Below are 72,089 nucleotides of genomic sequence, written 5' to 3' on the forward strand. Positions count from 1 at the left end.
GAATGAGTGAGAAGCTCGGGGACCGAGACCCTATATTTATAGGTGAGATACTCCATCAGTATCTGCGCCACATTAATTGTGAGAATATTTTGACAATTAATTCAGGAAATCAAATCAGGTAATGAATATAGAAATCTGACCATATATAGAATATTACGTAATTGATTTTGTCTAGATTCAATGAATATAAAATATTCATTTATCACAAATCAATACTTTATTTTATTTCCTTAATTAGAAATATTCTAATATTCTCCCACTTGGTCAGCATTTAAACTAAAACATTCAAACCCAAACGTTCCTCATTATATAATAAACATACGAATCATAACGACATGTCCTCATTATAAGTCGAGTATTATCTTCCATGTATTACGATACATTTAGGGCCCGTTTGGTACGCAGGATTGGAAAGGATTGGACTGAAAAGGATTGGACAAGATTGGATTATGCTGAAAGTAATCCTATGTTTGGTTTAAGAATGGACTGAACTATTTTATTTATTTCCTTTTAGAAAAAAAAAACTTAAATTAAATAAAAATATATAATAATAAATTAAAATTAAAATATATAATAATAAATAAATAAAAATAAATAATTCGTAGCAAAAAAAAAATAATATATCATATATAATTAAGAATATACATAAATATATAATAAAATATTTTGTCATATTTTTTATTTAATAAATAATTAAAATAGTAAAATAAAAATACTTGAATAATATAAAATTGTTTATCTTAAACACTAATTTAATATAAATATTAATTTTTTAAAATATTTATATACATTTTTTAGTAATTTAAAAATAATATATAATTTTATTGTCATATTTTTTTTTTCTTAGAATCAATTTAAGTAACTATTATTTAATTAATAATATTCTAAATTTTAAAAACTTATGTATAATAATTCAAATTATATATTTTCATTAATTTTAATAAATAAGTTGTTGATAAAAAAATGTATAAATAAATGTGTGATAATTATTTCCTTTAAATTCTTATTAAATTTAAAATATATTAATAAAATTAAAATTAAAAAAATGATAAAAAAAAATCTCACCTGCATCGGATTATTTATCCCACCCTGCTGGATGGGATAAATACTCCCAGACAGATGAGGTCAACTGGATTAGTTATCCAGACTTCTAACATGCCCAAACACTGGATTGGACAAATTAGCCTGTCTAATCCAATCCAGTCGTGCGTACCAAACGGGCCCTTACTATATAACAATGTACTTTATGTGGCAATGTAGTTAAACGAATAAACCCTAACCCTTATGTTTATTTAGGTCATCTTACGATAATTTTCTCAAATGAAATTAAGGTGCACATAAATATGAGAAATTATCAAAAATAGAGTTTCATTGAATAATTTTTGGTTGTACAAATAAAAACTGCATGTAGATTAACTGAATCCCATATTTACTTTAAGATCCTTGAATTTGTGTTGCGGCATGCCTTTAGTCAAGGATATATGCGATTACCCAATTCAGTTTGTGTGATTAATGACCACTTATCACGCCTTTTTTATGGCTAAATATTTAATGTCGATATGCTAGCTTCGACCAGTACTCTTATAGTTATTAGCCATAAATATTGTAGCTGAATTTATCGCAAAATTTTCTTAATGGCCTAATGAAACTGTAATTCTGAACTCTAAGCCTACTATGAAACTCTATAATACATCATACGAGATGTATCCTCAAAACAATGAATCTGACTTCTATAGTGGAAATAACAATCAAGATTCTTTACAATATAACTTACTGGTAATCTTAAGGACGTAATAAAATATTGATTTACGTGAATCAATACAACCAGTGAAGTACATTAGAATCTAATTGGTTAACTATATTTCCAGATGGTCAATTCATCTTAACAAAATATGTATGAATATAATTTTTAGTATCTTAAAGACACCTCATCACTTTGTATGAAGAATAAAGTGGTCTTAACTTTAGTTATTCTGATACTACTTAACGATCCTGAAACAAATGTAATGCAAAGTCTTATTCAGACTCTTAGGCATACATTAGGCTTCTAAAATAGAAGCAAATGAATGTTCTTAATTTATTCTCACTCCAAATCATTTTTCAGATGCTGGTTCGAGTTGAATTTATCACACTTAAAAATAAAAGTTATATCAGATGAATAATACATAATTTTATTTAATCAGAAATGCTGTGGCTACTCTCTAATTAATTAAAATTATATATATTATTTATATTCCTTATATCAAAATAATAATTTGAGATATGAATTATTTCAACTTATATAGAAAACTTTTATCATCATTTGCAAGTAACATATTGTCTAAGTATAAAACAAATATTACTCCCACTAACCTTCTGGTATATAATTATTTCCATAATTCTCTTTTCAAACCTAAAGGAAAAGATGATATAATACCAATTTGTGAGATGTTTGTTTTAATCTATAGATAGACACCTTAAGCTTGCATATGTTCACCACTATTAGAGGAAAAATTTATGGTAGTCTATATACCTTCTCCTCTAGTTCACTGTTTGGAATTGATTAATGAATTGAAACGAGCAACAAATGCCAAGGTCTATAATAAAATCATTTATAAAAACAAGTGAGAATGTAAATCTCCTTTGTTATTGATTCTTATTTCAAAATGAACTTCTTAGCAATGAATATTCTTTTATATCTTTATGTTTCTCAATGTTGCCTAATGAATATTATTGGTGAAAAAACTTATGCTTAATTAATGTTTTTCACCCCATTAGGCAACTTTACTAAAGATAAACTTTATTAATTGCTCTTTAAGATATTCATTTCTTCATTCATGACATATTGTACTACAACTTCAATTCTTTATCATCCTATAATTTAATTTGTGTCTCAAATTAATATTGTAGTTGAACTCTTATTGTACAAAATGTAATCACTAGAAAACATTGATCTTATTGTTCTAATAAGTCATCTTAAGGATGGACCAACAAACTCTTAAAATAGCAAATGGTTCAATATGCATGTTATTTTAGAAATTATAAGCAATTACTAAATAACATAACTTATTAGAATTTTACCAATGACTTGTAGATTATTAATAATTAGTTATGAATTCTCAATAACCATTAACCTTAAGGGTTGTTGTGAATCATAATTAATCTAACACTTGAGGTGGAAGTTTGAGAAAATATGAATGATCTTTCTCAGAAACTAGGTTCTTAGATTGATCACTCCCACTGATCAAGTCAATTCTTAATTCCATAGTTCTAGTGTTGTGAGATGGATAATAAAATATGTAACCCTTAAACCTTATAGCTTTTCAAATGAAATATGCTCATTTATGGTTTTGGGTCAGATCTTTTCTTTGACAATTGTACTCTAACTATATATGGGTATTTATAAAATGTGTACATGTCATCCAGTCGGTTTTCAACCTTATCACAACTCAAAATATGTTTAAGAAACAACTTTGGTTAGAACACGATTCGATATGTACACCCCATTGAAGAGTATCAATAGACAAAGATTTAGGAAAGTTTGGAGTTGGCTATGTAGGCTCCACCCCATGTCCAAAAAATGCTTAGTTTCTTAAATCTGTCACACACTATAATTTGGGTGTACCAAGTATATGTATCGGGCAATGAACCCATTCTTTTAAAGAAACTTTGCAAATGGACTGGGAGTTTATCCATACTCACGAATTTTAATACAGTATTCTCCATTTTATTTTTCATCTCACTATCTTAATATGCAAAATGCACTATTTCTCTACTTAAGATTTAAATGTCTTTGAAACATATAAATCTATACTTTTGTAGAAATATAATTTATGTGAGTAATCATTAAAAAAAGAGATGCAAATTTTGAGTCCATGTCTTCAAAATTAATTGACTTGTATGATTTCTAATATGATAGAATTCTAATATGCACCGATTTTGACTTGTTGGAATATATATTCTTAATGAATTTCACACAAGTTCTAAATAAAGTTAGTAAAATCAAGTGTAATGAATATCCCCACTATTTACTAACATTTATTCTATTCATGGATATATGCTTCATAATTTTTAGTGCTATAATGTAGAAGAATTCTTATTAATAACACATTTCTTATTGTTAGATTGAACTTGCATATCTTTATGAGTGACATCATTTTGTAGTAAAGACCTTTAAATGTGTCTAAATCAAGTTTCAAAAGAAGCTTGGAACATAAAGGTCTTTGCTAATTTTAAAACAAAGTCAATACTATATTGCTTGTTCCTTAAACTTCTAAATGTGAGAAGTCATCATGTCTGTGGATAAGATTTGCTCACAGTTACTGACTTTCTTAGGTTTATTTGTAAACCTTGCAAGAAATTATGAATGTGGAACAACAATCTAAAATAATCCACTATGTGTTAATAATCACATTAACTATATTAGAATGAATTCATACACAATAAATTGAAAATTTATTGGTGATAATAAAGTGTGATTTATTTTTCTTAATTATACAGTAAAAACTGTACATTTTGGATGAAGTTATCAGAATAAATTTTGGAAATTTCTACTGGTATGGTAAAAATTTATGAATAGTGATGTAATAAAATTACATATAGTTTTGAGGTTTAAATGAATCATGTTTTTACCAATGAATAAACATGCTTAAATATGAAATCTTATTAAACAAAAATTGCCTGTGGGCTAAATTTTTAATTTAATAAGATTAGATTTAGATGTAGATTATGATAGATTTACACAATTTATGAAAAACTTAAAGTTTAATATTTCTATCTCAATGAAAGGTATGAAACACTTAATTATTTATAAATGTTTCAAAATTTTATACTTTATGATAAAATCATTAAATTAAATCTACATAATTCCCTGTGGGATACATTAAGAGAATTTAATTTAACATATTAATCATGTAAATATAATAAAATCCCTGTAGGGTAAGATTATTATGTTCACATAATTCATGTCCATTATGTGATCTTAATCCACTTAATATATATAATTTTATATAATTAAGGATGCTGTGGCTACTCCCTAATTATTTAAAATTATGTGGTTCACTAGACACAAAAGTATAAACTGAAGATTAAAATTTTACTAAATTCAAAATTGCCTGTGGGCTAAATTTTAAATTTAATAAAATTAGATGAACCTTATGATAGATTTAATTAAACAATTAGTTTAGGAAAATGAAGGTTTATTATCTATCTTTAATTAAATTTGTGATAACACTATTAAATTAAATCCCCATAACTCCCTGTGGGGTAAATTAAGAGAATTTAATTTAACATATTATCCTAATTAATTATACAAATATAATAAAATCTCTGTGGGGTAAAATTATTATACCTATATAATTAATTATAAGTTATGTCCATTAAGGTGAATTTTAATTAATATATAATTTTATACAAATAAGGATGCTGTGGCTACTCCCTAATTATATAAAATTATATTTTCACTTTGACATCAGGTATTGAGCTCTACCTAAAAGTAATTTCGTTATTAACATAATAGACAATTACTGAGATTAGTGCTCCTAGTGTGGTCGTCCGAAGATCATTAAAAATCGTTCTAGATATGAGCATTTGTCCCAGGTTCATATTTTTCTTATGTCAAACCACAAAATTACTTACGTTTTATTCATATTTTATTCATTTTATAAAGTTTTATGAATAATTTTATGAAGTTTTATGAAACTTAATGTGCTAAATAAAATATTCAACCTATCTTAATGTTTGAATATTTCTAAATATATCTAGCACTATAAAAGGAATTTATGTATAGCATTTAAATCATACAAATCTAAATTAATTGCATTAAACACAAATTTCTCAAATAAATATAAATTAATACAATTAATGTATGATAATTAATTATATGCTAATTTCTTAATATGAAATTAATGACTAATTTTTCAAAAATTAATTTAGACAATAAATTGAATAAATTTGGTAATACATAATTAAATGCACAATTATACAAATTAGCACAATTATTACATGCCTAAATAAATCATGTAATAAATTACCAAATTAATCAAATTTCCATTTTCAATTTATACTAGATATATGTATTAAACAAAAATAGAAAATTGACTAAATGCAATTTATTGACTAAATTAACACAAAAATAGAAAAATAATTAATATTCTAAATAAATACAAAATTTATAAAAATTCAGAATTTTTCCTTTTTTTTTTTTTGAAAAATGCACTGCATAAACGACATGTCGTTTTTGCAAAAAGCAAAACGACACGTCGTTTCGGCCAATCTGAAGAGCCCTGAACATAGAAGTAAAAACGACACGTCGTTTTTTCCACAAGGGAAAAACGACACGTCGTTTAATATTCTGAAGGGCTGCTGATGCATGTAGAAAACGACACGTCATTTTCCACAAGGAAGAAAACGACACGTCGTTTTCTCAACCTGAAGGGCTTCCCACAACGACAAAAACGACACGTCGTTTGGGAAAACGACAGCAGCCATTTAATCTTAAAAACGACATGTCGTTTTTCCACTCTGTGGAAAATGACACGTCGTTTGAGTCGTCTTCCTCAGCCGAATTGGGTCGTTTTGACCCGTTTTTCAGTCACGCGGGTCCGACGGACCCGACCCAAACTCGATTGGAAATTGCATTTTCGACGACCAAAAGACTCCAAATCAATTCCAAATGGATCTAAATGCAAAATTAAGACATTCATATAGATTTCATGCATTGAAAACACATAAACACAAAGACTTTAAAATCAACAAAAATTTTCGGGTCTGAAAAACATTTCCAAAATTTTGGGATTTCTTTGTTTTTTCAAAGTGGATTTTCATGCTTACAATCTTTATTAATATATGAATGTATTGATACATATATAATGTATATATAAATATATATACATATATACTGAAAAATATATATTATACCGTATATAATATATATATATAAATGAAATGTATATATGTATATATATATGTATTTAGTATTTATGTAAACTACAATATAAAATAAAATGATGAATATGAATCTAAACAAATGTATGAAACTGTATATATATATATAAACAATATATATAAAATTATATATAACCGAAAACCCAATCGAATGCGTATATATATAAACGCATGAATAAATGTACATATGTATATAATACATATATATATGAACGTGAATGAACTAAATGTATATAAGTATATACGTATGAAAATGTATATAGATAATATAAATATATATATGAATATATATACGAAAAACAAATATATAAGAATACGGAGTGTATATACGTGTATATATATATATATGAAACTCAAATACAATCAAGGCAGAGATAAAACCGCTCTGATACCAACTGTTAGACATTTATTTGTATAAACTGAAACATACATGATTATGAATGAAGTGCGGCATTAATTAATTATATATGCACTTATAATTTAAGGATCGAAATACCTCCAGCTATTGAATTTTGAGTTTTAATCCCACATAAGCTTGATCTGCAAAAGAAACCGATTGATGTGGGTAATCGGGCTTTCTCGCTCTCTCAACTCTCTTTAGATGGATTTTGCTGTTATGAACAGAATGAGTGAGAAGCTCGGGGACCGAGACCCTATATTTATAGGTGAGATACTCCATCAGTATCTGCGCCACATTAATTGTCAGAAATTTTTGACAATTAATTCAGGAAATCAAATCAGGTAATGAATATAGAAATCTGACCATATATAGAATATTACGTAATTGATTTTGTCCAGATTCAATGAATATAAAATATTCATTTATCACAAATCAATACTTTATTTTATTTCCTTAATTAGAAATATTCTAATATTAATTGCATGCCTAAAAACTGTAGCTAATTCTAGTTGGTATCCTGATTCCAACGTCACTAATTACTTCACTCCAAATGCATCTAATGATTAGCTCGTATTATTTTGGAGAAGAACAAATTCATATGGAAAATGGTAAGGGATTACATATTACTAGTATTGGTAATATTTCCTTTTTATTTATTGCAAAGAATCTACTAAATGTATCTCAATGTCCTAATGTTAATTATGTGATTTTGAGCACCCATCTTTCTCCTGTGTTAAAGATTGGACTAACCGATAGAATATTTTTTATTGGGAAGCATTATTTTTGTTCTTATTGTAACATAAAAATGTTAATTATTGTTCAATTTATGTGTATAAGGGCATTTCTAATGTTGTGTTTGGAGATAGTGTTTGTTGATGTGGGAGTATGCTTAGAAGAAGAAAACCACTAGATGTGTTTGATTACCAACCCGAACAAAAGAATGATATTGATGTCATACTCTTTCTTTTAAATAAAATCAAACCAAATAACATAACAAAATATTATTTTTTTAAAAAGAGAAATTTATAGTAAAATCTCTTTATGTTTCAATTTTTATACACTTAACCTTCTTATTTTTTTATGGTAGTAAAACTTTCTTAATTTTACTCTTTTTTTTTTTTACAAATTTAAGATGTTTGTTAGATATTACCGTTAAATTCTAACTGAATTACTACTGTATCGATTTTGAGGTTTTACTATTACATATACAGAGATATATATAGTAGTCATCTAATTGATATTTAACAGTAATATTTAACTAGTGTCAATTTTTTTTTTTTTAAAAAAATAAACTTAAGAGAATTTTATTATTAAAAATAAAGTGTATTAAAATTAAAATATAAAAAAAATTTGCTTGCTATTTTTTAAAAATATAAATATTTTTTACAGCATTAAAAAGTGGTATAATTGGAGATGTTTGAAGGGGAGTCAATGGTGGCACAAAAGACAATTATTCTCCACCGCCTATTCAATGGTAGTCATGATTTTTAGCTTGTGGATGGTCGGTGTTTATTTATTTTTTGTCATTGTATTATTCTTCATATTTTATGTTTTATTTTCATTAATATAATTTATTAATATTGTGTGAGGGAAGTAAGTACAAATAAAATATCACTCATTTTTAATTAGCTAATGATCATCACTGCCATTTATATGGATATACATATAATCAGCACCATGTATTATAGTTTTTGTAACTTATGAGAAGTGAGAACCAAACATCATTCGGAGCTCATATCTCTGATTTTTAGTGAATATTATAATGATAAAAGCTTTGTCACGCATGTGACTTTTTCCTTGGCTACTTAATTCACCATTTTATTGGGTGGAGTGTATTTACCTCTAGTTTAAACAACAAACATTGGTTGGAAGATTCAGGAAGATCTACTGTAAAGATTATGAAATCTGATTGCAAAAGTTGATGTGGGAAATGGGAATCTTCAGAGTATGATGAAATAATTCATAATAGCTTTTGTCTAAGAAATATATATAGGTTTTGTTTTTCTCAAAAAAAGGAAGTAGACTTGAACAGGAGTAAAATTGGATTTTTACTGTTTTTGGAATTTTCTTTATAGGACATTTTTAGGAGTACAAGCCAATTGAAAGACTGAGGAGTTTTTTGCTACCAAAAAGAAAAATTAATAAATAAAGTGATTAAGTGATGTTTGATTTACTGTAATAGTAATTACAATGATAATTGATAAGTGCATTATATTATTTATATTTTCTTTTTAACTTGTATAATCCATTACAATTTAATAGTTATTGTAATAATAATTACATACAAAAATCAATATAATCTCCATTATAAATATACTCTATTATAAAGAAACAAAAGTAATATTTTAATAAAAATATTGTAAAAAAAAATCAAAGTATATTACTTTTTTTTTTGAAATATTTTTATAATTATAAAATAAAAGTAATAAGTGTTATAAATATTAATAATTATGTGGATGTCCAAATTTTTTATTTATTACCATTAATTGTAATCAACATTCGTTTTTTCTTAGTTTCTCTTTTCTTAGTTTCTTAATATTTGACTCTTGTATTTGTATAAATAGGGATTCACCCCATTAGAATAAACAACTAAGAAATTTCCATTCACTTTCTTTTTCTCTCTTCATCTTCTTCTTTTTTCTTCTCATCTATTTTATATTATTTTATAGCACGTTATCAGCACGAATTTCTGCCCAAGCTTCAAGCATGAGTCTCTGCCCAAGCCCCAATGTAAGTATTTTATTAAAGTTCTTGAATTGTCTCAAAGTCACGATACACTAAATATATATTTATATATATACTCATCTGACTGAAACAATTTCAAGAATCCTTTACTTTTCTTTTTCTTTTTATCTATTTATCTATATATTATATATGTATGTACATATTTTTATATATTTATTATTGATTTCATATATATATATATATTATAGTGTGATTCTACAATGCACCCCCTTAAAAGGGATGTATTGATGCACCCTTAACTTATTTCGGCATCTAGAAAAAAAATTTAGTCTAATTTTTTTTTCATATTCATTTCGTTATAGCTATTTAAGATATCCTATAAAATTTTGAGAAATTCGGAATAATTTACAATATAGAAAACAATATTCAAACAGTCGATTTTACACGCGTATAAAATAAAATAATCACGCGTGCAACACACTGTTTGAACATAGTTTTCGGCATGTTAAACTTTTCTAAATTTCTTAAAATTTTGCAAGATGTCTTAAATAACTATAACGTACATAACCATAAAAAAAATTGACTAAAAAATTATCTCGAATGCTAAAATAAATAGGGGTGCATCAATATATCTATTTTAAGGGGGTGCATTGTAGAATTTTCCTATATTATATTATGTTCTTATCATTTATAATATTTACAATATATGTGTGTCTATGATATAGTAGAGAAAATCTATATAAATTATACATATATCCTGAAGATTATGTATCTTCGATAAAATATTGCATATATCTGGAAGATTATGCGTCCTCAATAAAATCTTGCATATATCCTGAAGATTGTGCAAACGTAATATTCATTATATTGTTGACTGATATATAATGAAAGAGATTAATACATATTTATATATATGTTCTTGTATTCTTTGAGAACAGTGAAAAGTAATCTAATATCGATATAAATTTTGACAAACATTTCTTAAAGTAAATGTTTTATATTGGACCCGATATTTAATTTTGAATAAATATAATTTTTGCTCTATAATTACACAATAGATCTTGCCTCTGAATTGTTTTTGTAATATTATCTAGCAAAGGTGGTGCTAATTTGACTACATGTACATTGTCATATTAGTATTACTGCCACATATATAATTAATAAAAAAGAATTTTATAATATAAAAATACATCAAGAAAGATAAAAAAACATTATATATAATATGTCTAATAATAAAAATATTGATATAAAAAATTAAATATTATTAAAATTAATAAATAAATTAATTTATATATTTCCTTATTTTTTGATTAATTACAAAATATATTATTAATATTTCATAATTTAAATCAAATTAAATTAATATTTTAATTGAATTATATATTTGACACTAGCTTTTTTTTTTAATGGAAAAATACAACTTTATTAACCATCAAAATTCGCTACCAAAGATGGTAGCAAGTCGAATGGAACAGACTCCATATCGAAGATACAACCAAGATAAAATATAGAAGCTCTTGCACAGTTATGAGCTACCATATTAGCTGATCGCTTAACAAATAAAACAGAGACAGTTTTCAAGTCGGATAACAACTTTTTACAATTAAGAATAACTTGGCCAAATAGAGAAATCATGTCCATCGAGCTTCTTAGCGCTTGAACCACTGTAAGACGATCAGTTTCAAGTGTAACATCCTGCCACCCATGCATTTTTATCCAACTCAACGCTTCCCGTACGCCTATGGATTCAGCTAGTTCAAGAGATGTCGTACTTGTGAACAGGAGTGTTTTTCCTTCAACTAGCATACCATGATGATCTCTGGCGATGAAACCACAACCATACTTGTTACCACCATCAAAGAAAGCAGCATCAACGTTAACCTTGATTTTATTTTCACTTGGAACCACTCATTGCTCAGCTCCGTCACCTGTCGTATAACCCGACCAAGACGTCTCGATAAGAGATTTTTGAGCATTACTCCACTGATCAAGGAATCCCGTTGCTGACACTACAATAGCAGCAACAGTAACATTTTTTTTTTTGCCAAACGAATTCGTTGCGGGCGCTCCAAATCGCCCAGCACAGCACCAGCAACAACTTCCTTTTTTCTGCATCAACAGCAGCAAAAGACTGGATGCACCAATCCAGAAACTTGCTCGCACCAGCAACTGCAATTGCAGTCCCAATGCCAACCCGTTCCCAAACCTGCTTGGCTCTTGAACACGTAATTAAAGCATGTTCGATTGTGTAAAGACCGCTTAGCTTTAACAGATAATTAGGGTTTAATTATGAAAATTATTTATTAATTCTAAATTATTAATTTATAGTGATTTATTTAAATTCAGAATGTATTTTATATTATATATAGAAATTTCATAATTTTGCATGTTCAGTGCCCGACAACATTGGAACGCGGTGTTTGGCTATTAGAATCACATCTTAGTATTTTTAGTATAGCGGGGTGATATAGTTAGACATCGGGAATGTCGAGAATAGTTTGGAATTTTAGAGTTTCCCAAAATACCCCCTTAGTGCCATTTTATGACTTTTAGTGTGGAAGAGCATTTTGGTCTTTTTGCCCATATTGTATTTTTTCCTTTTGTGTAAATTTTATCATTAAATTAATTAGGTTTGATGGCTGATATTTGTTTTAATAAAACAAGCTTTTACTCATTTATTTCACAAAAAAATAATAAGGGAAAAGATCACATTTTCACTCTCAACTCTCTCTCTCTTTTGAATCCACCTAGAGGCAGCTAGGGTTTGTCAATTTCTTCTTCATTTCAAGCTTAATTCAGCAAGGAGGATGTGGTTTCAAGCTTTAGGTAAGCTTCTAGTAACTCTCTCATAGTTTTCTTGAGTTTGAAGTTAGGATGTTGCATGTTTTTAGGAATTGAGTTAAGTAGCTGCTGTTTATGTTTGGGTTTGTTTTCAGAAGCTTGTTTATGTTTGAATATGTTGATTGGAGCATGTTTTAGTGATTGTTGATTAGTTTAACCAAGTTTTGAGTTTAGAACTCAAACTTGGAGCTTTAATGGTAAGTTTTGATTCTGAGCTTGTGGATCTGTTTAGTTGCTTTGAATATGTTCTATCTGATCTAAATAGCAGGTCTGGAGTGTTTGGTAGAGTTTGGGGTTGAATTGAAAGAGTTATGAAATTTTTGGTCTTTCCTGCACTGAACCGGAATTCTGGTTCAGAGGGGCCTGTAGGAACCATAATTCCAGTTGGTCCCCAGGAAACCCCACAGAACTGAAATTCTGGTTGGGGAGTCGGTCTACCGGTTGGGGCAGTTTTGGGAACCCTAGTTTTTCTCATTTTTGATATATTTAGGGTATTGCCATGTTATTCATTGATAGGGAAACTTTTAGTTTCAAGTTTAAGTTCCCGAAAAGTGATTTAGCATGTCACTTACCTATGTTACGATTGATGTGATTTAGGAGCCTATAATTCGCCGAGCAGTTGTTCCACTCAGGTTGGCCGACACACCTGAATTCGGAATCAAGGTAAGATTAGTATAATGTCATGCATATGTATATACATGTTTAGCGTACATGTTAGTTGCCGTCAGAATTACATATCAGATATATGTTAGGCAAATCTATAGCCATCAGATTAGCATATCAGGGCAACAGTGAGGTGTACATAGAGTTGCACCGAGATGCCATCAGATATATGCTAGGCTATCAGATAGTATGAGTTAACTGCTACCACATCAGTACGATTAGAGTACTGAGTATAGGCTGGGTTCGCGGTTAGTCATACTTTGTCAAGAACTTTCCTGATTCAGTTAGGGTTATGGTTAGGTGTATGGGCGCCTGATTATAACTCGGGATATTAGTATGTTTATTATGTTATGCTTTTCTTACTGATTCTGTCGACTCACAGTGCTATTGCTATGTGTAGGTATGGGCAAAGCTAAAGTTGAGGAGCCGTGAGAGCGAGCAGATGAAGATTGTACATGTCGGGGCGGTTAGGCCTGGAGCGTACGATCCTCAGGACATCAGGGCTTTTGTTATTTAGTTGCTGGGCGACAAATCTTTTGTAAATGAATAGAAAACTTTTGTAATTGTATTTTGTAAACAGGATCCCGGAAGTTTATAAAAGTTATATGTTATGTTTTAATTAAATAAGCAAAATTTTAATTATTCACGTTTTTCCAATAACCTCGTTGATTAGCAACGAGCTGCACAATACGTTAAAAATCACGCTAGCACGCCTATACTAGTTAGGGTGTTACAGATTGTCTCTTCTGCATCCCGACATATTGGGCAAATAGTTTGGACATCCACCCTATTTAATCTCAGCTGTTTCAAGGTGGGCAAACACTCCCTGCCAGCATGCCAAACCAGATTTTTAACTTTGGGGGGGGGGGGATTTTTAGTTTCCAAAACTTTATCAAGAGCTTAGTTTGCTCGTCCTCATCTTGATGCCATCTGCCATTTAGTTTCTGAAGAAGCTTGTAGGCAATTTTGACAGAGTAAAAGCCTGAAGTTTCATAAATCCAATTCAGCTTATCTTTTCCTTGACTAATATGCAATGGGATGTCCATTATAAGCTTCTTGTCCCGATCCTCGAATAAATCATCTAAAATTTCAGAATCCCAACTCCCACCTCCTATCACCATAAGATTAATCACCTTTGATCCAATCAAACTAGGGTGAGTTGAAGTAACAAATAGTTGCTCTTCAATTGGTAACCACCGTTCATAAAGGACATTAATATCTTCCCCGGCACCTACACACCATCAAGTTCCTTTTCTAACCAAATCTTGAGCTTCAAGGAGACTACGCCATACAGAGCTCGAGTTACTCCCCAACTTAGCCGTAAGGAAGGTGCCATTAGGAAAGTACCTAGCTTTGAAAACTTTTGCAACCAAGGAGTTAGGACAAGTAATGAGCCTCCACCCTTGCTTTCCAAGCATAGACAAATTAAAATCTCTCAAATAGCAGAAACCCATTCCACCTTTAGATTTATGCATACAAAGTCGATCCCAAGAGAACCAATGAATTCCATTTCTCACATTGTTGGACCCTTGCCACCAAAACTTATTCATAGTTTTCTCCATATCCCGAGTGATCTCCAAGGGTAATAAGAATACGCTCATTGCATAGCTTGGAAGAGATTGTGCAACCGTTTTGATCAACACTTCTTTACCGGCATGAGATAGAAATTTTGTATTTGACACTAACTTATTACTATCCACATTGTGCCAAATAAAACACTCTATTTGCTGCAAAAGAGAAAAACTAACGAAAGTCACACAATACATAGTATAACGTAGATTAGTATAATTAATTAGAGATAAAAATATATTTATTATTTAATTTAATTCGATATATATAATCATATATTCAATTGAGATGCCAATAAGTGTAAAACTAAAATATAATTCGCCTAGTAAAAAAATATGTGCTTTAATAGTGTGTCAAAAACTTATATAAATTTGGCAACAAATATTCTATAATGAAAAATTATTTTTTTATTTATATATTCATTTATTATTTGTCATCTCTTACATGGCAGGGTATTTGTTGGGGAAGATATTTATTGAAAGAGGGTCTCAGAGTGAAAGTTGGTGATGGTTTAAAAATAGATTGTGGTTCAGATCCTTGGATCTAAATTCGTTTCTATATTCTACTCAGGTTCCTCTACAAATAAAGTTGCTGATTACATAACTAGTGAAAGAGAGTGGCATCTACCTGGAGACGCCACCTTATTCAAGTTAGGGGTAAGGGTGACCGTCTGACTTCTACTCTAACAGTCATGACTACCCTTCATGCTTGACGGTCATCCCAACGGTTATGACTCATATTATTCATTAATTTAGTCGCGATATTTTGTGCCACGTGTTCCTACTCTTGACACATCATCATCGTTAAGATTTGGGTAAACATTTCCCCCCCCCCCCAAGTTACTAGCGGTATGGCCATGCGATAGGAACTTTCTTGTATAATTCGCGTCTTGCTTTTGTTGTTGACGGCATGGCCCAACAGCACCAAAAATACTACACTTATACTAAAATTACATTCCAAAAATCCAAAAAATATTTTCCCTACCCATTACTCTTTTCACATTTTACCATATATCACAATCATAATTTTCCAAGAAAAATAAATTACAAAGATGAAAATAAAACTATTTACAAGGAAAATAACTAACATAAAAATAATTAAATTGCCTTATAGCCCCCAGTGGTAGTGGGGGTTATAATAGCAATTTTGGGGTAAAAGGCCTTCTTTTTGCAAAAACTCAAAAACTTAATATGAATGAAGAGTAAAAACCCTTAAAATTATAACATTAAAAAATCACACATTCCTCTTGAGAACCATTTCAGGTTGGACCTTCTCATCACCATTGGAGGAGATTTTGAAGCTATCAATTGATTCTTGGAAGCTTGGTGGATCATTTCTTCAGTATGGGTAAGTTTCCAGCACCTTTATAGTAATTTTTTGCATAGAAATCATGTTTTGTGGTATTTTTGAAACTTTTTCTTGGCTTTTCTTGCTATGGTCGAAATTGATGTGGTTGATTGGAATTCTAAGATTTTTTGATGTAATGTGAGTGTTTGAAGCTTGAATTTTGTAGTATAGATGGTGGGAATGTATTTTTGGCTTTGATTTAGTGTAATTTGGCGAAAAGATGATTAATTTTGAAAATTTTGGTTGATGGTGTTGTTGAACTTTGAAGAACACCAAGAACATGAAAATTTTCATTTTCCCTCGATTTTTCCGATTTCGATTCTCATGGAATTGATAAAAATGTGTTTGTGGGGATGAAGTATACTTGGACAATTTGTTAGATGACCATACTTTTGTTGGAATTTTATTTCCTAAATAAAACTCATTCAAATGTAATCTGATTTGTTATCAATAGAAGATTAGAAATCATTTTGGTCTACGTGATACGTACATTTTGGGAACATGATAGTACAATTGAGTGGGAGCGCTAAACATAGATATGGAATCTATAGCTTCTATCTGGACATAGAAGTGAAACGATAATTTCCTTCGAGCTTGGCTTAATACAGATAAATGGAAGAGCTCTTATTTCAGTGATTATATTAATTTACTGAAATATCATTTATAAGAAGCTAAGTGTTTTAACGATGAAATACATTGAGGGGTGAAACGATAAATTTATCCATACTCGGCGTAAATCATCTATAGAGGATGTTTGATTATTGGGATTAGAACGATGGTTAAATGTTTATAATGTATCTATATCGTGGAACATATAGAGCGTTCTATATAACTGAGAGTGCAATTCAAAGTTCTATGGTGGATGCAATAAAGAATGAATCAGTTAGGGAACTTACTTGGTAAATTCTAGTTCTGTTTATTAGAAGCTCGGTTGTATAGGAACATGGTCCCCATACTAGTTGAGACAATGCTGCTTGTAAGACTCAGTTAATTGATTTTAATTAATCAATTATAATTCTAAAATTAGACTATGTCTAGTTTATGAATTTTCACTAAGCTAGGGCTTAATTGTGAAGAAAAGATATTTTAGGGTTTATTTGTTATTTAAGAGACTTTATTAAGTCAAATTAATAAATATGTAAAATAGAAATTTATTTGATAATTAAGTGGTTAAATTGGAAAATATGACATTTTTTTAAAAAATAAGATAAATAGTTAAAAAAAAAATGACAAAATTGTAAAGTTAGGGCCCACATCCATGGCCGGCCATTTATGCCCTATTTTACCATTTATTTTATCAATTTTTTAATGCCAAATAATTCAAACCTAAACCTAGTTGGATTCCTATAAATAGATAGTAATAGCCTCAAATTGAAAGATGATGAATACACTTGCCTTCAGTCAAATTACATTATTTTAGAACGTCATATTTAAGATGTTAAATAACATACATTGTAGTAAATCTAGAATCCTAGTAAAACATAATCCAACAGCTTTGTGTTTGGAAGGAGGTATGGAGCTCGGCCTCCATTAGTGACCACCACCTCGAGGCACCCTATTAAGGGTCAGGGTGTGTACCCCGAACACGCATCCCCATACGGCCTTAATACCCCGAGGTACCCCCATTAGGGGTCGGGGTATGAACCTTGAGATACCCCCTTTGGGGGTCAAGGTGTGTACCTTTTATGGGGGTACCGTCGATCAGCTCTCTCGACGGAGGGTTTAAGCTCAAGCTAGAGTGAAGATGCTCCCTGCTTGTCATGCTCCTCCTGTAAAGCGAGAATGGACCATAGGAAGTAATTGTCACGGACTGTCACACGTCATGTCATCTATGTTAGATGATGGCTAAAGAAAAAAAATTACAAGTATAAAAAACTTACCCTTATCATTTCTCGACACCCAAGGGCAATAATCTGAGCAGGGAGTGAGACACTCAAGTCTTGACATAGTCTTGTCCATACTATCCAAAAGGCCTTCAGTATAGTTACGCGTCACCGACAAGCCCGTAGACAAGGCCAGACAACGGCCCTCCAAAGGCAGCACTACAAGTGAGTCTGCCCCCATGGACGTCGAGCCAATAAGGATGGTATCGGTGGCGGCCCTAGATGTGGGGTTTGATGGATGCGATCGAGACGAGTTAGGTGAGCCAACACCAGGGGTATGTATGTCAATAGTCGAACGAGAACTTGTTTTTCTAACTTTGTTAGGAGGGGCCATAGGAGAGGTGTTCCAAGGAGAACCCCCGTTTTCCTGGTAAGTCATTTATCTTAACAAGCTGCCCATATCTGTAAAAACACACAAAAACAATTAGTAAAATATAATAGCATGCAAATTAATGAAGCAATGTAATAAGAAGGACGAATAACAATTATCACCAAAAGAGTTGCATTCCTTAACCGGCCTTTTCTTTGAAGGCCCAAACACAGTGTCTTTCACTATGGCATTCAAGGCTGACCTCCAGAGGCCCAAAGGTCTCACGTTTTCTCATACGCTGATAGAAGGGGTAATAACAAAGTTATACCCAAAGGCCTAGGAAACTAGTTCACATGGTGATCTGAGACATTTCTCTACTCCAACTCTGTTTGTGCATCACGAAGTTACGTCAGCCTCTTACAGAGAATGTCCTCAAGTTCATCCTTGTCATGCTTATATTTTGCATCCGAAAGAGTAGAGAACTTTTTCTATTCCTCAAGGGTTGCTTCTGCGGTAGCCAGTTTCTTTTGTAAATTTGAAGAATTAAATTGTATGCATTGATGGGTCTTTCTTGAAGACTAGGTATGGTAGGAAAATGTTGTGTGCAGTGGCTCTGGATGTAGGGAGTCATATCTTTTCGATAGCTTTTGCTATAGTTGACAGTGAAAACCACAATTCCTGGACCTATTTTATGAGAAAATTGAAAGAAACAATTGGTGATGTTGAGAAAGCCTTTGTTTCGGATAGGAATCAAAGCATTGTTCGTGCTTTGGATATCGTGTTCCCTGATGCACACCATGGTGCATGCTACCACCACATTATTATGAACGCCAACCACAAGTTCAAGACTGACGTCTTCACGAATCACATTTACACGTGTGCCTACATGTATTCAAGATCAGAGTTTCACAGAGAATTTGAGAACATTCGGGCAATTAATGTTGCGGTTGCACAATATCTTGAGAAAAATAGGTCCGGTCGTACTTTCCAGGGGTACGTTACAATGTAATGACGAGCAACTTGGCTGAGAGCTTCAACAACACAACTAAGGATGCAAGAGGCTTCTCGATCACTGCTGTTGTAGCATTCCTGAGTTCCAAAGTCCAAAAGTGGTTTGCTTCACGAAAAGAAAAAGCTGACAAGTGGACGAAACTCCTATCACCAGAAATGGAGGAGGACTTGGCGTTGCATTTTGAAAAATCTCGGTATTTTAACATTGACTCATGTGGACGTTACACGTTGCAGGTTCACCCTGGAGGAACAGTTCAAACCAATGGCATAGTGGACTTGCAGGAACAGACTTGCACTTGCGGCTTGTTCCAGTGCATGAAGTTTCTTTGTCCTCATGCATGTGTTGCATCTCGGGAGCGAAGTATTAGCATGCACGCACTATGCTCGCCATATTACACAACAAAATATTGAAAGAGGACATATGAAGGTACAATTATGCCAATTGGTGACGAAGATGATTGGGAATTGCCTGATGACATAAAGAATATGACAGTTAGAGTGCCTATTGAGAAGCAACTAGTAGGGCAACCCAAGAATCAAAAGGTTGGAAGAATTAAGAACAACCGAACTGCTTGTAATTGTGATGTCTTGGAATATTATGTATTGTTATTGAATTAATGTTGGACTACTTTAAACATTGGAATTTGTGATATTTTATGTTTTCATAATTATTATAATTTGTTGCATGAAAGAAAGGCCTAAAGTTTTTATGAACTAATAAAAGAACATAAATATACTAATAAAAAAACTAGTTACATTGTTATCTTTATAAATACCAATTAAAAAAAACATAATTGTTCATGCTAAATTCTGGTAAAACCTACACACCACCGCTATCTAAATTTCTTCATATTGTCATCGTTCACATTATCAAACGTAGTCTCTACCATACTATGATCGATGTGCTCTATCACATACATCCCGCAGTCACCGCTGTATGAGACAATAAAAAGTAAATAAATAAAAGTATGCAAATTAAATTCAAGTTAAATAATAAAAAATCAATTGTAATTAAGTTACCTTGATTCTGTCTGTTGAACAATGCCCCGGTCCATGACTTTTGAAGTAAAACTTCTAACCTGGCTCTCTAAGGCGGTCAGTTGAGGCACGAGGATCGTGTCATGAGTCTCGAATAGGCCAGCAATAAAGTTGGTAGTAATTTTTCCCATATTACCAAGTGACTCTTGAATTCATTCGGGGAAATCGATCCGAGGCTCGAGTCAAATATGTTCAACAACCAATGATCCAGATCTACCTCTAGTGTCACCCAATGCCTTGCACTATCGAAGTAGAGGGTCATATATATTCTCTCTTTATTCTTCTGACTGTCCAAGTATTGACCTTCATCCCCTTGAATCAAATCCAATATGCCCTCATCCCACTAAAAGTTAGTGTGGTCGTCACCCGCAGCTTCCCACCGACCAATAACTCCTGATGGGAAAATACACGGCATGATGACACATCAATTTGGGTACACCTTGGAATAAAAGAGTTGTCGTCTCCTCATCAAATGAAATACCGCATCCAATTGCTAAAACATGAAAATTAAATATGTCAGAGATTAAATAAAAAGAGTTAGATAAAGTCTATAAAAACCAAAGTAAAAAAGTCTTAAAAACTTACATCGTCTCCAAGCCATGTCTTCAGAATATGTAGTTCGACGAACCAAGCCGAATCGTGTCTACCGAAGAAGCACTCTCTCGGGTACTTGTTCCCAATCTGGCTGAGTACCCAACTGTGAAAAGTCCTGAGCAGCTTCCAATCAGCCACTCTAAGTGGGTCCGCATTCACAAGTGTCTTCGAAGCCCTAGACTTCTTTTTCATTTCAGTGTACTCATCGAACCACCTAGGCCGCTTTCTCTTCCTCTAGTTCTCCACTAGTTCTGGAGCTGTCTCTAACACTTGTACCCCAAAATCCTGAGTATCCCCGATGCTGGTGATATTCGTGTTCTCATGTGTACAGAACATGTCATCATCATCCGGTCTATAATCATTTGGGAGAATAATTTAATTTTTCGGTGACTGAGCCTCTTCTTCTAGTTGTGGATGTGGCTGTGGCTGGAATCTGGTGTCGGCCTTCCAGGATCTTGCAGGAGTCTCATTATGGTCTTCAACTGATCCATAATTGCTGTCTGTCCTCTTAGCAGAGCGGTCAACCCTTCCCTCAAAGCAATCTGCCCCTCTCCACAAGCTCCAACCTAACCAAAATGGCAGTGTATACTGGATCGCAAGCTAGACTCATCTGGTACTAAAGAAGGTGCACGTGGTGGAGATGGTGGAGGTGGTGTATAGTCTTTAAATATTCGAACTATGTCCGCTCGTTCTTCCGATTTGGAGGCAAGCTTTTCGGCCTGGCTTCGCAAAGCATCCTGTGTTGGTTGCCCATCCTCACCTAACACAAGTTCCTCCAACTCAACAAATAAAGACAGCTGACCCCCAGTGATGTAAGTCACAAACTCAATCTCATTCAGTCGGGGACATAACATGGAGTAAACTTTCAACTGAAAAATAAAACAAATATATTAATATAATATATGGAAATTAACATGAATTAAACATAAAGCGTAAGAAACTTACATTTCTAGCAAATAATTTGATCACTTCGTCCTTCCTGAGTGTCGTGTTCGGCTTACTCTCCCAGTTCACCATTTTCGAAAAGCGATGCGACTTCTTCACTGCATACTCGTCGCCTAGCTCCACGATGGCCTCGTATGCCCAATACTGCAATGCTCCAGTATAGCCGTAAGATGAGTATTTTGTCTCCTTCTGAGTAACTCCCTTTTCAATCTTTTTCAGCATCTTATTTTACACATCCACGTAGTCTTTATTACAAGTTTCAATTAGCTTGGTGTACGAAATCTTTCCCCACAGGTACTCGTAGAAGAATGGAAGGTTATCAACCATTCTTATTACAAAAGGAGGAACAGCAGTCTTCTCCTCCTTACCAGTGAGGACGCCCATAACAAACAAGGTCATTCCCAACTTGTAGACATCATCAACTTCTGTGCAGCTCTCAAAAACTCTGTGCAGTTGGCCAAAGCTGATCGAAGGATTACCGTTGAAATATTCCATAATCAACCGGACCGAACATCCATTCTCTTTGATGTCTTCCTCAGTAGGTCCGGGCAACAAGTTTAGCCAGGTCACCAAGCCAAACTCCACCCTACCAAATCTACATCTCTTCCTTCCCACATAAAAATGTACCTCGTCCAACTTGTCAGATTTTATTTTGTGCAGCATCAACTGATGAATCAATGCTCCTAAAAATTGTAAAGGCTCTCTCTCGAAAAACTGTTTGAAAGGGGATTCCCTCACCCTATCCCATAGTCTGAATTTTTCAAATTTAGCCTTAATCTTCGGGTAGTAATAACTACCGTCGCGCTATGTGACACGGCCTGTGTAATGCTCCGACATAGGAATTATTAGAAGTGGAGGTCTTTGAAAAAAAAAACCAAGAATTAAATCAATAAAAAATTAAATAAAACAATAATTAATAATTAATAATAAAACAATAATTAATAATTATTAATAAAACAATAAAAAATAAAACAATAATTAATAAAACAATAACTAATAATTAATAATAAAACAATTATTAATAAAAATAAAAAATAGAATAATAATTAATAATTAATAATAAAACAATAATTAATAATTATTACTAAAACAATAAAAAATAAAACAATTATTAATAAAAAAAATAGAACAATGTTTTTGCCGTAACTTTATATGCTGCCCCTCCAAACTTTTCTCACTTGATAACATTAATACCTCCCCAAAGTCACCTAATCAACAATCTATACAAGTATATCCCACCAAAGCTTTGAACTTCCCTACAACTATCGTAGAACTTTTTACAATTATTAAAGCTACATAAGTTTTATTAGTGCATTAGGACTTTACTAAGCTTGTAATATTAGGCTTGGGTTAGTGTATGGTAAAGGATATATTTTAGCTAGCTCAACACCTAACCACTTCACTTGTCGAAAATCGAGCCTCTCCCTCATAATTGTTTTCTTTTAACTCACTTCCTTCACTTTAGTATACTCGCAAGTACATGGTATTGTAATATAACTCTTTTGCTATGTTTTTATTTTTATTTTTTTATTTTTGAACTAAAATGAGGGAAACAGCTCAAACTTAGTTGTAAGAACACTTTTTTTTCTCTTTTGTTGCTATTTTTTTTTACATATATATATACTAGATAAGAAAATTATTACTATAGTATACTTATTTTACAGATAGCAAGAGAATATTAATTAATAGTACATAATGGTGTACTTTGTGAGCTAATTCTCCACCCCAAACTTACAACCCAACATTGTCCCCAATGTAGCTAAAATTATAATCTTAAATTAGCTCGCCACAAGCTACACTCACCCCAAACTTTATGTGAAACTTGGCTCTTGACAAGTGAGTAATTAAGTTAGGACATGTGTGGAAAGTGCATGTTAGGATGGATGTAATATGTATGATTGAGTTGCACAACAAAATTAGGCTAAACGGCTCAAACTTGGGTGACTAAGGAAAAATTTGTTTTATAGGGAAAGTTAGAAGGGATCAAACGTCCAAAGATGGCCTAAATCATTTCTAAAGGACAAGTCTAGCTAGGATTTCACTTCAAGAAAATGCACTAACCAATTCTAGATGCTAAAAGTACATATGAAGCAATCGTTCGAAAAATGCAAAGTGTAGTCGGAAAATAAAAGTATTAACCATTGAGGAGAAGCTAAGGAGAAACATCCATAATATCCAACAATTCAACGTGCAAAGGCAACATATAAAATTAGGCAGCAACATAAATGGAATGAGCGGGAAAATATCATCATCGAGCAGAACACTAGGCCACAGAAAAATTCTCAAATCTCCCAATATCACATTAACAAACACATAAATGACATGGCACAAAAGTCTTAAAACACCAAAGATAACACACAAATAGCACAATACAAACTAAAAACGATACACAACAAAAAATATAAAATAGCTTACATATTACGAGACTCCCTCTACTCGGAGTCCTCCTGGGGCTCCTCCGGATTCGATGCTGATGGCCCAGCCCAGGGGTCGAGAACTTGCTGAAGAAACTGTGGGAACTTGGGCTCAAATCATCGCGTCACCCTCCTAAATGCACGCTCCATAACTACATCGCGCTTCCGCTTATATTCCCACATAGCGTGCAAACAACCACACATGTCTTCTTGCCGTTGATACATCTATTGTTGCACTTGCTCAAAGTGAGCAAAGCGATCTACTGGAGGCTTCATGGCTGAAGTCGAAGCGGAAGTAGGAGTTATTTTTGGAGCTCGTGGTTGACCAAAACTTATAAGCCCCTGGGGGTTCAATGCTCCCTCCTCGTTCCACATCGGGACACCCGCCTCTCGACAGGGAGCGTTGATAGTGGCTGGCAGAAATAATTTTCCTTTCCCCCGATGCGCACAATCGGCAATCTCTTGGGCTAGGACAACCCTTACATCGACATCCCACGCCATCTTAATATAGTACAACATCCACGTGCGATCTCGGCTGACAGTGGGAGGTGGGGCACAAGGAGGTTTGCACGAATGTGTAGAGACATTTCAAATCGTACTCCAAGTCAGTTCGCCGAAACTGAAGGTTTCCATACTCATCGAGGTCCCACTCTAGCTTGGCGAGCTCAGACCACGTGTCAGACAATGTCTCATCGCTCACTTAACCTATGAGGGAAGTGTAATGGCATTCGACTGATGTTAACCCGAACATGTTGTTAATTGTTTCAGCTGAGAATGACACCAGTACTTCACGCACAATAACTTCAGCTGGCCATTCTTGGGACAAAAAATTCGCGTAGAACTCTTAGACAACTTCCATTACTACCTGTTCTCGCTGCTTGACGAAAAATCCCCAATTTCTCTTCTGAACCATTTCACTCACCCATTCAAGTAACTCGTCAATGTCATCTACATTTGCCACTAATTCTCGCTGCATATAGAATTTCCTATTGTCCACCTTGGTGTAATACTTAGTCTTAGCTGTCTTGCAATAAAATTTAAGAATTTCATGAAGTGACTTCTGTTTTGTTCTGCGGGCAACCTTCTTGACAAGGGGAATGCACCATGGCCGATTGATGTGTGAATGGTTTGTATGAATGAATTGAAGTTAATTTGGTGTAACTTAGGAAGTGTGGTTAATTGTGAACATAGTAGTGTATTGAAAGGACTTTTATAATGGTGTTGGACATATAGTAAAGAAGAGAAAAGAATAGAGGGAATTTGTTGTGGTTGTTTAGTGTGCAATTGAAAAAGAAGTGAGAATGTCGAATGTTAAGAAGGTTGCCCGCAGATAAAAACAAAAGTCACTTCATGAAATTCCTAAATTTTATTGTAAGACAGCCGAGATTAAGTATTACACCAAGGTGGACAATAGGGAATTCTATATGGAGCGAGAATTAGTGGCAAATGTAGAGGACATTGACTAGTTACCTAAATGGGTGAGTGAAATGATTCAGAAGAGAAATTGGAGATTTTTTGTCAAGCAGCCAGAACATGCAATAATGGAAGTTGTCAAAGAATTTTATGCGAATTTTTTGTCCCAAGAATGGCCGACTGAAGTTATTGTGCGTGAAGTACCGATGTCATTCTCAGCTGAAGCAATTAACAACATGTTCGGGTTAACATCAGTCCAATGCCATTACACTTCCCTCAAGGGTCAAGTGAGCAATGAGACATTGTCTGACATGACGTCTGAGCTCGCCAAGCCAAAGTTAGAGTGGGACCTCGATGAGTATGGAAACCTTCGATTTCGGCGAACTGACTTCATTATTCCAATCCCCTAAAAATAAAATTTCAACCAAATCAACAAATAGAGATTTCTTCAATCAAATTAAACAACACAAGTATTTTATTACCCCGAAAATACATAAATCAAAATACAAAATGACAAATTTGTTCTTCACTGTTGGTAATCAAAAATTAAACAATACAGTACAATGCACACTTTAGAATCAGAACACATGCACGGAGAGAGAGATAGATAGATACCTCAACAGAGAAATTAGGGGTGTACGTTGGTCGATTTACGTTACATTTTATTTAACCCAATGTATAAACCGGATTACAAAATCTAAGTGCAGCCCGCCTAATTAAAATAAAAATTTCAACCCACCCAATGAATTGGTTGATTTAGTCGGGTTAACCCGTCTAAACCGAGCACTAATATTTATTTTCTTTTTCATATTCAATTGTTATATTTTAATTTTTATGATAATAAGATAAATATAAAGATTGAATTTAAAGTTCAAATCATCCGCCATAAAAATAGTATAATAGTTTATTTTTATTTTTTATAGATATGTATATAAATAATATAATATATTGATTATATATAATAAAAATATATATACAAAAAAAAAACTTTCTTAATCAAGTTGGTCGGGTTAGTTTAGGTTGATTGGGAAGATTAATATTATTTTCAACCCGTCTAATATAAAGATTGGACTGGTTATATTTTCGTCATATTTTTCGGTTTGCATTTTTCGTCAGGTTATCTGGATTTGGTTTGGGTGAGTTGTTCGGGTTGGGCGGTTTACAAAAATTTATGTACAGCCCTACAAGAAACGGCAACTCACTTGAAGATAAAGTCGTCGATACCTAAGAGAAAATAAGACTATTAAAATTGCATCACTGGTATCATTTGATTACCCACAATGAAGAACGAAAAGCATGAAAAGTAGAACCGGAAAACTTACTTGTAAAACCAACCATCGAGACCCACAACTGTAACAACCATAACAATGGCAGAACACGAATAATGTACACCACACTTGCTCCCTCAGAGTATGTACACGAAACGAAGTGAAAAAAAATTAAAAATGGGAGTTTTGCCTAATCAGAAACGAAAATGGAAAATGAAGAGTTTTGCCCTAATGTAAAAGAAAGAAGAAGTTCGAAGAAGAAGAGGGTGATGAGTGAAGAAGGAAGAAGACGAGAGGATGACAGTTGGGGTTGATATAATTGATGGTGGTCATGTCAGTTTTTACTTTTTAAAATTTATTAATTTTTTATTACAAAAAGTGAACCGGCTACCAATATATTTCATCTTAAATATCCCTATATTAACCCCAACTCTCAAATCAAATAACTAATCCATCTAACGGTTAGGGTACATCACGGAATAAATACCCTTAAATCACGTTAACACGCCTAAACTAGTAGGGTGTTACAGCTACAATAGGGAAAACTGGAGCTTTGGTGAATTTCAAGTTTAATGAAAAGGATGAGAAGAGAGGTTGAATGGGAATGAAAAAGAGTGGAAAGAAATTTTTTTTACCTCGAACGGTGCTTAAATGGTCCTTAAAAATGAAAGTTTGAGCTCTTGAATTGAGTGAGATGTTTTGAAAAAGAGCGAAAAATTACATTAATAAAAGAAAAAGGCCTTATGGCCGTGTCACACTTATGGCCAAGACTTTCCAAAATGCACTTGGCTTATTTGGCACATGTTATTTGTGTTAAGTATCAATGACACTCCTCTCCTTATGATACTTGTCATGTTTGTTGATAAAATTTGTGATTTAAACATTTAATTATGTGAAAGAAAGAAAATTTGCCATTCTTAGAAAAATTAAATTTCTTGTCACATAATAAAGTTTAAATTCCACAAATTTTGAGAGAAATCGCCAAGAAGACACAAACAACTCGCAACGTTAACAGTATCAACAGAGTACCCCAAGAGATGACAAAATAAGTGAAATGCGACATGCTTATTACTTTCAAGACAAAAAGGGTACAATAAGAAAAATCTTTTTCGAAAGTTTTTGACAAACACTTTTGGGGGGCAAATGTTATACCCAATTTTTGGAGGAAAATTTGAATTAATATGCTTACATTATCTTAAAATTTTTCTCCTAAACTTATACTTAACATAATTAGTTATATATGACACTTTTTTTTGTTTTCCCCATAATACCCTCCCCAATTACATCTATCCACTCCAACCCTCTCTTCTCATCAATTTCACACTCTTCCTCACCCGAATCCCTATCTTCCACCACCACCAAAAAAAAATTTCTTCTCTTCACTCATTAATACACTAGAAGCTACAACCTTCCACACTACAAGTCACCACACTAATCCACCACATTAGAAGTTAGAACACTACAAGCTCCATCAATAGGTAAGTAATTAATTTTTTTTTTAAATCTTCTTTGTTGTTGTTATATTTAATTAAGAATGTTGTGTTTGTTGCTTGATCTGTGGATTGTTGCTGTTATTTTGCTATTTTTTTCTATTAAAATGTTTGATGCATGTGAAAACTAGAATTTTGTTGGTTTTCTGCATTTTTTTTCGTCGAGCCCGATGGGGTCCGATGCTGGCCCGATGGGGGCCCGATGTTGGGAAAAATTTTGTTGGCAGGGGTGATGGTCCGATGGTCCATCAAGTAGGTCCGATGGTCGGACCCCCATCGGACCCGATGGCTTTTTTTAATATTTTTTAATATTTTTTAATTTTTGGAACCTGGGTCCGATGGTCCCCCATATGGGTCTGATGGTCGGACCAATCGGACCCCATCGGACCCGATTGCTCTTTGGAATTTTTTTTATTTTTTTTTAATTTTTTAAAAGAGGGTCCGATGCTCCTCCATGGGGTCCGATGGTCGGACCAATCGGACCCGACGTCATTTTTTTTTTAATTTTTTTGAATTAATTAATTATTATTATTTATTATTTATTATTGTATGATTAATTTATTTTGTATTGATTTATTAATATTTGTGTTATTAATTATTATTTTAGTTAAAGTTTTAAGAATTATTTTATTTTTTTTTAGTTATTTTATTATTAATTATTAATTATTAATTATTATTATTATTAATTATTAATTATTGTTTTATTATTAATTATTGTTTTATTATGAATTATTAATTATTGTTTTATTTTTTTAATTTTTTTATTAATAATTGTGTTATTATTAATTATTAATTATTATTAATTATTGTTTTATTTTTTATGATTTTAGTAATAATTATTAATTATTATTTTATTATCAATTCATAATTATTTTTTTATTATTAATTATTTTTTTATTATGAATTATTAATTATTATTTTATTTTTTATTTTTTTATTAATAATTGTTTTATTATTAATTATTAATTATGAATTATTATTAATTATTGTTTTATTAATTGTTGTTTTATTTTTTATGGTTTTAGTAATAATTATTAATTATTATTTTATTATCAATTAATAATTATTGTTTTATTATTAATTATTAATTAAGATTTTTTTTCGGTGAGATTTTTGTTGTAAATTATAACTATGTTTTTTTTTAAATGTATGTGACATGTTCCACTGTTAATGCGTGTATTATGTATAATGGTGTTTGGGAGCTTGATGGTAGAGATTGGATTTATAAACGAGGCGAAAATTTGACATTTGACATTGATCCAAACCTAAGCTACTCAGGTTTGGTCGATGTTTTGTACGAAAAACTGGATGTCGACAAAGTGGAGTATGACTTGAAATTGGAAGTAAATTACAAGTACAGGAAAGGCTATGAGTGTCGCCCTGAAGTTATTGGAAATGATAAGCGTGCAAGGTTCTTTTTATATACACTTGCGCAGAAGCCAGATGAATTTACTCCTTTGTTTGTGACTTTATTAAAGAAGAATGTTTGCGTCGATCCTAGTCCCACACCAAGTTTTGTTATGGATAATCGTACCGAGGTTGGGAGTTTTGTTCCAGAAACAAATCCAGAGGTGTTGGTTGCGGATGTATTACCTCAATTAAGCACTATGATGTCGAGTGCTGATATTGTAGCACAAATGCTGTTCATTGATGGTTTTTTTGATGGTCCAGACCCTGAATGTTATGTTGAGGGCAATGATGGTGTAAGAGACGACCAAGGTACAGAGGCCCCTGCTGCTGTACCTTTGAACTTGACTCCACTATCGTACCAAATACCACCGAGGCCACCAACATGGAAAAGAATGCCCCGTAGAGAAAATTGTCAAACACCTGGTACTAGTAATAGTAGTCCAGGCGAAACCAGTCATGCTAGAGGAACTACTGACAGTACAGGTCCTAATAATGGTAGAGAGACCAATGATATTAGTGGTCCTACTGATGCTCGAGGGACCAATGTGACTGGATGGAGCGATCCATTTTCTTATTCGACAAGTTACGGTAAATTCAAGGAGAAAATGTATACAAGAGAAGACATCGAGTATCATAGTCATTATATATCTACCGGTGGCACACCCGGCGGGGAGTTACATGTGGGAAAGTTTTTTAGAGACAAAGAGCATTTAAAGATGGTTGTTGGCCTGTATGCAATGAAGAAAGGGTTTGACTACTACTTTAGGAAGTCCGGAATTGATATTTGGTACGTCATATGTAAGGATACAGATTGTGGGTGGAGATTAAGAGCGAAGAAGAACGTACTTTATAACATGTTTGAGGTGAGTACATTTCATAATGTACATACATGTTCCCTTGATCTTCGAGGAAAAGATAACCGTCAAGCATCACCTTTGATAGTTGCCCATCTGACGGCTCGAATCACTTGGCCTCTGATATAAGAAAAAGTATACACAAGGATTACGGGATCCAAATGAGTTATGAAAAGGCATGGAGGTGCAGAGAGAAGGCACTACACCTAGCTCGGGGTACACCTGAAGATTCGTACTCGAAATTACCTAGTTACTTGCACATGCTACAGTTGAGAAATCCAGGTACCATCACGGATTTTGTGGTAGAAGATGGTCGCTTCAAGTATTGTTTCTTCTCTCTGGGTCCTTCTATTCGGGGGTTTAGGTTTTGTCGAACTTTTGTATGCGTTGATGGGTCTTTCTTTAAGACCAGGTACGGTGGGCAAATGTTGTGTGCAGTGGCTATAGTTGACAGTGAAAACTACAATTCCTGGACCTATTTTATGAGAAAATTGAAAGAAACGATTGGTGATGTTGAGAACTTAGCCTTTGTTTCGGATAGGCATCAAAGCATTGTTCGTGCTTTGGATATCGTGTTCCCTGATGCACACCACAGTGCATGCTACCACCACATTATTATGAACGATAACCACAAGTTCAAGACTGGCGTCTTCACGAATCACATTTACACGTGTGCCTACACGTATTCAAGATCAGAGTTTCACAGAGAATTTGAGAACATTCGGGCCATGAATCCTGCGGTTGCACAATATCTTGAGGAAATTGGATTTGAAAAATGGGTCTGGTCGTACTTTCCAGGGGTACGTTACAATGTAATGACGAGCAACTGGGCTGAGAGCTTCAACAACACAACTAAGGATGCAAGAGGCTTCTCGATCACTGCTGTTGTAGCATACCTGAGGTCCAAAGTCCAAAAGTGGTTTGCTTCACGAAAAGAAAAAGCTGACAAGTGGACGAAACCCCTAGCACCAGAAATAGAGGAGGACTTGACATTGCATTTTGAAAAAGGTCGGTATTTAAACGTTGACTCATGCCGGCCTTACACGTTGCAGGTTCACCCTGGAGGAACAGTTTTGACCGGTGGCTTAGTGGACTTGCAGGAGCATACATGCACTTGCGGCTTGTTCCAGTGCATGAAGTTTCCTTGTCCTCATGCATGTGATGCATCTCAAGATCGAAGTATTAGCGCGTACACACTATGCTCGCCATATTACACGACTGAATATTGGAGGAGGACATATGAAGAAACAATTATGCCAGTTGGTGACGAGGATGATTGGGAATTGCCTGATGACATCAAGAACATGACAGTTGGAGTGCCTGTTGAGAAGCAACCAGTAGGGCGACCCAAGAAGCAAAAGGTTGGAAGAATTAAGACCAACCGAACTGCTTGTAACGGTGAAAGGATCATCAAATCACGAAATTATAGCAAGTGCGGTGCCAAGGGGCACAACAGAAGCACTTGCAACTACCGAGGTTAAAAATGTTATTTTAGTTTATTTGTATCGTGATGTGTTGGACTATTATGTATTGTTATTGAATTAATGTTGGACTATTTTAAACATTAGAATTTGTGATATTTTATGTTTACATAATTATTATAATTTGTTGCATGAAAGAAAGGCATAAAATTTGTATGAACTCTTAAAAAAACATAAACATACCGATAAAAAAACTAGTTACATTGTTATCTTAATAAATACCAAATAAAAAAAAAACACATTTGTTCATGCTGAATTCTGGTAAAACAAATCTACACACCACCGCTCTCTAAATTTCTTCATATTTTCATCGTGCACATTATCAAACGTAGTCTCTAGCATATTATGCTCGATGTGCTCTATCACATACATCCCGCAGTCACAGCTGTATGAGACAATAAAAAGTAAATAAATAAAAGTTTGCAAATTAAATTCAAGTTAAATAACAAAAAAATCAATTGTAATTAAGTAGCCTTGACTTTGTCTGTCGAACAACGCCCCGGTCCATGACTTTTGAAGTGAAACTTCTAACCTGGCTCTCTGAGGCGGTAAGTTGAGGCACGAGGATCATGTAATGAGTCTCGAATAGGCCAGCCTGCAGCATCAAAGTTGGTAGTAATTTTTCCCACATTGCCAAGTGACTCTTAAATTCATTTGGGGAAATCGATCTGAGGCTCGAGTCAAATATTTTAACGGAAATTTGAGTTAATATACTTACATTACCCTAAAAAATTTCCCCTAAACTTATACTTAACATAATTAGTTATATATGACACTTTTTGTATTTTCCCCATAATACCCTCTCCAATTACATCTACCCACTCCAACCCTTTTTCTCATCAATTTCACATGAGAATTCCCCACCCGAAAGCCTATCTTCCACAACCACCAAATTTTTTTTTCTTCTCTTCACTCATCACTAGAAGCTACAACCTTCCACACTACAAGCCACCACACTAATCCACCACATTAGAAGCTAGAACATACTACAAGCTCCATCAATGGGTAAGTAATTAATTTTTTTTTTAAATTTTGTTTGTTGTTGTCATATTTAATTAAGAATGTTGTGTTTGATGATTGATCTGTGGATTGGTGCTGTTATTTTGCTATTTATTCTGTTATAATGTTTCCTGAATGTGAAAACTGGAATTTTGTTGTTTTTCTGCATTTTTTTTTCGTCGGGCCCGATGTAGGGAAAAATTTTGTTGGCAGGGGCGAAGGCCCGATGGTCCGATGGTCCATCAATGGGTCCGATGATCGGACCCGCATCGGGTCCGATGGCTTTTTTTAATTTTTTTTTTAATTTTTTGGAACCCGTGTACGATGGTCCCCATATGACCATCGGACCCGATTGGTTTTGGGAATTTTTTAATTTTTTTTTATAATTTTTTTAAAATAAGGTCCGATGCTTCGTGGTGGGGTCCGATGGTCGGACCAATCGGACCCTACGGGAATTTTTTATTTTTTTTATTTGTTATTATTTTTTATTTATTATTGTATGATTAATTTATTTTGTATTGATTTATTAATATTTGTGTTATTAATTATTTTTTATTAATAATTATTAGTTATTAATTATTATTTTAGTTAATGTTTTAAGAATTAATTTATTTTTTTTAGTTATTTTATTAATTATCAATTAATAATTATTTTTTAATTATTAATTATTGTTTTATTATGAATTATGAATTATTATTAATTATTATTTTATTATCAATTAATTATTATTGTTTTGTTATTAATGATTAATTAAGATTTTTTTTCGGTGAGATTTTTGTTGTAAATTATAACTGTGTTTTTTTCAATGTATGTGACAGGTTCAACTCTTAATGCGTGTGTTATGTATAATGGTGTTTTGGAGTTTGATGGTAGAGATTGGGTTTATAAACGGGGCGACAATTTGACATTTGACATTAACCCGAACCTAAGCTACTCAGGTTTGGTTGATGTTTTGTACGAAGAACTGGATGTCGATAAAGTTGAGTATGACTTGAAATTGGAAGTACATTACAAGTACAAGAAAGGCTTTGAGTATCGCCCTGAAGTTGTTGGAAATGATAAGCGTGCAAGGTACTTTTTATCTACACTTGCGAAGAAGCCAGGTGAATTTACTCCTTTGTTTGTGATTTTGTTAAAGAAGAATGTTTGCGCCGATCCTAGTCCAACACCAAGTTCTGTTAAGGATAATCGTAGTGAGGTTGGGAGTTTTATTCCAGAAACAAATCCAGAGGTGTTGGTTGCGGATGTGTTACCTGAATTAAACAATATGATGTCGAGTGCTGATATTGTAGCACAAATGTCGTTCATCGATGGTTTTTTTAATGGTCCAGACCCTGAATGTTATGTTGAGGGCAATGATGGCGTAAGAGACAACCAAGGTACAGAGGCCCCTGCTGCTGTACCTTTGAACTTGACTCCACTATCGTACCAAATACCACCGAGGCCACCGACACGGAAAAGAATGCCCCGTAGAGAAAATTGTCAAACACCTGGTACTAGTAATAGTAGTCCAGGCGAAACCAGTCATGCTAGAGGAACTACTGACAGTACAGGTCCTAATAATGGTAGAGAGACCAATGATATTAGTGGTCCTACTGATGCTCGAGGGACCAATGTGACTGGATGGAGCGATCCATTTTCTTATTCGACAAGTTACGGTAAATTCAAGGAGAAAATGTATACAAGAGAAGACATCCAGAATCATAGTCATTATATATCTACGGGTGGCACACCAGGCGGGGAGTTACATGTGGGAAAGTTTTTTAGAGACAAAGAGCATTTAAAGATGGTTGTTGGCCTGTATGCAATGAAGTAAGGGTTTGACTACTACGTTAGGAAGTCCGGTACTGAAATTTAGTACGTCACATGTAAGGATACAGATTGTGGGTGGAGATTAAGAGCGAAGAAGAACGTACTTTCTAACATGTTTGAGGTGAGTACATTTCATAATGTACATACATGTTCCCTTGATCTTCGAGGAAAAAATAACCGTCAAGCATCACCTGTAATAGTTGCCCATCTAATTAAGGATAAGTTCGCAACTGACGGCTCGGATCACTTGCCCTCTGATATAAGCAAAAGTATGCACAAGGATTACGGGATCCAAATGAGTGATGAAAAGGGATGGAGGTGCAGAGAGAAGGCACTACACCTAGCTCGGTGTACACTTGAAGATTCGTACTCGAAATTACCTAGTTACATGCACATGCTACAGTTGCGGAATCCAGGTACCATCACGAATTTTGTGGTAGAAGATGGTCGCTTCAAGTATTGTTTCTTCTCTCTGGGTCCTTCTATTCAGGGGTTTAGGTTTTGTCGACCATTTGTATGCGTTGATGGGTCTTTCTTGAAGACTATGTATGGTGGGCAAATGTTGTGTGCAGTGGCTTTGGATGCAGGGAGTCATATCTTTCTGATAGCTTTTGGTATAGTTGACAGTGAAAACCACAATTCCTGGACCTATTTTATGAGAAAATTGAAAGAAACGATTGGTGATGTTGAGAACTTAGCTTTTGTTTCGGATAGGCATCAAAGCATTGTTCGTGCTTTGGATATCGTGTTCCCTGGTGCACACCACAGTGCATGCTACCACCACATTATTATGAACGTCAACCACAAGTTCAAGACTGACGTCTTCACGAATCACATTTACACGTGTGCTTACACGTATTCAAGATCAGAGTTTCACAAAGAATTTAAGAACATTCGTGCCATGAATCCAGCGGTTGCACAATATCTTGAGGAAATTGGATTTGAAAAATGGGTCCGGTCGTACTTTCCAGGGGTACGTTACAATGTAATGACGAGCAACTGGGCTGAGAGCTTCAACAACACAACTAAGGATGCAAGAGGCTTCCCGATCACTGCTGCTGTAGCATTCCTGAGGTCCAATGTCCAGAAGTGGTTTGCTTCACGAAAAGAAAAAGCTGACAAATGGACGAAACCCCTAGCACCAGAAATGGAGGAGGACTTGACATTGCATTTTGAAAAAGGTCGGTATTTGAACGTTGACTCATGCGGGCCTTACACGTTGCAGGTTCACCCTGGAGAACAGTTATGACCGTTGGCGTAGTGGACTCGCAGGAACATACTTGCACTTGCGGCTTGTTCCAGTGCATGAAGTTTCCTTGTCCTCATGCATGTCCTGCATCACAGGAGCGAAGTATTAGAGCGTACAAACTATGCTCGCCATATTACACGACTGAATATTGGAGAAGGACATATGAAGAAACAATTATGCCAGTTGGTGACGGGAATGATTGGGAATTGCCTGATGACATCAAGAACATAACAGTTGGAGTGCATGTTAGAAGCAACCAGTAAGGCGACCCAAGAAGCAAAAGGTTGGAAGAATTAAGAACAACCGAACTGCTTATAACGGTGAAAGGATTATCAAATCACGAAATTGTAGCAAGTGCGGTACCAAGGGGCACAACAGAAGCGCTTGCAACTACCGAGGTTAAAAATGTTATTTTGGTTTATTTGTATCGTGATGTGTTGGACTATTATGTATTGTTATAGAATTAATGTTGGACTATTTTAAACATTAGAATTTGTGATATTTTATGTTTACATAATTATTATAATTTGTTGCATGAAAGAAAGTCGTAAAATTTGTATGAACTCTTAAAAAAACATAAACATACCAACAAAAAAAACCAGTTACATTGTTATCTTAATAAATTCCAAATAAAAAACACATTTGTTCATACTAAATTCTGGTAAAATAAATCTACACATCACCGCTCTCTAAATTTCTTCATATTCTCATCGTGCACATTATCAAACGTAGTCTCTAGCATACTATGCTCGATGTGCACTATCACGTACATCCCACAGTCATCGCTGTATGAGACAATAAAAAGTAAATAAATAAAAGTATGCAAATTAAATTCAAGTTAAATAACAAAAAATCAATTGTAATTAAGTTACCTTGTCTTTGTCTGTCGAACAACGCCCCGATCCATGACTTTTGAAGTTAAATTTCTGACCTGGCTCTCTGAGGCGGTAAGTTGAGGCACGAGGATCATGTCATGAGTCTCGAATAGGCCAGCCTACAGCAGCAAATTTAATTTTTCCCACATTGCCAGGTGACTCTTCAATTCGTTCGGGAAAATTGATCCGACGCTCGAGTCTAATATAATCAACAACCAATGATCCAGATCTACCTCTAGGGTCACCTAATGCTGTGCTCTATCGAAGTAGACGGTCATATATATTCTCTCCTTATTCTTCCAACTGACCAAGAATTGACTTTCATCCCCTTAAATCAAATCTAATATGCCCTCATCTCACTGATAGTTAGCCTGGTCATCACCCGCAGCTTCCCACCGAGCAATAACTCCTGATGGGAAAATACACAGCATGATGACACATCTATTTGGGTGGACCTCTGGATTAAAGTGTTGTCGCCTCCTCATCAAATGGAATGCCGCATCCAAATGCTAAAACATGAAAATTAAATATGTTAGAGATTAAATAAAAAAGAGTTAGATAAAGTCTTTAAAACCAAAAGCAGTAAAAAAGTCTTAAAAACTTACAACGTTCCCAAGCCAAAACCTCGGAATATGTAGTTCAAGGAACCAAGACGAATCGTATAGACCGGTGAAGTACTCTCTCGGGTACTTGTTCCCAATCTGGCCGAGTACCCAATTGTGAAAAGTCTTTAGCAGCTTCCGATCAACCACTCTAAGTGGGTCCGCATTCACGAGTGTCGAAGTAGCCCTAGCCTTCTTCTTCATTTCAGCGTACTCAGCGAACCACCTAGGTCGCCTGCTCTTCCTCCGGTTCTCCATAACTTCTGGAGCTGTCTCTAACACCTGCAACTCAGAATCCTGAGTATCCCCGATGCTGATGATATTCGTCTTCTCAGGTGTACAGAACATGTCATCATCATCCGGTTGGTCATCACCCGCAGCTTCCCACCGAGCAATAACTCCTGCTGGGAAAATACACGGCATGATGACACATCTATTTGGGTAGACCTCTGGATAAAAGTGTTGTCGCCTCCTCATCAAATGGAATGCTGCATCCAAATGCTAAAACAAAAAAATTAAATATGTTAGAGATTAAATAAAAAAGAGTTAGATAAAGTCTTTAAAAGCAAAAGCAGTAAAAAAGTCTTAAAAACTTACAACGTTCCCAAGCCAAAACCTCGGAATATGTAGTTCAAGGAACCAAGACGAATCGTATAGACCGGTGAAGTACTCTCTCGGGTACTTGTTCCCAATCTGGCCGAGTACCCAATTGTGAAAAGTCCTTAGCAGCTTCCGATCAACCACTCTAAGTGGGTCCGCATTCACGAGTGTCGAAGTAGCCCTAGCCTTCTTCTTCATTTCAGCGTACTCAGCGAACCACCTAGGTCGCCTGCTCTTCCTCCGGTTCTCCATAACTTCTGGAGCTGTCTCTAACACCTGCACCTCAGAATCCTGAGTATCCCCGATGCTGATGATATTCGTCTTCTCAGGTGTACAGAAAATGTCATCATCATCCGGTTGGTAATCATTTGGGAGAATGAAGTCATCTTCCGGTGTCCGAGCCTCCTCTTCTGGTTGTGACTGTGGCTGTGGCTGTGAATCTGCTACCGGCCTTCCAGGATCTAGCAGGAGCGTCATTATGGTCTTCAACTGATCCATAATCGTTGTTTGTCCTCTTAGCAGAGCGGCCTACCCTTCCCTCAAAGCAATATGTCCCCTCTCCACAATCTCCAACCTTACCAAAATGGCAGGTATACTGGATCGCGAGCCTCTGAGGTGCTGGGAATAAAAGTTGACGGGAGAACTGGAGGATCCTCTGATGCTGCAAGTGAGTCAACACCACACTGATCTGGAACTTAAGCTGCAGATGGGTCAACACCAAACCCATCAGGAACTGAAGCTGGAGATGGGTAAACACCAGACCCATCTGGAACTGCAGGCGGTGCACGTGGTGGAGACGGTGGAGGTGGTGTAGAGTCTTTAAATATTCGGGCTACCTCCGCTCGTTCTTCCAATGTGGAGGCAAGCTTTTCGGCCTGCCTTCACAGAGCATCCTGTGTTGGTTGCCTATCCTCACCCAACACAAGTTCCTCCAAGTCAACAAATAATGGAGGCTGACCCCCGGTTATGTAACTCACAAACTCAATCTCATTCGGCCGAAGACATAACATGGAGTACACTGTCAACTGAAAAATATAACAAATATATTAATATAATATATGGAAATTAACATGAATTCAACATAAAGCGTAACAAACTTACATTTTTAGCAAATAATCTGGTCACTTCATCCTTCTCGAGTGTAGTGTTCGGCTTACTCTCCCAGTTGACCATTCTCGGAAAGCGATGCCACCTCCTCACTTCATACTCGTTGCCCAGCTGTAATATAGCCTCGTATGTCCAATACTGCAACGCTTCAGTATAGCCGTAGGCTGAGTATTTTGCCTCCTTCTGAGTGACTCACTTCTCAATCTTTTCAACATCTTATTCTTTACATCCAACTAATCCTTGTTACAAGTTTCCATCAGCTTGGTGTAAGAAATCTTTCCCCAAGGGTACTCGTAGAAGAATGGAAGGTTATCAATCATTCTTATCACAAAAGGAGGAATGACAATCTTCTCCTCCTTACCAGTTAGGACGCCCATAACAAACAAGACCATCCCCAACTTGTAGACATCATCAGTTTCTGTGCAGCTCTCAAAAATTCTGCGCGGTTGGCCGAAGCTGATCGAAGCACTACCGTTGAAATATTCCATAATCAACTGGTCAGAGCTTCCTTTTTCTTCAGTAGGGCCGGGCAACAATTTTAACCCAGTGACCAAGCCGAACTCTACCCTCCCAAATCTACATCTCTTCCTTCCCACATAGAAATGCACCTCGTCCGGCTTGTCAGATTTTATTTTGTGAAGCATCAACTGATAAAAAAATGCTCCTGAAAATTGAATAAGGCTCTCTTGAAAAACTGTTTGAAAGGGGCACCCTGTCCTATAGGTTGAATTCTTGAAATTTAGCCTTAATCTTCGGGTAGTAGTAACTAACGCCGCGCCATGTGACACGGTCTGTGTAATAGTCCGACACTGGAATTATTAGATGTGGAGTTCCCTGAAAAAGAAAAAAAAACTCAACAATGATAATTAATAATTAATAATTAAAAAATAAAACAATTATTGTTTCATTAATAAAAAAAATATTAATAAAATGATCATTACTGTAGCGCTGTTGTTTGGGGGTTGTGCCGTCAGACTTTATTGCGTGTTACAGTCCTAACACGCTTCCTCCCATGCAGCATTAAATGCGACTTGATTGCTCGGGAGAGACCTGACATATCCCGGAGAGCCTTCACGCTATGCAAGCTTCCTGGAGTACCTTGTACTCCGGGTGCCTCCTCCGGGACCCATGCTAACAGCGCTTCCTTGTGGCGCACAAAGACTTAGCAAATGTTTACAAGTTATCTGATCCACGTGTCCCCTTTCGACTGGTCCACGTATTTTGGGCGAATTCCGGAGAAACATTTACCCCCCAAGCCTTGTTTACTTAGTAAAAATAAACCAAGGCTTGTTCAAGTGTCTCCGGTCGACTCCTCGTTTCCCTGGCTCAAGCCTCGAGCGCGTGGGGGAAAATTTAATGATGTCATTTAATGCAGCGATTTGCTTTTTGCAGGAATGTCTCCGGCCGCCTCCTGCCTTTCCCGACACGAACTTGGGGCGCGTGGAGGTGCGTCTAATAATGGCATTAAATGCAGCGATTCGCTTTTGCAGAGGTCGATTCGTTTCACGTCCTATGATTGATGCGGCGCATTAATGGTGTCAGACGGATACTCAAACGTTTCCACCGCCTTTATGGCAGATTGATCTGATCCGTTGTTTTTCGAAAATTCGAATCGTGCGTCTCCCCCACCGTGCGATTGGTAGGTGATGACGCCTGTTCCTCATGCGTTTTTGCCTATAAAAGCCACCACTTTCCCTTCATTTCGGTTACTTTCCATCCCTTGCCATTTCTGCTCGAATTTCCTAGAGAGAAAATTCCCCTAAGTAGCACGAACTGTCTTAGCACTTATACACTTTCTTTCAGTTTTCCAGTGTTTGCCTTCGCCAGTTCTTCTCAACTTTCACTTGTCCACATTCAGTACCCCCAGTTCAGCGATCTACTGTAAGTTTCTTGCATCCTTAGATTAACATGCTTTCATTTACTTCGTTCGCTTTCTGGGTTCGTATTTTGAGTTCTGAGTGTGTGAGTGTTTTGGGTTTTTCAAGTGTTCTGCTTGTAGAATCGCCATTATCACACCTTCGTTATAATCGTACAGCTTCGTTGAAGAGAACCATGTGTTCTTCGTTCAACAGTTGCTTAGGGCGTAGAATTTTTTTTTTTTTTTTTTGTTGCAAAACCACTTTCTGCGATTACACTGCACCCGACACCTGTTCGGGGGATCTCTCTAGGGTTTCTCATGTGACACGTGTCCGGAGGGGGCCTCTTTCCAGCGGTTAGGGGAACCCCACTCCCTTTTTCTTGTCTTAGGTTTGGTATGGGACCTAACTGCTGGAATTTTCTTTTCTCTTTTTGTTTTTCCCAGAACACAAAATGTCTGCTTCTGGCTCAAAATCTTCGAAGAAGAAAGGAAAAGATATGGCCACGCTGGAGGAGGTTTCTCTGGGACCCGTTGCCCAGGAGGGGTATAAATCCCGTGCGACTGGTTGGGAAACGGCCGAGCTTCGATCCACCTTGACTTGTCCTCACCAGCTGGAGAACATTATTGACGTTGCTGGGATCAAACCCTCCACCTCAGGGACCTATCACCGGCCTCCTCGTGACTCGGAGACGCCTAATCATAACTATGACGGCTTCGGGGCTTGGAGTTAGACCCATTTGATGGTCGGTGCCATGCTCCCGCTCCAAGATTACTTTGTTAATTTTCTTGTATTTGTCGGCCTTGCGCCACACCAACTCATTCCTCAAGCTTACCGCCTGCTCTCAGGCTTATTTATTTTTTACACCGCCCGTGGCTGGGGGTCTCCTAGTCCGGCAAAATTTTTTTATTTTTATGAACTTGTATCCGTCCCCAAGAAAGGGGACAAACTTAAGGATGGTTTTTATGGGTTCCGGATCCACCCTGCTAACGAGGGGGTGGTTCCGTATAATCGGCAGACTCACGTTAAGGAGTACCGCCACCGCTTTTTCTTCTCTTCCGGGTTCAGGGCCGTAGACCACCCGGAGCTTCTCACGGAGTGGGTGCGGATCCCACCTTACCAGCGGACGCTTCCCACTCAGGCTTTCCTTCGAAGGGCCCAAGCCTTTGCCTCCTATGACCGCGCCGATCTTGATGTCGGGGGCCTAGTCACCACAGAGAATTGTAGGAAGGCTAAACTTATTCTTTCTCACCAATCCGTGGATGACTCCAACCTCTCACGGGTCATCTGCCCCAATGTGAGGGCGCCGGTTGCGGAGAAGGCCTTCCGGGATGAGCTTATTGCCACGGTAGAGAAGAAGTACCAAGATTATCTCTACCGGAAGGCCCAGGAGAAAGCATACTCTAAGGCCCAGGCTGCCTCTGGGAGAGGACTTCGCGTGGGGAGTCCGATGGTGCGAAGGAGCCAAGCCATTGCCGGGAAGTCCGAAGCTAAATTTTTTGACAAGATACTTCAAGAAGAGATTGGGGATCGTCCTGCCGGGAGGCCCCTTCGTATTGAAGATTCTTCCGAGAAGCAAACTTCCCGGCCACAGCCTTCGGCCCCCGAACCAAACTCGGGTGCTCCCGGTGCTAGCACCTCCGGTGCCGGCGGTAAGTCTCCCTTGATAATTCGCTATGTTCCTTCCGTTGATGAATACAACAGTCATAGGCCCGTAGGGTTCGACGAGCGTCCTCGTTGATTTAAGATGTCGTTGACCCGGTGGGGGGATCGTTTGAAGGAATTTTATTTTTCGAACTTAGGAGATTACCTAGGTCGGTCCCGGATGGGCTCCGGCCCTCCGGAACCTATTCCCTTAGGTCCATCAGCTTACATAACGTCCAGCTGGTTTCGGCCCTCGGACAGTTATCTCGGAGATGACGCCGCCAGCATTAAAATACAGGACTTTGCTAGGGCCGAATTAAGAAGTTCGGGTAGGAGTAGCTTATTTGTTATGTCTTGTATAAGCGGTTCCTCACGGTCTTCTAACACTTGCTTATTTTGTGAATCAGGTATCTCTATGGATGCCATCTTGGACCAGCTTGCTGGAGTTCATACTCCCGTGGCTCCCCCGGCCTTTACCTCCTCTCCCCCGGCACCTTCATTGAAGGTTTCTTCCAGCGCTCCCCCCGACACTATTGACTTAGTGGATGACGAGGAGGTGCTTCCGGGAGAAGGCCAAGGGAAAGGGTGGGACTTCTCGGAGGAAGCCGCTGAGGGTGTAGGAGAGCCTCAAACCCTTCCGGAGGTAGCAGAGGAGGACGAGGAGGAGCCTGAAGTGGCTCTGATTCGCAAGCGTAAGGGCAAGATGATTGCCCAGGATGAGCCGAAGAGGACTCGGAGAGACAACACTCCTGCCCATGGCCTAGACGGCGGGCTCTCCCCAATGGAGGAAAATCCTGCTCCTCCTCACATCGAGCTTACCCCGATTCCGGGGGACGAGGTGAGGCAGGAGCTTCGCATAGCCAAACACAACTATGCAATGGACGAGTACTCCCGGGGGTATGCCGAAGTGGAGGCCCTCAGGAGGATTCTGCGAGCCGAGGTTGAGGCGAGCATCAACCACCCGGAATACCAGGATCCGTGGGACCTTAATCTGGACCCCTTGTCGGACTGGTTCCGTCGCTTCCTAGGGCCTACCTTGGCTCCTTTTGCCGCGGAGATGACCGGCGAGTTCGCTTCTCAGCTCACCCGTTGCGCGCCTCAGCGATTTGCCACTTGCGCTTCCCTGAACTCCATCTTCCAAGTCCAGGACCTTAGCCATTCTCTCACGGTGGTAAGTATTTTGCAATTTTTTCGTTTCCTTCTATTGTTTGTATTTTGCTTTCTTCTTTGAGAAATTCCTCTTTATCCTTTCGTTATGGTTCAGCTTGCTGCTGAGGCTGGCCGCCTCTCCAAGAACATTATAAACCATGGCTTCACTCTGTCCGACTTTAAGGACATGAATGATGTCAGGAAGGTCCTCCAGGACCTCACAGCGGAGAGGCAGATCTACCAGGAGGCTGCCGAGCGCCAGGAGGCCGCAGCCAAGGCCAAGGAAGAGGAGGCCAAACGGAGGGAGGCTCAGGCGGAGGCCATGATCCGGGACGAGGCTCAGCGGAGGGACAGGATGGAGGCCCATCACCAGGAGGAACTAAGGGCTCAAACCGAGGCTGCTGAGAAGGCCAGGCGAGACCTCCGGGAGGCCAGGGAGGCTTTGGACGAAATGGTCGCCAAGGTGAGATCTCTAGAGGAAACTCATCAGTCGGACATTGAGTCCAAGGCCGCTCTAGCTGCGGAGTTGAAGGAGCTTAGGGATTTCAAAGAACAATCCACCAGGAAGGCCAAGAGGGCCGAGCTCCTTTCTCCCGTTTCCTGCGCCCGGTGCCCGAAGCGCTTTGATGACGGTGTCTATATGGCTTGGGCCACCAATGATCAAAGTATCAAGCTTACTTTTTATCCTAAGCCCGAGGAGATGATTGCCAAATTCCGGGAAAAGAAGAAGAAGCTTGATGCCGCGCTTGAGGCACGGATTGGACCTCGTCATCCTCCGCGGGCCGACTGAGCTGTCGTATTATTGACCCAGATTCTATCCATTTCTTTTATAACTCTCTTTTTTTGGTTTGTACATATTTGCTGCTGCCTTAGAACAATTTACATATAGGTAGCAGCTTTTATTTGAAGGGGAGACAATTATATTTTGAGGCATGTCCCCGGGCCGTTTATATGTATATGACCTGCCCTTTGGGCTAGGATATATTTTTTTTATGCGATCTTTATTTGTCACACTTATATTTTTTAACCTGTCCTTTGGCTCAGGGTTTTTATACTTATGCTTTTTATTTTTGTGCATACTTTTTGACACCTTACTTTGGGTCGGGATATTTTACTTAGTTTGTTTTTTGTTTGTCCGTGCGTATACCCTAGTACCCCCACGAGTGGCATAGAAACTTTGTTTTTAAGGCACTCGGTTTATTTAATATAGAGGAGGCATACATTTGGACGGTACAAACCCTTTGAACAAAATCTAAGTTTAATTCGCTACTGGTAATATTTTCTGAGGTGATCGGCATTCCAGGCTCTTGGGACGGTGGTTCCGTCCATTCTTTTTAGTTTGTAAGTGCCAGAACCGATCTCGTCCTCGATCTCATATGGTCCTTCCCAATTTGGTCCAAGTACCCCCACTCCGGGTTCTTGGGTGGCTGGAAAAACCCTTCTTAGGACCATATCCCCAATAGTGAATTTTCTGCTTTTAACCTTGGAGTTAAAATACTTGGTCACTTTCCTTTGATAAACAGCCATCCGTATTTGAGACTCATCCCGGAGTTCTTCGACTTGATCCAAAGCCTCTTGGAGCAGTGCATGATTGGTGGCCGGATCATAAGTCGTCCTCCTGTGGGATGGGAATAATGTTTCCACCGGGATCATTGCTTCACAACCGTACGCCATTGAGAACGGCGAGTGACCGGTTGTGGTTCCGGGGTCGTCGGTAGGCCCACAATACCCTTGGCAATTCTTCGGGCCGATTATTTTTACAGCCCGGTAGCTTCTTTTTAAAGTGACCTTTAGGATTTTATTATTTGCTTCGCCCGGCCGTTTGTTTGAGGCCGGCTACCGCAGAAGAAGCTTTTACCACTCCGTGTTGGTTGCAAAAGTCGATAAATTCCTCGCAATCGAATTGCTTTCCATTGTACGAGACTATCTTGTGAGGCAAGCCGTATCGACACACTATGTTTTTGATAACAAAGTCCAATGCCTTCTTAGCGGTTATTGTCTTCATAGGCTCCGCCTCATCCGTCCACTCCGGTGAAGTAGTCCTTTGCTACTATTGCATACTTTACCCCTCCTTTTCCCGTAGGTAGAGACCCGATGAGATCTATGCCCCAGACCGCGAAGGGCCAGGGGCTGGTCATCAAAGTGATCTCAATTGGAGGAGCTCTCGGTATGTTCGCGTACCTTTGGCACGAGTCACACTTTTGGACATAGTCTATACAATCTTTTTTCATTGTTGGCCAGAAGTACCCTTGCCTCAATATTTTCTTTGAGAGGCTGGGTCCTCCCGTATGATCTCCACAGAACCCTTCATGGACCTCCAGCATGATTTGTCTAGCTTCAGGGTCCGATACACACCTTAAATAAGGCATGTTGAGTCCTCTCCGGTAGAGAATTTGATCCATCATTACATAACGATGAGCCTGATACTGAATCTTTCGAGACAGTGCCCTCTCTTGGGGCAACTCACCTGTGGTTATGTATTTTATGATGGGGACCATCCAGCTGGGATCTTGCCCAACCGCTAGTGTGGTCTCTTTTATTTTGATGCTTGGCTCTGCCAAGCGTTCCACTGGTACTACCCCCAGCTCTTCGATCTCACTGTCCGAGGCTAACTTAGCCAGACAGTCCGCATGAGCGTTCTTTTCTCGAGGGATTCTTTCTATTTTATAGTCCGTGAACTCGTGGAGCAGTTCTCGGACTATTGCTACGTACGCGGCCATCCGTTCGCCGCGAGTTTGGTATTCTCCGGAGACCTGGTTTACGACCAGCTGAGAGTCACTGTAGACTTCCACTCTCTTAGCTCCTACAGCTTTAGCCAATTTTAGCCCTGCTATCAGGGCCTCATATTCGGCTTCATTGTTTGAAGCTGTGAAGTTGAATCGGAGTGCTGCCTGGAGCCGTAATCCAGTAGGTGATATCATAGCCACTCCGGCTCCTGAACCGTTCTCATTAGAAGCTCCGTCTACAAATACCCTCCAAGTGGGGATTGGTGGTGCCGGTGTATTGGCTGTTGCCTCGGCTTCATTGCATTCGGTGATGAAGTCTGCCAAGGCTTGGCCTTTTATAGAAATCTGGGGCACGTAATGTAAGTCGAATTGACTCAGCTCCATCGCCCACTTGAGGAGTCTTCCGGATTCTTCAGGCTTCTGGAGAACTTGCCGGAGCGGATGATTGGTCAAGATTCTGATCGGATGGGCTTGGAAGTATGGTCTCAGCTTCCTTGATGCCATCAGGAGGCAGAATACTAATTTTTCAATGACCGGGTACCTTGTCCCGGCCCCTATCATGCGCTTACTGATATAGTACACGGGGTGCTGAGTTTTTTCTTCCTCCCGGACCAGGGCAGCGCTGACCGCGTGCTCGGAGACAGCCAAATAGAGGAACAAGTCTTCTCCAAGGACGGGTTTCAATAGGATGGGAGGTTTGGCCATATGATCTTTTAGCCTCTTGACTGCCTCCTCGCATTCATCCGACCATTCAAACTTTCGGCACTTCTTCAGTATGTTGAAGAAGGATATGCATTTGTCCGTGGAGCGTGAGATAAAGCGGCTCAGTGCTGCCACCTTTCCGGTCAAGCTCTACACATCCTTATGCTTTTTGGGGGATGGTATGTCTAGGAGAGCTTGGATTTTCTCCGGGTTTGCTTCGATTCCCCTTTGGCTGACTATGAAGCCCAGGAATTTTCCCGAATTGACCCCAAAAGTGCATTTTTTCGGGTTGAGCTTCATACCGTATCTCCGGACGACTTCGAAACATTCTTCTAAGTCGCTTGCATGACTGTTGCAAGCTTTGGATTTGACGAGCATGTCGTCTACATATACTTCCATGTTTCGTCCCAGGAGGCTTTTGAACATCCGGTTAACCATTCTTTGATAGGTTGCTCCGGCGTTTTTCAGTCCGAAAGGCATGACTAGGTAGCAGTATACCCCCTTATCGGTCCTGAAGCTAGTGCACTCCTGGTCTGCCGTATGCATTTTTATTTGGTTGTACCCAGCATAGGCGTCCATGATAGACAGCAGCTTAAATCCGGACGTGGCGTCTACTATGCCAGTCATGTCCGGGTTGACATTGAGTACATGGGTGATGACATGAGGGGGGCATGTCCGGGTTGACATTGAGTACATGGGTGATGACATGAGGGCTTATGCCAGTCATGTCTTCTTGGCGCCATGCGAAGATGTCGATGGCGCCCTTCAGTGTTTTTACTATTCTTTCTTTTTCCTCCGGGTCCAGGCTCTTCCCTATCCGGAGTACTTTAGTGGAGTCGTCGTCGCACACTGGTATTTCTTCGACGTCCTCCATTGGTTCCACGACCTTTTCGGACCCTATACGAAGGTCTAGCTCATCCTCTTCACCCTTCTCTATTTGGGGGGATTCCCGGACCATGAGTACAGGTAGGTGGGTGGCAACATTGTAACACTGCCTGGCCTCCCCCTGATTTCCCCTCACTGTTCCGACTCCGGCTTCTTGGGTAGGGAACTTTAGGCATAGATGTCGGATTGAAGTGATCGCACCAAAGTCGATTAGGGCCGGTCGGCCTAGGATCGCGTTGTAGGCTGTTGGACAGTCTACCACCACGAAGGTGCAATACTTAAATGTGCTCTGGGGGGTATCCGGGCACAGGGTAACTGGGAGTCTGACTTTTCCCATCAGGATCAGCGTCGTCCCGTTAAACCCTGTGAGCTGTGACCCACTAGGCGAGAGGTCCCGGTCGGTCAACCCTATCGCAGTGAAGGCTTCTTTGAAGAGCAAGTTCACGGAACTCCCATTGTCAATCAGGACCCTAGCCACCACTTTATTTGCGATGGGGGTCTCTATGACCAGCGGGTCGTAGTGAGGAAAACGCACCGTCTTGGCGTCTTCTTGCGTAAACGTTATGGGTTGGTCCATTAGCCGAGGCCTTTGAGCTGGGAGTTGAGTAACCTCCCACACCTCACTGTGTTTCACGGCCTCGGCATATCGTTTTCGCTCCTTGCGAGTGTTTCCTCCGATATGGGGACCTCCGGAGATCATGGCTACCCGTCCATTAGGCCGGGGCGGTAGCCCGGGGATATGCTGGGTGTCGCCTGCGGGAGCGGCTGGAGGCAATACTCCTGCTGTACCCCCTGGCGTTCCCGGAGGCATACCTCCGGCCACCTGCCCTGGATTAAGGTGGGGCAACCTATTTTTGATCCACTCATAGAGGTGGCCCAAGCGGATTAGATTTTCAATCTCGTTTTTGAGATTCTTACACTCATTGGTGCTATGACCAATGTCGTTGTGGTACTCGGATCTCTCCGGGAGCTATCCTTGTACAATGGTTGTGGTCTCCGGTAGTGCGTACTTTGCCTAGTGGCAAAATATACATGTTCCTGGGAGTCCGTGAGCTCTGTGTACTGGGTATATTGGGGTGTGTACCCCTTCTTTTGGCGCTTCTCTCCCGTTCGGGTGCTGCCCTTGGAGGACCTTTTGCTCCTCGACCCCTGAGTGCCTGTTATGCTAGCAGTCGGGGCAGCCTATGAAGGAGTTCGTCCATTCACCCCGGACGAGTTACCGTAATGGGAAGATGCCGGTGCCAAAGCTTGGCCCTGGCTGTATTCGGGAGTGGCGGAGAACTGTATGCCACTTACTTGTGGAGTTGCGGTCGGGACAGTACCCGAGGGCGACACTCCTGGCATGTATCCCGCTATCCCGGTGGGATAATAGCCTCCGTAAGCCACGATCTGGGCTTCTTCGAGGTTAATATATTTTTGGACTCTCTTCTGGAAGTCCTGAAGGCTAGCAGCGCCTTCTTGCTGCAACTCGTTCCAGAAGGGAGTCCCAGTGCGGATTCCTGCTTGGAGAAGCGCAAGCTGTTGTCCGTCGTCGACCTTCTTAGTCTTCGAGGCTTCCTCTCGGAACCTCTTGATGTAATTCTTCAAGGTCTCGGTGGGCAGTTGCTTAATGTTGGTCAAGGCACTAACCTCCAAGTTAACCTTCCTGGCGGCGACAAATTGTCTTCGGAAGTTGGTTTGGAGTTTGTTCCAACAACCCACGGATCCTGGTTCCAGCTTTTTGAACCATTCCTCCGCTGATCCGCTCAGAGTGAGGGGGAAGCACAGGCATGTGGCGTCATTACTGACCCGCATGACACGGTTGAACCGTGACAAGTGATCGCTGGGGTCGGAGTTCACAGTATATGCAGCCATTTCGGGCATCTTGAAGTTTTTAGGGAGCTCCGCCTCCAGGATATGCTTGGCACATGGCTCCCGATCCTCACTGTCTGAGTCGGAGTCGTCTCCCTTCTGCCTCCGGGAGACTCGAGCAATATCTTTTCGAAGTATGGCAAGTTCTGCCATAATCCCTTCGTTTACAGTACCCGAGGAGACCACGGGCCTGTATCTTTTTTGGTCAAGGTGATCCCGGAGGTCACCTTGATTCCCATTGATTTGATTTCTCAGATCAATGGGAGGACATCTCTGTCCTCTTCTTCCTCTACCCCCTGGTTCCTGGTGCACAGAAACGCTTTTCCGGTCCCCTCGATCCTGAGGGCCAAGACTCCCTCTTTGGGGCTTGCCCCTCTGCGGACCTTTCCCTTTAGGGAAATCTGAGCGGACCCTTCGCGGATCCTGCACCTTTTTCTTTCGCCCAGGGGTAGAAGTAGGGTTTTTTGTTTGATTTTCCTCAGCAGGGTGCCTTATAGGGCTAGGTTCCCTAGGTCTTTGCTGCTGGGAATTAGGCAAGGACGTCGCTGGCTCTCCGTCGAGCCCAGTGGCCATTGCCTTGGGATGCACGTGAATACCAGCTGCCTCCATGGCTTTCTGCATGGCTAGCATCACTTCCTGCATTTTTTGATTTTGCGTTTTTTGAGCTTCGGTCTCAGCTTCATGATCGATAGCTTTTTGTCTTAGGAGCACCAACTCCGAGTAACTTCCTCCGTCGTAGGCATACTCGTCGAGGTTTTCCTCGTAGTTCTCGTCGGGAACTATTTCTTCTTCTTCTTCCTCGGACTCCTCTGCTGCTCTTGAGGCTACATCTTCCTCATTGGGATCTTGAGCATCTTCTAGAGGGCGAGGATGACGTGTACTTCTTGTCTCCACCATTGTTGTGAAGTCAAATGCTTGTTGTATAGCAGCTTTCCTCAGCTCTCAATGAAAGCACCAAAATGTTGACCGAGATTTTCGGCAACTATTAGAATATGATTATATTAAAGAGCTGTAAGAAAGTGAGATGACGATTTTTTACGTGGTTGGGGCGTTAATGAGCCTTACTCCATGAGTCTTTGTTATTAATGGATGTATTTAATACAGATTCCACACTTGAGAGAATGATTTTTCTCATAAATACAGAGAATGTTCTTGGTGAGTATTTTCTCTTCTTGCTCTTTTGCAAACCAAGATTCTCGACCCCATTAAATGAGCTTTGAGGGGGTATTTATAGTGTTTTGGTGGGGTAATCCCTAGAGTTGTTCTTACACATGTATCTGTAAGTATCCATAAAGTTGGGCATTTCCAATGAATATACCATGGGTGATGCATGGTCAAATCCCTAGGTGCTGTAGGATTTTTATGAAGAATGTCCTTTTTGCCTTTTGATTGACGTGACTCTTCGCAGAGTAGCCGTCGCTAGACTTAAATGATCATTACTGTAGCGCTGTTGTTTGGGGGTTGTGCCGTCAGACTTTATTGCGTGTTACAGTCCTAACACGCTTCCTCCCATGCAGCATTAAATGCGACTTGATTGCTCGGGAGAGACCTGACATATCCCGGAGAGCCTTCACGCTATGCAAGCTTCCTGGAGTACCTTGTACTCCGGGTGCCTCCTCCGGGACCCATGCTAACAGCGCTTCCTTGTGGCGCACAAAGACTTAGCAAATGTTTACAAGTTATCTGATCCACGTGTCCCCTTTCGACTGGTACACGTATTTTGGGCGAATTCCGGAGCAACAATACTAAAACAATAATTGATAATTAATAATAAATAAAAAATTATTACTTAATAAAACAATAATTAATTAAAAAATACTTTCATTCAAAAAAAATTAAAAAAAAATTAATAAATCATTAAAAATAAATTAATACCTAAAACAATCACTAAATAATATAATTAGTAAAACCAAAATAAAAACAAAATAAAACCACGAGTCCGATGGCTACCAATCGGACCCATTGTGAAGGTCCGAGTGGTAGCCATCAGACCCAAACAAACCCCAAAAATGCACCCATCGGACCCAAAACAATCGTACCATCGGGCTTGGTCAATGGGACCATCGGACCTCAACAAAGCCCGACCATCGAACCATCGGGCTTGGTCAATGGTCCACCATCGAACCCTTACAATCGGGCCCTAAAATTGACCATCGGACCAGTACATCGGACCCAAATATTGACCATCGAACCCCAAACACACCATCAGACCATCTTCTTCCTCCTTTCACATAGCCGAAACACCCTAATCCCCATTCCACAAGAACAAACTCTTAAATCTAACTAATAGATCTTACAAAATTTCACAATCCAACAAAGTTTCACAAACAAAATCACAATCTAAATCAATATTTTAACACTTACGCACAAAAAAAAAAAACCAAAATACCTTGGACTTTTTTGCTTCGAGTTCGGCTGAGAGTGGTCGCGGGTTCTGGGTTGGTTGGGGTTGAGCGTCGACGGAGCTCGGTTGAGCCTCGGTTGAGAAAGGGGGCGTCGGCTGTGAGAGGGCTGGGTTTCGTGGTTCGGCTGAGAGAGAGAGGAAGAGAGAAGGTGATGTTTTGAAATGTGACGAGTAGTTTAGGAAAATTAGTAAAGTGGTCATATATGACCAATTTTAATAACTATGCATTTAGGGGAAAAATTATAAGGTATTTTAAGCATAGAATTTCAAATTTCCCTTTTTGGAAAATTAAAAAAGCCATCCTTGTGACTTTGACCAAGACTTATAAATATCAAATGAGTAACGACATCCTTCTTGAGGGCCCCATAGCACTTTTAGAGGACTCGAAAACATCAACCAACCATTTGGTGTCGGGACTCACACTCAAGTGTGCCCAAACTATGGTTCATGGGCCCGCGCAAGCATTTTCACATTTGAAACCTCAATCCGCCAAGGAAAATAATGACTTAACTCATTTGAGCATGAAATGACTTAAGACTTGAGACTATGCATAAAGTCAATATGTCATCAAACCCTTAAGGAACAAGGCATATGCGCCCACTGCAATTTGTAAATGGCAGTGCTCTTCAATTTTAAAGAGCACCGCCACAGGGAAATGGCAATGCCCTTCAATTTTGAAGAGCACTGCCACAAAGGAATGGCAGTGGTCACTTCGTACAAACCATGAAAGGAAAATTGTCCAAATGTGTTCCGCCAACATTAAGAAGTGCAAAACAAGTGAAAGAAACTATTTCCCACCTAGGACCAACCCTAGTCGACCACTACCATATGGAAATGGCAATGCTTTTCAACTTTGAAGAGCACTACAACAAAGGAATGGCAGTGATCGACCACTACACAAGGAAAGGAATTTTATTGGCCAAGTTGTATTTCTAACATCTATGTACCAAATAAAAGTGAGAAAAATCACTCAAGGCTTCATAAGCCCCTTATGCGACCAATACCACTTTCCAACTCCAACGGGTGGCAGTGGCCTCCCGTTAGGGTTTCAGACGTCGAAATGAGGTTTCAAGGTCCCAAGACCCCCAAAATATGACTATCAAAAACCAAGTCAAAATATACCCTCAGCAGTCCGAGAACATGCATAGCCGAACACTACCATTTGGCATGCCAGTGGTCGCAATTGGTACAAGATAGCATAAACTGTCTTCAATAAATTCGGCATAACTCTCAATTTTTATCCAAATGACCTATATAACTTGCATTGGAAAGATAATTTCAAGACAGATCTAAATGTACCTCGTAGACATAGCCAAATTCTGAAGTTATCGGATCCACAATTTGCTCACGAGGTAGTATATTTTACTCGAGAATTGAGTAACGTGGTTAAGTAAAGGGTATTGGAAGACACTGCCACAACCCATGTGGCATTGTATGCGAGCATTGACATTCTAAAAAGCATGTTTTCAAGCCTACATGTGACATCTCATGTCATTCCATTTTAAATTGGTGCATCCTCAACCGAACATAACAACTTTCCCAATATTTGTGGAATTTTGGCCTAGAAACAAAGAAATTTTTATAAATATTTATTTTCTTATAATTTTTTTATTATTTATTGATTAAGAAAGAGAATATACAAGATTTGTTAGTGAGACACCCCAATATGTGGGAAATCACTAACAAATCCTAAAGCCTATATAAGGAGAAGTACGAGGCTAAAATAAGAAACTTCTCTTGGACCTTCTTTTAGACTCTCTCTCTTCTGAACCTACTCTTTGAAACTCACTTGACACTTGACAGCAGCCACGAACACCACACTTATTTCTTCATCTTTTTTATTATGTCCACCATAAGAGAATATACAAGATTTGTTAGTGAGACACCCCAACATGTGGGGAATCACTAACAAATCCTAAAGCCTATATAAGGAGAAGTACGAGGCTAAAATAAGAACTTTCTCTTAGACCTTCTTTTAGACTCTCTATCTCTCTTCTAAACCTACTCTTTGAGACTCACTTGACACTTGACAGCAGCCAAGAACACCACACTTATTTCTTCATCTTTTTTATTAAGTCCACCATACTAAGTCGACACCAAGATCTAAACATCATTGATACACATCCCTTTTTGCAAACTCTATTATTTTATTGTTTCCAAGAACTATACAACCACCCACTTTGATTAGAATAATGAATATGAAATCTCTCATGAGTCTTAGATTTATAAGTCTCGATTAAAATTTCACTTAGAAATCATTTGTTGTATATTAATCTACACACTCTTAAGAACAAAACTCTATTGTGTCGAATCTAATCAATAAAAATAAAAGTAGACATAACCCCATTTTCATCACAACATGGGGGTGAACTAATATAAATCCTTAGTGTCAATTTAATTTATTGTGATTTTATTAGTCAAATTAATTCATCGTGGTCCTCTTTATTTTTACGATCTTAGATCAGTTGACGAAAAACTGCATCACACCATCTTCATCAAATTTGTGAATATTAAGTCTCCCATGAGACTTGTGTTCATATATCTCAATAAAAATTTCACCTAGAAATCTATTTTCGTATTATTATCCACACTCTTGAGAATATAACTATGATGTGTCGAATCTGATTAATAAAACAACAGTAGACGTAGCCCGATTACCATCGCAACATGAGAGTGAACTATTATAAATCTCTAGTGTCTATATTATTTAGTCAAATAAATTCATCGCAATCCTCTTATTTTGTACGATCTTCTTAAATCAATTACAAAAAATAGCATCAACACCTAAGTTTTCCTTTTCCCTCCTTCCTCATTTCCTTCCCTCTCACCAAACACAATGCTAATCTAATATGTATAAGTCCTCCAAATAGTCTCCTACCACTAAAATAAAACCCATTCTATTTCTCAAAGCAGGATCATAAAGCAAGCCCAAAAAAAAACAGCAAAGTTAATGAAGACATCTACAATGTCAAGAAAGTAAAAACAACCAACAATTGTGCTTACCTATTATAATTAATACACATATAAACTGATTTTAAAAAAAAAAAAAAGACATAAAACTACTGAAAAAAAGAGAGGTATACTCCAAAACAGCTAAAAATAAATCCAGTTAAAAGCCTCTAAAACGATTTTAATAAATAACTGAACTGGCAACTAAAGTTAAACATATTAAAATATCAAACATAAATATTTTATAGTGAGTATTAATAAAGAAGATTACCTTATTATGAGATGATTTATTGGATTGCTTTTCTTTTACCTGAAAAAGATTTTTTTATTAAAATGCTAGAGAAAAAAAAAACAGAAAACAAAAAACCTAAAGACAGTCCATCATCTTCAAAATAAGAAGTATAATTCTACTTGAGAAAATAATCAAATAATAATTAGTGTCCTCTTATATTTCAATATGAGATCATCAAGACCTAGATTAAGGAAGACAAAACTATTATCATGTTAAAAATATTAGACTTCTATCCAAACTCAACTCAAAATTCCATTTTTCAAAAAAAAAAAAAAGGAAAATTGATCATATTAATCATATGCTTACATGATTCATAAAAATTACTATATTACTTTTAAGGATTTTTACATATAATTAAACCACTTACAAAATTCATAGTAGAATTTATATCCTCCAAAAATAAACACCTTCACAAACTTATGCAATATATTTTTATTTATTTGAGATGTAGAAAAGATAAAACAGGAAAATCTTACAGCTCTAAATAGTTTTAAAAGCATTGTAAATATATATTCACAAAAGGGTAGTTTTTTTTCTTTAAGAATATAATAGGTTGTACATCTTGAATTTTCACACTATATAAACAAAAACAAACAATCTATACAAGTACGAATATAAATATATCAAAAAAATGTGAACTTTACTTCTACATAATCTACCACCATTTCATTCATAGTAGGTTAAAAAAAAAAGGGGTAAGTAATTTATATATGAAGTGTATACCAAAGACCAATCACGACAGTAAATTAATCTTAATATTGTTATAGATACAAAGAGCCAAGAGATTAGAGATCATTATTACACAACACAGTTAAGAAAACTAAAAAGAAAGAAAAAATATATAACACTCAACAGCACACTAATACGCTAAACCCTTCAAAAGAATTAGTAAAAATTCAAAATCCAACAACAATTCCATTTCTCATAAAGATTGCATAGTAATAATCAAACCCAAACATCACCATTAAAATACCGACCAAACTCAAATACATAAATATAATACATTCTATTCTCACAAATAATTAAAACGAAAAAAAAAACTTAAGATGTGATTAGAAATTATACCCACAACTCAGACTTGACCTCTGAACCGTTGGATGGCCAGATCGCTACCTTGTCATCAGTCAACGGAGATGCATCGTGAAATAGAGCACGACATGTTGAAGCTCTTGGCCAAGAGAACATGAAATCGGTGTTCATTTGGCTTGGAGAAGTCTGAAAGTGGTCGGATCTGACCCAAAACACTTTGGCTCTGGTGAGTCCTTTACGGTGGCGGACCGGTGATGAGAACCTCGCGACTACAGTTTTGTGGTTTAGAGCGAGAGAGAGATGGGCGAGGGAAAGTTGGGGTTCTTGGCTTGGGATCACGACGGTGTCACTTGCTCGGATCATCGCCAGCCGAAGGTGGCTGGCCCTGGCTTATTTTCTTCAGCGCCGCACACCAAGAAGAGAGTGAGTGAGAGAGAGAGAGTGATCGTGTATGGGAGAGGAGAATATAGGGTTTTCAGTTTTAAACTTTACTATATTATTATGATTAAGTTTTTTTGAAAGTAATATTTTTGTTAAATATATTTATAAAATATTATATTTATGATGATATAAATTATGTATTATAGTAAATATTAGAGTAATTTATAGTATAAATAATGTTTAATCATAGTTACTTAGGGCATTTCCAATGGAGAAATTTAAATTTAGTGTTAAATCAACACCAAAAAATTATTATTTCAACACTAAATTTTTTTCAATTCCAACCACAACACCAAAAAATTACACCAAATATTATATTCTTTATTATTATATTATTTTATTAAATATTTGTTAAATCTAATAAATTATATTAGTAAATATTAAATTTTTTTAATTTACAATAAACATTACATTATTTTTTTTTTTTTACTCTTAAAAAATAGTATTTAATTTACTCTAAAAATTAAAACACCTAAAAAATATTAATTAAATTTTATCTTTGAAGTGTTCAGTTAATACATTTCAAAACTCAATTTTAATAAATCATTTATTCAATAATAATAATTTATTATAGTCAAATATTTATATTAGTAAAAATATTAATATTACTTCATTTGCAATAAATTTTCCATTTCATTTTTACTCTTACCAAATAAACTACATTTAATTAACTCCATAAAATAACACACATTAAAGATCTTAACTAAATTATACTAATTTTAAGAATTAGTATATTCGTCCCATAGGTGCTCAATTAATGCATTTCGAAGTTCAATGTGAGTTTCTTTATCTTTAATTTTTTTATGTCGAGCGAGAAATTCTTGAAATCTAACATTTTCATTGTTGGGTTTTATGCCCTAAATAAAACTCATTTCAATATAATCAGATTTACTTATTAATATAGATCAGAAATAACATTTAATGTTGCTTGGTTCACATGATTTATTTCATGATTATATCTACATAATGTATGAATTCTATTTAAGTCCAAAACATATCAATTTGTTAATGATTATGGTGTTGTCAACACAGTGGAATATAATCTTAATTATATGTTCGAAAGTTTATTCCCTGATTTGTCAGAACACTAGATTTAGAATGACATGGTATAATCAGCGATAGGTATTCTTACACCTTGCATAAGTGTTATGTCCTTTCCAGGACATTGGCAAAGTATACCAGCATCGGATGTATGGAGTATACATCGGAAGGGACCGATATTGAACTTTGATTAGATATATTAGAATTTACCGTAATATCTATTCAATTCAATATCACATGTTGATCCTAGATCAAATGATCTTAATCCTGATATGATTAGGTTCAATCTCAAGAGTGTTATTCGTGTTCTTTGATTTGTTAGTTAAGCCTACTTTTAAGTCAGGGTGATACGTACATTTTGGGAACACGGTAGTGCAATTGAGTGGGAGCGCTAACATAAATATGGAATCTATAGCTTCTATCTGGCAAATAGAAAGTAAAGGATGATTTCCTTCGAGCTTAACCAAACGAAAATAAATGGTGGAGATCTCATTTCACTTAGCTGAAATAATATTTATACAGGGTTAAGTGTTTTAAGGATAAAATACATTGTAGGGTGTTACGGTAATTTAATCCCTTTACAGTGTATCATATATATAGAGGATCATTGATCACATTAGGGTTATAACAATTGATAACTAATGACGTATCTATATCATGGAACATATAGAGCGTTCTATATACTAAGAGTGCAATTCTAAGTTCTATGCGTGGATTCAACGAAGAATTAATAAGTCAATGAATTTAAGATACAAATTCTTGATCTACTTATTGGAAGCTCGGATATATAGACCCATGGTCCCCATACTAGTTGAGACCATACTGCTTGTAAGACTCAGTTAATTGATTTTGATTAATCAATTATAATTCTAAAGTTAGACTATGTCTACTTTGTGAATTTTCACTAAGCAAGGGCAAAATTGTAAAAAAAAAAATTCTAGGTTTATTTATTAATTAAGAGACTTTATATGTCTAATTAATAAATATATTAAATGATAATATTATTTAATAATTAATTTTTAGTTATTAAATAATTAGAATTAGCATTTAAATGGTTGAATTTGAAAATTAGCGTTTTTGAGAAAATCAGATGCAGGAATGATAAAACAGCAAAAATTGCATAAGTGGACCCATTATCCAAGCCCATGGCCGGCCACACTTATAGGGTTTTATCATTAATTTTTTCATTATTTTAATGTCAAATAATTCTAACTTAAACCTAGGTGGTTACCTATAAATAGATAGTGATGGCTCTCATTCACACTTAACTTTGTGAACTTCTGTCAGATGAAAACTGAGCCTCTATCTTTTCTCTATAGGCGGAACCTCTTCCGTTCTCTTTTATTCTCTAAATTTTGAAATCCTTGAGTGAATGAGTGAGTGCCCACACACATCAAGTGGTATCTCAATCATAGTGTGTAAGACTGTGGAAAACCATCCAACAAGAAGGAGAATCAGCATCAAAGGAAGGAGAGAAAGAGATCCAGGTTCAGATATTGATAATGCTCTGCTACAGAAAGGAATCAAGGGCTAGATATCTGAACGGAAGGAGTCATTATATTATGCTGCACCCAATGTAAGGTTTCCTAAACTTTATATGTGTTTATTTCATTGTTTTAGAATTCATATTAGGATGTTAATGAAACATACTTGTTAGTAAATCTAGATCCTGATATAATATATCCAACAACTGGCCTCAGAGCCATGGTAATAATTTACTTTCATGAAATATGAATTAAAACGATGTTATATGTTGATTTGGATAGTTTCATGTGGTTTATGTGCTTATTTGATGATAGTTTAGAAATCGCAATATATGTTACTGAAATATTTTTTATTTCGATCTGGAATTATTTTTACTCGAAAGTAGACGAAAAATTAATAAAATTAGGCTTTTACATAACCTAATTTGGATTTTTTATGAATTAGTTATGATTTTTTGAAGTTGAATGAAAATATCTGAAATCGGGTGGCACACACGCGCGCGCACGAAAGGATATCTCGGCATTTCACGCGGTTTTAGACATCCTCACCGAGGAAACTCGGACACGGGCTGTCTGAAGACGCGTCCCGCCGAGCTCCCTCGGTCAAGTAGGCTGCATGCAGCCTCGTTCCTCGGCCATACCCTTCATTCCGCGCGCGTAGGGGTATGGAATGCATACCCCTGTGCACCAATTTTATTTTCGCCTTAACTTTTGATTCAAAAATCATTTTTCATTGAAACAAAAGCCAAATTTTGGTAGAATTTTGTGTAGAATCTGAATTTTCAATTAAAAATCCAATTTTCAGAATAAAATTAATTTTTATTAATTTTTTAATTAATTAAAATTAGTTTCTGATATTAGTAGGCTTTGAATTTTGAAAATTTGATTTCTCACAAAGGAGCCTTATGGTTATTTTTGAAATTTTAGATTATTTTATTTATTTTAATTATAAGATCAGATATTACTTTAATTAAATTTTAAATGATCTTACTTTGATATTAAAATATTATCTTTTAAAAATAATCTTGTTCAAATTTCAAAATTTCCTAACCATATCATATCTTTTTCAAATTTGTTATTTTCAAAATATATTTTATTAATTAAAATAATAAGATTAGGAATATGTTAGGTTTAACATTTTATCTTATTAGACATTTTTTTAATAAAATTATATTTTGGCAAAAATAACATGAAGATTTGAAAAATTGGTTAGTTTAGTTTGAATAGATATTTTAGGATTTCAAACCATAAATTTTTCAAACTTATTATTTTTTTTTTTAAATATTCTAACCATATAAAATATCTTATTTTTCAATTAGTTTATTTATGTAATATTTAAATTTATTAAATTATAAGACTCAGAATATAATAAAATATCTAAATTTAAAATTCAAGATATTATATTATATTATCTTATTAGAAATTTTAAATAAATTTAAATTTTGAATAAACTTGATATTTGAAAAATTGATTAGATATTTTTTGATTTTTTGTTAGAATTTAAGAAATTTAGGAGTTTGTTGAATTTTGAATTTTTTCAAATATTCTCTAACAACCTAAATTTGAATTCTAGTTAAGATATCTATTTTAAAATTTAGTTTTATTTTAAATTTTAAAATTGAGATATTTTAGCTTACTTTCCAGATATTCAAGATCAGTTATTGTTTGTATTGTTTGATTATATTATTATGTATTCAAAAAAATTTTTACAAACCTATTATTTATTTGATCACAATTGCTATGATTAACTTGTTGACAGATCCAATGATGTGATTTTAATCATAGTCCAATTGTCAATAGATCTTATAAATAATTTGTAACAGGTAAATTTTGCAATTTCTTTCATCTGTGTAAACCTAGTAACATGATAGGGCCCATCCAAATTTTTTGACCTGTGTGAGCCTATATGTTTGCTTTTGGGCTTAGATGCATATAGGAAGCCCATTTAAGTTTTACTAAGTAAATGGACTAGGTTGCTAAAATAAATTTTGACATAAGTAAATTTATTTAGGCCCAATTAGATTTGGGTTTATTCAATGAATAACAATTATTTATTTAAAGGTTAAATTTCTCTCTTTTGGGCCTTGTGTGAGAGTTGGGGGCCAATAGAAGTGGGTACGACATACTGAACCCAGCTCCCCCTCACATGAACTACCACAATTGTGAAGGCCCATTTGCTTTATTTAAATAATTGTATTAGGTTAATTATATTATTCTAACCTAATTAAAATTAAATTAGCAACATAATTAACTTTTAAAATATATGAAATTTATTTTTTCATTTAATATTTTAAAATTAATTTTAGAAAAACACTTAGTAAATGAAATTATTCTAGATAGTTATTTCTAGAACTAGTTATTTTTTCTAATATTTAATTAGGAAAATATCATAGATTGTGAAATTAATTGTTTAATAATTAATTTTGGTACAATCTAATTTTAGCATATTTTTCCTAGTATTAAACTAGAATTAATAATTAAGTCTTCTCTATACTTAATTATTTATTTCTTAAATTTAATACATTTAATTAAATTAAAAATTTAAATATTTAAGTTGATTTTCATCATGATACTTAAATATTATTATTTTCATGTTATTTAATTAAAATTGAAAATTATTTTAAGTTTGAAATCTTATTTCATATAACTTAAATTTGAATAATTTTCAAAATATATTTTATTTTATTTTATTAATCTTTTTTCCACAATTTCAAAATTGCATTTCTTAAATGCAGAAATTTCAAATTTTAAAAATAGATTAAAATTGTAAATTATTTATTTTAATTTTGGACCAACTTAAATCAATGATTTTTTCATTTAATGTTTAATTAAAATAAATGAAGTAAAATATATTTAATTAGAAAATGAATTAATTAGTCAATGAAAGTCTAGATAGATATTATCTGCTTTGCTTGAAGTATTTTTCTAGTGTATTTAATTAAATAAAAAATTAATATTTAAGTTGATTCTCATCATGATACTTAAATATTTGAAATTTTTCTTATATATTTAATTAAATAGGAAAATTATATTTTTTGTTGTAAATTAATTTTGGGCCAACATTAAATTAGAATAATTTTTCTAGTATTTATTTTTATTTTATTTTAATAAGCATTTTCGAAAATAGCATTTTAAATACTTCAATTTTTTCGAAATGCTATATATATTTATAGAAAATTAAATTTGAGTTGTAAATTAATTTAAATTAATTTTGTAACAAGTTAAATTGAATATTTTTCTAAATATTTATTGGAAATTATTACTAAGATGAAAATTATTCATGTTATTTTCATATCCATCTAAGTATAATTTATAAATATTAAATTAAAATTTATATTTAGAATTTTTCATTCTAAATTGGAAATTTTAATTAAATAAATATGTATTTAAAATAAGTATTAGAAGAAAATATATATATATTTTTTTTAAATAATGAGCTTTATTATTATTAGATATTCGATCTCCATTGTTGGTCTTACAATAGTTAAATGTTTTCAATATAACCTCGAGACGCTAGACTTCGTCCCCCTTATGGATGGTTATTCATTCAACGCATTTAACACCGTAAGATCTCATTTGATGAGTGTTTTGTAAGTTTTCGTCTCTATTAGACTCTCCCCTACGGTGACTACTTAGAGATAAACTTATAAAACATGAAACAATGGTGGAAGCTCATAAAATGAGAATAACCTTGACTCTCGCCTACCGGGACAACGTTGGATTCTTATTTTGATCGAATAAAAGGTTGCTAGAATGGTTTGCATTTTAGATGAGCTGACAACTCTATTCAATGAATGATACTTTGACTCTCGCCTACCGAGACACTGTATCAGTTTGTTGGAAACCTTAGAAATTATTTAAGATGTGCCTGTTTTGTATTTTCACATGTCTTTGTTATTTGCTATATGTTTGATAATTTCTGTATTGTGTATGAATTTATATTGAACCATGGTATTTCCTATTATTAAATTGTAGTTTAATTTCGAATCTTCATTGTTGGTCTAACATGTTTTGTTGTTTTAATGGGACAAATCCCTAATGGATTTTCACCATTAGACATACATAATTGTGTTAGATCTTGAAAGATAAATATTGTAAATGCAACATCTAGCTGTTCATCAATTGATTACACCTTAGACTAGTATTCACAATATGAAACAAGAAGATTGTATAAATAAGATTAATTTGTCTCTCGCTAATCGAAGCATCGTTGGATTCTTATTTAAAAATGAAATTATCCTAATTTCTCTTAGCTTATTCATTTCGAATTAGCTTAATACCATATCATTGGATGAATGGTCTATAAATCATTTCATGTCATTCTATTTTCTCTTAAGAAATTTAATGACGCATATGATTATATTCACGAAATTCTATTCCAAAATGATATAAGTCCTCAATCTTAGAAATCTCCTACTTGTATGGGCAACTCTAACTTAGAGTTTATATTAGTAGTGGTGGTCCAAGAAAGAATTACTCATGTATATTTGGTATAAATTTAAATCTTTGACTTTAAGTTTTAGATTCCAAATAATCTTTTATAATACAATACAGTTTCACTTTCACAAATGTTTAATACCATTTTCTATCAATGGATGCAAACTGTATGGAATATGAGTTTAGTATTCTGTGACCAGGATCCACTTGCACTATTCTAAAAACTCTTTAATGTAACTAAACCTAAGTCATCAAAAAGACACAACCACACATTTTTAATCTATGGCATTTGTATCTTGATCATAGTGGTATTGACAAGATCAATCTCTGCAAAGAGTTAATATGCCTATATCCACTGAAAGTAAGTTCATCTCATTCGCAGATGGATGTACATTTAGAGTGGATATGAGTTTTTCGTTGTATTCTTAAAACGATCACTCTAGATTATACCTTATGCAAAGAAATTTGAAATGTTTGAAAAATTTCATGAATTTCTACCAATGGTGAAAACCATTAAGGTAAGTGGCTAAAGATCTTGCGAACTGATAGGGGTGGAGAAATAGTTAGTAGATATGCATTTCAAAGATCATTAAATTGATTTTTGAATTATATCCAAACTTACCTCCCTAGAAATTTTGATTTGCATATTGATGATTAGTTACTAGTCGTTGCCTAAGTCCTTCTATGGTAATACAATTTCAGAATGATGCAATGGTTGTATACTTAATGTAAATCATTACTAGATTCATGGATGACCTAATCAAAATATTAAGAAAAGCTAGAACTGTTAACCATGGTTTGTTAGCTATTCTAAGTGATTAAGGGTGGACCATCCCATAGTCAATAGATAAGAAAGTGTTTGTTTAAACAAATACTACTTTTCTAAGATAATGACTAAGTCTGAAAATAAAGTAGAAAATAAAGGAGATATTTTTCTTGATTCCAAAAGTGTTCTATCATCTTATTTGACATATGATGATCCCACTGCCTCTTTTGTCTTGTCACAACCGAAGAGATCAATACCATTTAGTTTTCTTAGACATAATTCACGGTACCTTGTCGTAGTGGGAGAGTTTCTAGGAAATCACCTTCTTATGACTTGGAAGACACTAGTGATTAAAATCCATTGTGAGTTTAAACAAGTAATGGATTGTCAAGATGAGAAACTAAGAAGAAAAGCCAAGAGAACTATGGTTTAATCCATTCACATGGAGTAACCTAAATTTTTCTATTACAAGGACATAAAAGGAAACTTTCGTTAATAAGTCTATTCAATGGACTTAACAAAACTTCCTGTTCCTAGCATTATAGGTTTGAGTTTATCTAAACCTATGGCTTGTGGTATACCTGGTAATTACTTACTCTAATGCAAGTAACTTACTTCAGCAAGATGCTGAAGCATTTTCTTTCTAATGACAATCTATAGAAGCTTCTCGACTTCTAGGCATAGATTTTATTTATCTAAGGAAAAGTTTTAACTATTCCAGAAAAGATAAAGCAATGAAAAAATTTCTTAAATCAACAGTAAGAGGTCTTAGATATGCTTTTATATGCCTTAGACCAGACACATGCTGTTGAGTGGGAGTAATGAGTAGGTATCAGATTAATCCAGGAGAAGAACATTGGAAGACAATCAAGTAAATCTTAAGATTAAGAAGAGGAACTATATGTTAGTCGATAAGGGTGTGTTTAAAACTCTTAGACTACACCATATCAGATTTCAAGACTTGCCTTTGTGTTAGAAAGTCTGCTGATAAGATGGTGATTACTCTGAGGGTGGAATAGTGATTTTGGAGAAGTGTAAAAACCTATTTGAAGTCTCTAGGTCTACCAGAAAGGGACTGAATGTTAAAGTTGCAGGAAATGTACTTATTCAGTCTAAGGAAAGTTCTATACAACTGTGGCAGCGTTCCAACCTGCCTTAACTACTAGGGTTACTTCCTGAATAACCAAGAAGTAGTTGCCAAAGGTATAGACTCCAGTATCCCAAAAGAGTAGACATGTAGAGAGGAATTTCACATTATCAATGATTTTGTGATTAAGGAAGAGTAATTGTGGAGAAAAGGTTGTGTTTAATTCAACCTTTCAGATCCTATTACGAGGAGTTTACTACTACTACACTTGATTTGTATATCAAGGTGTTGAGATTATTTGAAATGCACATTTTGTTTTATATTAGTGCAAGTGGGAGTTTGTTGGGTTTTATGCCCTAAATAAAACTCATTTCAATATAATCAGATTTACTTATTAATAAAGATCAGAAATATCATTTAATGTTGCATGGTTCACATGTTTTATTTCATGATTATTTACATAATGTATGAATTCTATTTAAGTCAAGAACATATCAATTTGTTAATGATTATAGTGTTGTCAACACAGTGGAATATAATCTTAATTATATGTTCGAAAGTTTATTCCCTGATTTGTTAGTTCACTGGACTTAGACTGACATGGTATAATCAGCGATAGGTATTCTTACACCTTGGATAAGTGTTATGTCCTTTCCAGGACATTGGCAAAGTTTACCAGTATCGGATGTATGGAGTATACATCGGAAGGGACCGATATTGAACTTTGATTAGATATATTAGAATTTACCGTAATATCTATTCAATTCAATATCACCTGTTGATCCTAGATCAAATGATCTTAATCCTGATATGATTAGGTTCAATCTTAAGAGTGTTATTCGTGTTCTTTGATTTGTTAGTTAAGCCTACTTTTGGGTCAGGGTGATACGTACATTTTGGGAACACGGTAGTGCAATTGAGTGAGAGCGCTAACATAAATATGGAATCTATAGCTTCTATCTGGCGAATAGAAGGTAAAGGATGATTTCCTTCGAGCTTAACCAAAGGAAAATAAATGGTGGAGATCTCATTTCACTTAGCTGAAATATCATTTATACAGGGTTAAGTGTTTTAAGGATAAAATACATTGTAGGGTGTTACGGTAATTCAATCCCTTTACAGTGTAAATCATCTATATAGAGAATCATTGATCACATTAGGGTTATAACAATGGATAACTAATGACGTGTCTATATCGTGAAACATATAGAGCGTTCTATATATTGAGAGTGCAATTCTAAGTTCTATGCGTGGATTCACTGAAGAATTAATAAGTCAGTGAATTTAAGATATAAATTCTTGATCTACTTATTGGAAGCTCTGATATATAGACCCATGGTCCCCATACTAGATGAGACCATACTGCTTGTAAGACTCAGTTAATTGATTTTGATTAATCAATTATAATTTTAAAGTTAGACTATGTCTACTTTGTGAATTTTCACTAAGCAAGGGCGAAATTGTAAAGAAAAGAGATTCTAGATTTATTTATTAATTAAGAGACTTTATATGTGTAATTAATAAATATATTAAATGACAATATTATTTAATAATTAATTTTTAGTTATTAAATAATTACAATTGGCATTTAAATGGTTCAATTTGAAAATTTGCATTTTTGAAAAAATCAGATGCAGGAATGATAAAACAGCCAAATTTCATAAGTGAGGCCCATTATCCAAGCCCATGGCCGGCCACACTTTATGGGTTTTATCATTTATTTTTTCATTATTTTAATGCCAAATAATTCTAACCTAAACCTAGGTGGTTACCTATAAATAGATAGTGATGGCTCTCATTCACACTTGAACTTCTGTCAGATGATAACCGAGCCTCTATCTTTTCTCTATAGGCCGAACCTCTTCCCTTCTCTTTTCTTCTCTAAATTTTCGAAATCCTTGAGTGAATGAGTGAGTGCCCACACACATCAAGTGGTATCTCAATCATAGTGTGTAAGACTGTGAAAAATCATCCAACAAGAAGGAGATTCAGCATCAAATGAAGGAGAGAAAGAGATATAGGTTCAGATATTGATTATGTTCTGCTACAGAAAGGAATCAAGGGCTAGATATCTGAACGGAAGGAGTCATTATATTCCGCTGCACCCAATATAAGGTTTCCTAAACTTTATATGTGTTTATTTCATTGTTTTAGAATTCATATTAAGATGTTAATGAAACATACTTGTTAGTAAATCTAGATCCTGGTAAAATATTTCCAACAGTTTCTTCTCTCTGGGTCCTTGTATTCAGGGGTTTAGGTTTCGTCGACATGTTGTATGCGTTGATGGGTCTTTCTTAAAGACTAGGTATGGTGGGCAAATGTTGTGTGAAGTGGCTCTGGATGCAGGGAGTCATATCTTTCCGATAACTTTTGCTATAGTTGACAGTGAAAACCACAATTCTTAGACCTATTTTATGAGAAAATTGAAAGAAACAATTGGTGATGTTGAGAACTTAGCCTTTGTTTCGGATAGGCATCAAAGCATTGTTCGTGCTTTGGATATCGTGTTCACTGATGCACACCACAGTGCATGCTACCACCACATTATTATGAACGTCAACTACAAGTTTAATACTGACGTCTTCACGAATCACATTTACACGTGTGCCTACACGTATTCAAGATTAGAGTTTCACAAAGAATTTGAAAACATTTGGGCAATGAATGTTGCGGTTGCACATAATCTTGAGAAAATTAGATTTGAAAAATTAGTTTGGTAGTACTTTTTAGGGGTACGTTACAATGTAATGACGAGACAGGGCTGAAAACTTCAACAACACAACTAAGAATGCAAGAGGCTTCCCGATCACTGCTACTATAGCATTCCTGAGGTCCAAAGTCCAACAGTGGTTTGCTTCACGAAAAGAAAAGGTTGACAAGTGGACGAAACCCCTAGCACCAGAAATGGAGGAGGACTTGGCATTGTACTTTGAAAAATCTCGGTATTTGAACGTTGACTCATGTGAACCTTACACGTTGCAGGTTCACCCTGGAGGAACAGTTCAGACCGGTGGCGTAGTGGACTTGTAGGAACATACTTACACTTGCGGCTTGTTCCAGTGCATAAATTTTTTTTTCCTTATGCATGTGCTGCATCTCAGAAGCGAATTATTAGCGTGTACGCACTATGCTCGCCATATTACACAACAAAATATTAGACATATGAAGGTATAATTATGCCAATTGGTGACGAGGATGATTGGAAATTGTCTGATGACATAAAGAACATGACAGTTGAAGTGCCTGTTGAGAAACAACCATTAGGGCGACCCAAGAAACAAAAGGTCAGAAGAATTAAGAACAACCGAACTGCTTGTAATGGTGAAAAGATTATCAAATCACGAAATTATAGCAAGTGCGGTGCCAAGGTGCACAACAGAAACACTTGCACTTACCGAGGTTAAAAATGAATTTTTAGTTTATTTATATTGTGATGTCTTGGACTATTATGTATTGTTATTGAATTAATGTTGGACTACTTTAAACATTGAAATTTGTGATATTTTATGTTTACATAATTATTACAATTTGTTGCATGAAATAAAGGCCTAAAGTTTTTATGAACTAATAAGAGAATATAAATATACCAATTTAAAAACTAATTACATTGTTATCTTAATAAATACCAATTAAAAAAACATAATTGTTCATGCTAAATTCTCGTAAAACAAATCTACACACCACTGCTCTCTAAATTTCTTCATATTATAATCGTTCACATTATCGAACGTAGTCTCTAACATACTATGCTCGATGTGCCCTATCACATACATCCCGCAGTCACCACTGTATGACCGCAATCACCACTGTATGAGATAATAAAAAATAAATAAATAAAAGTATGCAAATTAAATTCAAGTTAAATAATAAAAAATCAATTATAATTAAATTACCTTGATTATGTCTGTCGAACAATGCTCCGGTCCATGACTTTTAAAGTAAAACTTCTAACCTGGCTCTCTAAGGTGGTCAGTTGAGACACGAGGATCATGTCATGAGTCTCGAATAGGCCAGCCAGTAGTATCAAAGTTGGTAGTAATTTTTCCCACATTGCCAAGTGACTCTTGAATTCATTCGGGGAAATCGATCCGAGGCTCGAGTCAAATATGTTCAACAACCAATGATTCAGATCTACCTCTAGTGTCACCCAATGCCTTGCACTATCGAAGTAGAGAGCCATATATATTCTCTCCTTATTCTTCTAATTGTCCAAGTATTGTCCTTCATCCCCTCGAATCAAATCCAATATGTCCTCATCTCGCTGAAAGTTAGTGTGGTAATCATCCGCAGCTTTCCACCGACCAATAACTCTTGATGGGAAAATACACGGCATGATGACACATCTATTTAGGTACACATCCGGATAAAAGTGTTGTCGCCTCCTCATCAAATGAAATGCGCCGCATCCAAATGCTAAAACATGAAAATTAAATATGTTAGAGATTAAATAAAAAGAGTTAGATGAAATCCTTAAAAACCAAAGTAAAAAAGTCTTAAAAACTTACTTCGTCTCCAAGTCATGTCTTCGAAGTATGTAGTTCGAGGAACTAAGCCTAATCGTGTCTACCGGAGAAGCACTCTCTCGAGTACTTATTCCCAATCTGGCCGAGTACCAACTGCGAAAAGTTCTGAGCAGCTTCCGATTAACCACTCTAAGTGGGTCCGCATTCACAAGTGTCTTCGAAGCCCTAGACATCTTTTTCATTTCAGTGTACTCATCAAACCACCTAGGCTGCTTTCTCTTCCTCCGGTTCTGCACTAGTTCTGGAGCTGTCTGTCGAACAATGCTCCGGTCCATGACTTTTAAAGTAAAACTTCTAACCTGGCTCTCTAAGGCGGTCAATTGAGGCACGAGGATCATGTCATGAGTCTCCAATAGGCCAGCCTGCAGCATCAAAGTTGGTAGTAATTTTTTCCACATTGCCAAGTGACTCTCGGATTCATTCGGGGAAATCGATCCGAGGCTCGAGTCAAATATGTTCAACAACAATGATCTAGATCTACCTCTAGCGTCACCCAATGCCTTGCACTATCGAAGTAGAGGGTCATATATATTCTCTCCTTATTCTTCCAATTGGCAAGGAATTGACTTTCATCCCCTCAAATCAAATCTAATATGCCCTCATCCCACTGATAGTTAGCCTGGTCATCACCCGCAGCTTCCCACCGAGCAATAACTCCTGCTGGGAAAATACACGGCATGATGACACATCTATTTAGGTGCACCTCTGGAGAAAAGTGTTATCGCCTCCTCATCAAATGGAATGCCGCATCCAAATGCTAAAACATGAAAATTAAATATGTCAGAGATTAAATAAAAAGAGTTAGATGAAGTCTTTAAAAACCAAAGTAAAAAAGTCGTAAGAACTTACATCGTCTCCAAGCCATGTCTTCAGAGTATGTAGTTCGAGGAACTAAGCCGAATCGTGTCTAACGGAGAAACACTCTCTCAGGTACTTGTTTCCAATCTGGTCGAGTACCCAACTGTGAAAAGTTCTGAGCAGCTTCCGATCAACCACTCTAAGTGGGTCCGCATTCACAAGTGTCTTCGAAACCCTA

General features: G+C 36.1%; 2 protein-coding genes and 1 long non-coding RNA gene across 6 annotated transcripts in view; 1 reads left to right on the top strand and 2 right to left on the bottom strand.

The window, feature by feature from the left end:
• The first annotated feature begins 19,630 nt into the window (after window positions 1-19,630).
• On the top strand, window positions 19,631-20,251 carry LOC133035800 (uncharacterized). The gene is made up of 2 exons (XM_061112113.1): window positions 19,631-19,994; window positions 20,088-20,251. Exons 1-2 carry the CDS (start codon window positions 19,631-19,633, stop codon window positions 20,249-20,251), a joined length of 528 nt encoding a protein of 175 aa, XP_060968096.1.
• A 12,445-nt stretch (window positions 20,252-32,696) lies between these two features.
• Window positions 32,697-57,764, bottom strand: LOC115701133 (uncharacterized). Of its 3 annotated transcripts, none has more exons than XM_061112391.1 (7): window positions 57,308-57,764; window positions 56,222-56,260; window positions 39,779-40,618; window positions 38,675-39,702; window positions 38,081-38,578; window positions 37,473-37,984; window positions 32,697-32,925 (listed from the first exon to the last, which is right to left on the bottom strand). In XM_061112391.1, the coding sequence occupies exons 4-6, from the start codon at window positions 39,173-39,175 to the stop codon at window positions 37,832-37,834; spliced, it is 1,152 nt and encodes a 383-aa protein (XP_060968374.1). In that variant the 5' UTR covers window positions 39,176-39,702; window positions 39,779-40,618; window positions 56,222-56,260; window positions 57,308-57,764; the 3' UTR covers window positions 32,697-32,925; window positions 37,473-37,831. The 3 variants fall into 3 exon arrangements, with proteins under 3 accessions (XP_060968374.1, XP_060968370.1, XP_060968378.1); XM_061112387.1 differs by lacking the exon at window positions 32,697-32,925 and adding an exon at window positions 37,160-37,385; XM_061112395.1 differs by lacking the exons at window positions 32,697-32,925; window positions 38,675-39,702; window positions 39,779-40,618 and adding an exon at window positions 37,160-37,385.
• A 12,320-nt stretch (window positions 57,765-70,084) lies between these two features.
• The window catches only part of LOC115705170 (uncharacterized), a 7,952-nt gene continuing 5,947 nt past the window's right edge, over window positions 70,085-72,089 (bottom strand). The window contains exons 3-5 of one of the 2 annotated variants that reach the window (XR_009686978.1): window positions 71,903-72,089; window positions 70,424-71,810; window positions 70,085-70,316 (exon numbers count right to left, since the gene is read on the bottom strand). The exon at window positions 71,903-72,089 is cut by the window's right edge and continues 62 nt beyond it. This is a non-coding gene — a long non-coding RNA (uncharacterized LOC115705170). The remainder of the gene's footprint in view (window positions 70,317-70,423; window positions 71,811-71,902) is intronic. The other variant, XR_009686977.1, reaches the window with a different exon arrangement.

The sequence above is a fragment of the Cannabis sativa genome, chromosome 1 (genome assembly GCF_029168945.1).
Source record: "Cannabis sativa cultivar Pink pepper isolate KNU-18-1 chromosome 1, ASM2916894v1, whole genome shotgun sequence".
NCBI lineage: Eukaryota > Viridiplantae > Streptophyta > Magnoliopsida > Rosales > Cannabaceae > Cannabis > Cannabis sativa.

What these genes read in the sequence shown, in the direction of transcription:
- LOC133035800 (XM_061112113.1), top strand. Translation starts at nt 19,631, where the DNA reads ATGACGAGCAACTTGGCTGAGAGCTTCAACAACACAACTAAGGATGCA. An exon ending in TGTTGCATCTCGGGAGCGAA is followed by an intron (nt 19,995 to 20,087) that starts GTATTAGCATGC and finishes TTGGTGACGAAG; the next exon opens with ATGATTGGGAATTGCCTGAT.
- LOC115701133 (XM_061112391.1), bottom strand. Translation starts at nt 39,175, where the DNA reads ATGGATCAGTTGAAGACCATAATGACGCTCCTGCTAGATCCTGGAAGG. An exon ending in GGTTTTGGCTTGGGAACGTT is followed by an intron (nt 38,579 to 38,674) that starts GTAAGTTTTTAA and finishes TTTTTGTTTTAG; the next exon opens with CATTTGGATGCAGCATTCCA. An exon ending in GGTTTTGGCTTGGGAACGTT is followed by an intron (nt 37,985 to 38,080) that starts GTAAGTTTTTAA and finishes TTCATGTTTTAG; the next exon opens with CATTTGGATGCGGCATTCCA.